A 72089-nucleotide genomic window follows, 5' to 3' on the forward strand; every position below is an offset into this window, starting at 1 on the left:
AGTGAGTCTGCTGGCTCCACAGCTCCTGGTAATTTTAGGAGGAATGATGGTCCCTTAGAAACAGGGACTGTAATACCACAGTAGTACAGCAGCCGGCTGCAGGAAATAAACTGTATAACAAGTACAGAGGACCACAAGGCTCTTTAATCTTCAACACTGTTCTTTGTCATGCTACTCATTATTCCGTTTCCCTGTTGTTTGCATGCATGTGCATATTTTAAAGTAAGGACACACATTTATATGCTGGCTGCAAAAGAAGGCAATGGGTCTGAGCATGACTACGCAAGATGGGGGAGAATTTCCTTCCCTCCCAAGCTCATGCTCACATTGTTCATTAAGCCCCAACTGCATTGTCGTAAGGACAGATTGATTCTAAATGGAAATGAAGCAGTTTCTGAAATGTGCCCACCCACCATTTCATAGAATCATACCATTGAAGGGACCCCAAGGGGCATCTAATCCAACCCCCCTGCAATGCAGGAATCACAACTAAAGAATGCTTGTCCAATGGCCATCCAGTCTCTCCAATGAAGGAGAGTCCACCACCTTCTGAGGTAGACTGTTCCACTGTCAAATTGCTATTCCCATCAGAAAGTTATTCCTGATGTTTAGTCAGAATCTACTTTCTTGCAATTTGAATCCATCACTTTGGGTCCTACACTCTGGAGTAGTAGAAAACAAACTTGCTCCTCCTTCCATGTGACAGCTCTTCATATATTTGAAGATGACTATCATTACAGTCATACCTCGGGTTGCGAACATGATCAGTGTGGGAGGCACATTCGCAACCCGCAGCGCCGCGTCTGCACGCGTGTGTGACGCGATTTGGTGCTTCTGTGCACGTGAGTGACATCATTTTGCGCTTTTGCGCATGCATGAGCGCCAAAACCCAGAAGCAACCCATTCCAGTACTTCTGGCTTCGGCGCGGTCCACAACCTGAAAAAGCGCAACCCACAGCTTTCACACCCCAAGGTATGATTGTAATCTCTTGGGGGGGGGGGCTTTCTTTTTTTTGAAAAACAGTGATACCTCTGGTTGCGATCTTAATTCGTTCTGGAGGTCCATTCTTAAACTGAAACTGTTCTTAACCTGAGGTACCACTTTAGCTAATGGGGCCTCCCGCTGCTGCTATGCCGCCGCCACACGATTTCTGTTCTCATCCTGAGGTAAAGTTCTTAATCCAAGGTACTACTTCCAGGTTAGTGGAGTCTGTACCCGAAGTGTTTATAACCTGAGATGTTTGTAACCCAAGGTACCTCTGTAAATTAATTTATTTGTTTTTCAGATTACAGTTTCATAATCACATATCCAACATACAACATAAAGACAAGATCCCATAGAATCCCCTGGACTTCCCTCCTCCCCTTTGTGGGTCCTATTATTAATCATTTCCTCCTGCATCTTTTATAATAATCCAAATCTTTTACATCTTCATTATATCCAAAATTCACCTTTAAACTACAAGTGTTATTCCATTCCTACTAACAATTTTAACTGTTTACAGTGGTTTTTAAGATAAATTATAAATTTCCCCCCATTCTTTATAAAAATTTTGGTCTTTCTGATTCTTCTGGTCATTTTTGCCAATCCATCAACTTAATCTGCCATTCTTCTCTGGTTGGGACTTTATCTTCTTTCCATATCATATAATCTCTTTGTCTTCTCTTCTCCAGGCTAAACATACCCAACTCCCTCAACCGTTCCTCATAATGTTTGGTTTCCAGACCCTTTATCATCTTGGCCACCTCCTCTGCACATCTATATGAATTGGTATTGAGGTTCTAACAAAGGTTCTAACTAGCAAAGGTTCTGTGAGTTGCTTTTTAATCTCCTCAAACACATCTTCTCAAACACAAGTCAGCTCACACATTCGCCACAAATGTAGAGAATTCACTTGTGCTATCTGCACATATGACCCAGGCCTGAGTGTTGCGTAATCTAGTGATGGCAGATCTAATGAAAGAACTGCATGTGCGAATGAGCTCTGAGCTGCTTAATGACCTAGGCTTTTTCTTGAGTCTGGAGTGCATTTATGGAGGCTGCACTGAAAGATCCCCAGACTGCATGACTTAATGAATAAAGCACATTGTTCACAGAGGGTCTCACCAGAGGCAAAACTTTGAAAAGTGCAAGAGTTGCTGTTTCGTGGACCTCTAACTGCTTTATCATATGGTCAGAGAAACCTGGCACTTCTCATATGGCAGCATATGAACTCATTTGAAAGATTTCTGTCAGATCACCCAAACAGATAGTCAAGTTCTAGCTGAGAGGCATGGCCAGTAGAACAAACGAATTCCCTGCATGAATTTCTCAACCATTCATTCCTTTGTGAGGCTCACATAAAGGGAAATTATTTGTTTCTCCCCTATTCAATGTACTGAGAAAGTCTCTGACTTAGGCAGAGTTCAGTAAAACTGGCAGCCCGCTTGAATGCCACATAACATTATCCAAGCTCAAACTACTAACTGAGCATCAAGCGCAAAAGCAGTTGAGTTGTCTAAAGTAATCACACACAGTCCTTTGTCTGTACTTCAGCCATGCTAGGAATTAATTGATCTAGGGCAGGGTGGGGGAACCTGTGGTCTTCCAGCTGATCGAACTTACCCTAGCGTAAGCCTGGAAAATGGGTGGTTGAAGGGGGAACAGGTGGGGATGGGCATATGTTGGATCATAACTTTCTTCAGCTTATTCATGTGACCTGGCAACTTGGCAGAACTTGTGCCCATGAAAAAGGGTGGTGTAATTCAACTCTATTTCAAAGGATTATTTCCCCTTTGCAATGCTTAGGCTGGCTCAGCTGGCAGTAGCCCCACTCCTGAATGGGGTTTGGATCTGGGTTACTTTATGCTGGCTAAATTTAAGGAAGCATAACTTATGCTGGCTTCCCATACAGGCAACTAGCCATTTATGTGCATACAAGACATGTGCGACTGCGCACACACGCATCACTACAAACAAAAAGGGGTGAAAATGCCTGCAAAAGAGTATGGAAATTGAAAAAAATTAATGTACACACAAACAGCATCTAGCAATCCCACAGGCCTTTGCTAGTGAAATCCCAGGAGTCCTTGCACTGACCTTTGAGGCCTGTGGAGAGTTTGAGTTTGAGCAACAAGGTTTGGGGGGAGCAATTGTGTGCTTGAAGGCTTTTTCAATGGTGTTCCCAATATACATTACTTCACTTAAATGTGTGATACCTCGGAATGTAACCCCCATGTAAATGGGGAGTTGCCTATATTTAGGATTGCTCCCTAACATAGGTACAGATTTATTTTGGGCAGGCAGGTCAGGAACAATTTTGTAGCCTTGTAACTTTTGTTGACTCATTAGCAAGGAACTTTTTTTGGCTCATCCCTTCCTAGGAATTCTCTACTTCCTGACTGCAAAAAGAGGACAACTCATATATTTTGTTTAATTCAGAAAACAACCCTAAACATATGTAATTGACTTGCAATTGACCTCTTCTTAAAGTTATCTGTTCCATCTTAACTGATGTATGGTGGGCCTGAGTACTTTCCCTGAACCCCTCTTTGATCTAGCAGGTCAGCATTTGCAAAGCTTATCTTTATTACCCATCCCCTTGTTAAGGAATCTCAAGAAAGACTCCCCAAAGAAGCTTAGGGAGCAGCTGAGATGAAGCAAGAACAAATTAATGACCATTTGATAAGATTCATAAAGGGCAGAGATATCATCCATTTATCTGGAAGCCAAATGGATAGAGTAAATAAGTGTGCTCTTTGCCTCTGCTCTGTAGTATCTCAGATGTCATGCTTTCTTTGGATTAGCAGAGAGGTGAAGAGAAGTAACAACAGCACCAGTTCTGCTTTATCTCTCCATGGGATTTGAATTGAAGTATGATGCCCTGTCAGTTAAGGGATGGGGTCGTCTATGTACAGTATTTGCTGCCATTCTATAGCTACAGCTTACCTTCTAATTTGCGTGGAAAGTAGGATACCTATTTTAGAAGGAGTTTCCTGCCCTGTCTTCCATGCTACAGCTGCATATCCCCTCCTCCCCCCACAAAAAATCTGGAGGCTCAGGAGTAGGGTTGCCAGACTCAATAGAAGACAGGACTTCTGTGCCTTTAATTGCCCTGCTCTCTTTTGAGTCTGGAAACCTTAAAGAGAAACCAGCAGACCCTTTGCTTGGAAATTAAACAAAGGGTCTGCTGGTTCCTCATTAAGGTTTCCAGACTCAAAAGAGAGCAGGGCAATTAAAGGCACAGAAGTCCTGTCCTCTATTGAGTCTGGCAACCCTACTCAGGAGGCCCTCCTATACGGTGTTGGATCGGCTATGGGGAGCTGTGAGGTGAAAGAAAGGATTTTGTTAGCTAAAAGTTGAAGCAAAAGTGTGAGTTTATGTCTAAAGGCCTTGGATAGAACAAACACCATTAGATGAACTGCTGGATAAGTGTTTAATGGCTCTTATATTTGTTTAAAAAGCAATACAAATTGTGTGTGTGTGTGTGTGTACGAAAGCTTCCCAACTCCTCTTCTTGGCCATGTGTGGCCAGGAGGAGGCTGGACTTGTCACATTGCACAATTGTGGCTTAGTGCTGCATCCAAACACTTCCTATGTTTATCTCACTGTTTTATGCACAGAATTACAGCCTTTGTCCTAAGCCAAACCAGTATTCCTTTTAGGATTACGAAAGAGATTCAGAGGCTGCTCTGGAGTAAATGACCTGAGGACTGCACCTGCTAGCATCATGTGTGAGGTACAGTGAATAAGCCTGTGTGATATGTCAAGGAGCACATTGGCAAAAAGGATTCCTTGTTTGGCTTCCTTCCTTGCCTCCCACAAGCCCTCCTGTTCTTCATGTGAAAGAATGTTTAGGAAGCTGTTAAAACTGTTAAGAAATTTAATCACCACATGACCAGGGTCAAAAATGCTGTGAAAAAGGAAGCAAAGAGCTAGTAAAAAAGAGAGAGGCAACTCCCCCTCTTTCCAGAGTGTTGCGGTAAAGCACTGGGTGCTCCTCTGCTTTAGATGAAAATACAGGGGTGCATATTTTTTCTAAATAGGTGGCTAGCCATCCAGGGGCATTTTTGCCTGGGAAGGCTAATTGTGACTTTGTTTTTGAATAGCGCCTGTTGAACATGTAATATATTGCAGCTTAAGATCTTCTGTGTAGGATAAGAGGAGTAACAGAGCTGCACATTTAATCTGCATATGTGATGAGTTAGTTATGGTCGCCTTCAGGTATTTGGCAGTTTCGAGATATGCTCTGAAATGCAAACCAGGCCTCAAGGGCTGTAGAGAAAACTGTGTAAAAGAGAGAGAGAGAGTTTTGAATGAAAAATTAACACACATATTAACTTCTGCAAAGTGAAACCAGCTGGCAGCTGCTAAAGTCTGCTCCTGTCATTGAGGCTGCAATCCCACACCTACTTCCTTGGGAGTAAGCCTCATTGAGCTCAGTGAGACTTACTTACAAGTAGACACGTGTAGGATTGCCCAGCTGAGTGATTTGTTAAAAGTATATATACACAATTTCATTTTCAGAAATAAGTTACAATTTGCACTCTTTTAAGCTGTCAAATACTTCTGGGAACTGTCGTCCATTAAACCCACTCTACCAATGGCCGCTCTCTGTGGGGAATAGGCAACTCTCAGCAAACTGTGGTACTCAGATTTCTTTGGGGGAAAGCATGACTGTTAAAGGAGTATAATGTTGCTGCAAATGTATGGGATGCATGTGACTTACGGCATCTTAATCTAAAAAATGCATGAGATGTAAAGGACAAGGGAAGAAATAGAGACTGCGCTCTGTCTTCTAAGGCAGAGGAAAATCACTGACCCTGGTCAAGCAAAGCTGAAGATGGGGCAGCATCTGCCCATCTAGGTGCCTGTGCTTTGGGGAATAATCACTTGCAGCCAGGCCTTGATCCCACTGAAGACAACAGTATCACCCCATCTTGGTTTTCAACAGACACACCACTTCACTTACCACAACATGACTCATCAAAAGTAATATGTGATAAGGGGACACAATGTGAGGGGAGATATAGTTTAACCTCTCATCATCTCACACCATAAAAAGCACAGACTGAAGCTCCCATGCATAAACAAAGTGGTGTGTGTCCCCCCCCCCCATAGGCCACTGCTGGTATTCTCCAGAGCATGCCTTTATTAGGGAATAATCTTAGATTTCAGCTCCCCTTGTATGAGTAAATAATGGCCGCCCATTCCCATTTTTCCACAGACAGCTTTGCCCCTCCTCCCGTTCTTCAGCTTGCTGGGAAGGTTTGCTACCCTTCTTTGTTATTGTCACATTCACACATGACATTTAAAACCCTCTTATACCACTGAAACAGTCATCGCTTCCCCCAAAGAATGCAGGAAACTGTTGCTTTTAAAGGGTGCTGAGAGTTGTTAGGACGCCCAAACATCACCTAGCATGGTGGGGAAAATTTCACCTAATAATTTTCTGTGTTGCACTCTTGTTAAATGACACATTAAAAAATCAGTCTAAAAATGTACTGCTTTTTATTAACGCCCAACATATTTGACCCTCCAGATGAACCCTAATCCCCAGATTCCCAGCTTTCATTTTTCAGAATGAGTAAGTTTATTGCATTTGTAGAACCTGAGATATGCAACACAAATGGACAGGTGTTATTCTTTGCAAAAAATATATAGCTTGATCTCTCCTTTCAGTGTTTTTCTTTGCCTCCCGCCCCACAGTGAGAATAATTCCTGTGGATGCCTGTATTCCTCTCCTGGTACAAGTATTATGCTTTCTTCTTAAACAAATAACTATTCTATGCATTTTGAATGAAGCAAAGTCAGTGTGCCTGAGCTGACAGAGACCCTGAAGAACATGGTTCTTGTTCTGTATAGATATCGTAACACAAGTGCAAGGTGGAGACTCCATTCATAGGAAATGAATCCATAATAAGCAGGATATAAAAAGGTATGGGGAAACATGCGACCACAGTAGGAAGGGATGGAGTGGTGCACTTCTTTTTCCAACTGTGGCCATCCAGATGCTTTAAGGAAGCTGAGAATCAAGGTCTGAAGGAACATCCCTCCCCCACCCCCGTAGTTTGAAGTGGTACAACCTGGGCCCAGGTTTACCATGTCAATGGTTACATAGTCACAGTGTCTTCATATAGCATTAAAACCAGGGGGTGGGGAGAAACAGCCCCAGGATTTCCCCACCTGAGCAAGAGTGGCTTCATCTGCTTAAGTACCTGGGTAATCAACAGGCTCCCCTTGCTGTGGCAAGTAAATGAGGTGATAGTGAGACTTTCAAGTTTGTTTGTGACTCATCATCCAGAGTCCTGCCTCTCCCTGCCTCTTGGTTAGAGTGTTGGACTAGGTCAGGACCTGGCAGACCAGGGTTCAAATCCCAGCCATGTTGGGGACCTTGGAGCAGTCAGACTTTCAGCCTAGCCTACCTCACAGGGTTGTTGTGAGGATAAAATGGGGAGGAAGAGAACTATGCATGCCACCTAGAGCAGCTCCTTGGAGGAAAGGTGAGCTCTAAGTGTATTAAGAAGATTGTGTGTCCTTTCTGAGCAGGGCTGGCTCTAGGGGTAGGCTGGGTGGCGCTGGGGTGCCGGAGCAATCTTCGCGCCAGGGCGCCCGAAATGCTTGAAACGGCCCTGTTTCTGAGGATGCTTGCCAGGATGGAGGATTGAGAGGTCAAATTTACATGTGTAAATGTACAAGTGTGCCTCTGGCCCCGCCCACCGGCAGCCTGTGGCCCGCAGGAAAGTTGCCCAGAAGAAGAGAGTGAGGCCCTCGAATTGAATCACGTTCCTCACTTCTAGCTGGGCCACCAAAAACCTGATCATGCTGTCACTGAAAGTTTGTGTGTCACTGTCTTATCCCAAAGTCTTAAATCCCTGCTGAACAAGGATGCAACTTTCCAAAGATTTCATGGGTTTCTTTTTAAAAAGCCACGGTGATGTCTTTGTGGCTCTCTCTGTGTGTGTTGACAAACAGTGCGCTGAGAGAATGCTACCGCCCGGCTCTGTAGGTTTGCCAAAGAGGCTGCTTTCCTTTTTCAAGCCGAAGCGAACTTAAGGAAGCCCACAAGGTGTTCAGGAAGGAGGAGGCGGAGGCGGAGGCGGCTTGGAGAACTTGCAGGGAGAGCTGCTCGCTCCCTTCAAAGCCAGCCGAGCGCTGGAGAGGAGGGGAAGGGAAGGGAAGGGGAGGGGGGCGAGGCATCTCTCTCTCTCTCTCTCCACCCGGCCTGCTCCCTCCGCACCGCTCCCTCCTTGCGGGGCTCCGTCCCGAGCGCAGAGCGCACCGAGGCCACCATGGGGGCGGATGAGCCCCAGGGTAAGTCGCCGGCCGGCCGAGCGGTTGCTTCCCCCCCCCTTCCGTCCATCACCTCCTCTTGACGATCGCGGTGCCTTGTGCTGGAAATCTGCCTCGGGAGAAGAGAAGAGACTTCTCTCTCTCTCCCCCACCTCCGCCCTCCTTTTCCAAGCCGGCCTCGCTGTCACGTAGCCGTGCGATTCTAGACTGGGGCGCCTCAAAAGTTTCGCTCGTCGTTCCCCAACCGATTTTTGTGTTTGTACGGGGTGGTGGTGGTTCCGCCTGCCTTTCCCTTCTCGCCATCTCTCACCCATCCCTCTATGGAAATGGACGGAGGGTGCGGTCGCCGACTGCACGTGCCGGCAGCCCGGACGGTGGTAGCCTGGCAGATTCGGCGCGGCGCTGCCAGGGCTGGGCTGGAAGGGTGCGTAGAAGGGATAGTAAAAACAACTCCTCTCCAAATCTGGATGCCAGATACTCTCTTCTCACGCTCTGCAATGTAGTTGGTGGAGTGTCTCACTCAGAGTTTATGTGTGTGTGTGTTTGGTGAGGGAGATTATCTAATTGTTGCTCCATTTCACTCCCCCCACTTTTGGGGGAAGGAGGGTAGAATTAAAGCGGTGGCGTTGCACCTGAGAAGGTCTTAGCCCAGGAGCAGGTTTTCACTATTCAGCTGATAAGTAACGAGGCTTGGTTTGAGCATGTGCAGAGTGCCGTTCTTTTCACCACAAAGAGCCCGTCTGCTGGCTGGTTTTGAAGCCTTTGCATCTCTCTGGGGGGGGGGGGAGGAAATGTACTTCTGCATCTTATCTACCTGCTCCCCCTCCTTCAGTTTGTGAGAGAAGCAAATAAAAATCTTAGATGATTTTAAGTTTACCTCCCACACCCTTCCAGGAATCAGGGCTGCCCTTCACTCCCTCCTTCCACCCTCCATTTCATCCTCACAACAACCCTGTGAGGTAAACAGTGTGCGTCACCCAAGGAGCTTCTTGCCTGAGTGGAGATTTGAACAGTGGGTCCCCACTGCACATCCCACACTTAACATTAAGCCACACCAGTGGAATGAAAGGAAATCCCTGAGAAGTTTTGGTGAGTTTCCTTTTTACACAGGGCTGGATTTAGGGTTAGACAACTTAACTGACCGGCGCCTGTGGTGCCTTGCTTGGAAGGCAGTGCCTGCCACGGACTAGCTGCTTGGCTGTAGTACCGTGTTTCCCCTTTTTTAAGACACCGTCTTATAACTTTTTTTCCTCAAAAAAACACACGGTGGCTTATTTTCAGGGGGTGTCTTTTTTTTTAAGTGCTGGTACAACTGGGTCCCACTGGCTCAGGACACTCGGTGCTCTCTTCCGCGCACATTATAAACACCACACTCTAGCCTACTGTGCTATCCAGGTTTTGCTGTCAACCAGGCTGGCAGCAGCTCTCCAGAATTTCAAACTTGGGGGTACCTGGGGGTTAAACCTGGGATCCTTCTGCTCCCCGGGCTCTCTCACGCCGGCCGAGGAATGAGGAGGGAGGCCGTGACCCGTCCCGCTCTGAGATGCTTGTGAGGGAAGCGCGAGGGGGACGAGGCTTGGGCCCATGCCCCTGGCGTGCGCGCGCGGCTGAATGACGAGCCGAAGCGGAACCTTTTCTCTGTGGGGGGGGGGAGACGCGCGCGCGCGCGCGCAAACACACACACACACACACACTGAGAGAGAGACACGCACAGGGAGAGAAAGAAAGAGACGCGCGCACACACACACACACACACACACACACACAGAGACGCACGGGGGAGAGAGAGAAAGAGACGCGCGCACACACACACACAGAGAGACGGACGCACGGGGGAGAGAAAGAAAGAGACGCGCACAAACACACACACAGAGAGAGATGGATGCACGGGGAGAGAAAGAAAGAGACGCGCACAAACACACACACAGAGAGAGACGGATGCACGGGGAGAGAAAGAAAGAGACGCGCACAAACACACACACAGAGAGAGACGGACGCACGGGGGAGAGAAAGAAAGAGACGCGCACAAACACACACACAGAGAGAGACGGATGCACGGGGAGAGAAAGAAAGAGACGCGCACAAACACACACACAGAGAGAGACGGATGCACGGGGAGAGAAAGAAAGAGACGCGCACAAACACACACACAGAGAGACGCACGGGGGGGGAGAGAGAGAGACGCGCGCGCGCGCACACACACACACACACACAGAGACGGACGCACAGGGAGAGAAAGAAAGAGACACGCGCACACACAGAGAGCGTGCGGCTGCAGCACACACAGAGAGCGTGCGGCTGCAGCGCTCACGAAGCAGCGCTGCACTTAGGGGAAGATGGCCAGGGAGGGGGGCTGCGGGGTCAAGGCAATGCGTGAAAGGGAGGGATGGCGAGGAAGAAGTGGGGAGTGAAGTGATCGGGGCTTTAACATGCCCGCACGCGCAAAAGGGAGGCTCGGAATATGGAGATCGGTTCTGGCTGCTTCTCTTAAAGTGCCGCAAGTAACGAGCCTCTCTCTCTTTCCTCCTGCCGCTCGTGCCCTTGGTGCTTCGTGCGGCGCTGCTTCACGCTTTGTCAGCGCTGCAGCCGCCACCGCTTCTGGGCACCCACCCGACCCCGCAGGCTTCCTCCTCCTGCCGCGGCCGGCATTGCAGGAGCTGGGTCCTGCTGGCTGGTGCTCCGTGCGGCACTGCTGCACGCTTTATTGGCACTAAAGCAGCCACCGCCGCTTCCGGGCACTGACCCGACCCGGCAGGCTTCCTCCTCCTGTCGCGGCCGGCATGCTGGGTCCTGCTAGCTGGTGCGGAAGTATGGCTTATTTTCGGGGTATGTCTTATAGCTCTCAAATGGTTAAAAACCCTGCCATGGCTTACTTTCTGACTACGTATTAAAAAAGGGGAAACACGGTATCTCACTAGCAGAAACAATAGCATTTCTATATGGTCTGAAGAAATGCAGATTTGCAGATCTGAGCATGGACATTCCTTGTCTTACAGGACAAGAGGAAATTCATGTCTGCAAATTGTGTGATGAAATGGGCTATCAGTGCAATAATGAAAAATGTATTCCAAGCTTGAACTTGGTGCCCTCCAGCCTGCAGGCTGAGGTTGTAGTCCAAAAAATTGGGTAAATGGAGAATCGTTGAGCTCTGAAGAAGATTGTTTTCTAAATGCATATTGAATGTCAGTTTCTGAGCACTACTCTTGAGATTTCCTGCTCCTGTTTGTTTTATGGGTAAGTTGAATCTTCCATGGAGATCAGGTGTGCTGAAAGAATGCAGTCCACTCTCCCAAATAACAAGTACCTAGCAAATGTCATTCTTGGTACAATTCAGAAACAAAATGTTTTCACCCATGGTGAAAAACAGTATATAAAGGGGAGCTTTTATATCAGTGAAAATGTTTTGATTCTCAATGTTTATATCTGAATGGTTAAGATATTTGTTATACTTGTTAAAATTGAGGACTTGAGTCAGAATTTGTAAGGGCTCCTCTAGATCCTAATTAAGGGCTTAGATTGAAAAGTGCAAAGTCAGAATGAAGGAGAGTGCCTCTGACCATATGCAGAGTGGCCTCTCCTGGACTCTTATCTACAAGTGAGTGTAGCCAGCTCATAAGCAGCGGGTAAAAGGGGGCAAAGCTTTTTATCTGGTTGAATGCTGATACCATTTTCTGTACACTGTTTTAAGTGTAAAGAAATAAAATGAGAAAGGAGAAAAAAGTGAGATGCAATTGCTTTCCATTAGCAAATTACATAAACGTATGAAGTACCCCATCCACCTGGCCACGCAGTCTGCTTGTGCCTTCAGACCATTGGCCCATCTTGTTGTCTGTACTGGGTGGCAGCAGTTCTCCCAGGTTTCAGAGGGGAAATTCCCAGCCCTACCTGGAGAAACCAGGGATTGAACCTGGGACCTTCCGCTGAGCTAAGCCTCTTTCCCATCACTAATATAGTTTATTGATACATGTAATATTTCCAGCTCCTTTTTTTTCACAGTTTTGGGTTGGTTCGTGTGCTCTTAAAATCCTCTTAAACTGGGACATGTGATACTTCTGGTGCTCACAGAGTGATAGGCATCAAGTCTTAGAGATCTAACACTTAAATTAAAGCATACAAAATTCTCCATGCCGGGATCTTGCTGCCTTTGCATCCCTGGGGTGTTTATTGTTTCCCCAGCTAAAGCTCTGTCCAGAGCTATGCACTATAAATATATTGAATTAAATGCTTGTTGAAGACTGCAGTGAACTCCAGTTCTCCCATTCTCTGCACCACTCTTCCAAGATGTAATCAATTTCAGCCATAAAATGCCGCACACTTGTCTGCTATTTTAGGCACATTTAGTTTATAATAGTCAGCAATGTTGACACAGTCAGCTTTAGCTGAAAAAAAATAATGCAGCTTTGAACAAGTATAGGTAGGGTTTTAAAACTTCATAGCCTACGGAAAGAGTTTAATGAAACTTATGGTTCCTTCAGTAAATGCTGTAAGTTGGTTTGGGGTGGACTGTGGGGGGTGTTGTTTCATCATCATTTAATAACCCCCCTTTAAGACTGTTCATTTCTGGGTCAGTCTTGGACAAATTGGTGCAGAAAGATACATCTCATCCCACCCCAAGACTTTGTGATAATAATAATAATAATAATAATAATAATAATAATAATAATAATAATATATTTATACCCCGCCCATCTGGCTGGGTTTCCCCAGCCACTCTGGGCGGCTTCCAACAGAAAAATAAAACACAGTAATCTATTAAACATTAAAAGCCTCCCTATAACAGGGCTGCCTTCAGATGTCTTCTAAAAGTCTGGTAGTTGTTTTCCTCTTTGACATCTGTTGGGAGGGCATTCCACAGGGCAGGCGCCACCACCGAGAAGGCCCTCTGCCTAGTTCCCTGCAACTTGGCTTCTTGCAACGAGGGAACCGCCAGAAGGCCCTCGGTGCTGGACCTCAGTGTCCGGGCAGAATGATGGAGGTGGAGACACTCCTTCAGGTATACTGGACCGAGGCCATTTAGGGCTTTAAAAGTCAGCACCAACACTTTGAATTGTGCTCAGAAACGTACTGGGAGCCAATGTAGATCTTTCAAGACTGGTGTTATGTGGTCTCGGCAGCTGCTCCCAGACACCAGTCTAGCTGCCGCATTCTGGATTAGTTGTAGTTTCCGAGTCACCTTCAAAGGTAGCCCCACGTAGAGCGCATTGCAGTAGTCCAAGTGGGAGATAACTAGAGCATGCACCACTCTGGCTAGACAGTCTGCAGGTAGGTAGGGTGTCAGCCTGCATACCAGATGGAGCTGATAGACAGCTGCCCTGGACACAGATTTGAGCTACGCCTCCATGGACAGCTGTGAGTCCAAAATGACTCCCAGGCTGCGTACCTGCTCCTTCAGGGGCACAGTTACCCCATTCAGAACCAGGGAATCCTCCACACCTGCCCGCCTCCTGTCCCCCACGATCAGTACTTCTGTCTTGTCAGGATTCAACCTCAATCTGTTAGCCACCATCCATCCTCCAACCGCCTCCAGGCACTCACACAGGACCTTCCCTGCCTTCACTGGTTCTGATTTGAAAGAGAGGTAGAGCTGGGTATCATCCGCATACTGATGAACACCCAGCCCAAACCCCCCGATGATCTGTCCCAGCGGCTGCATGTAGATGTTAAAAAGCATGGGGGAGAGGACAGAACTCTGAGGCACCCCACAAGTGAGAGTCCAGGGGTCTGAACACTCATCCCCCACCACCACTTTCTGAACACGGCCCAGGAGGAAGGAGCGGAACCACCCACCTCCCAACCCCTCTAGACGGTCCAGAAGGATGCTATGGTCGATGGTGTCAAAAGCCGCTGAGAGATCCAACAGGACTAGGAAACAGCTCTCACCTTTGTCCCTAGCCCACCGGAGATCATCAACCAGTGCGACCAGGGCAGTTTCAGTCCCACGATGAGGCCTGAATCCCGACTGGAAGGGATCCAAATGGTCCGCTTCTTCTAGGCGTGCCTGGAGTTGTTCAGCAACCACTCGCTCAATCACCTTGCCCAAGAATGGAAGATTTGAGACTGGTGATGGGAATGAGTGGGAGGTTCTTCACGATGTAGATTGCAAGCAGATGGGCCACAATGTGGGGAGCAAAAGGGTTCAAGCCCCCTGCCACACAGGCATAGATCCCAATCTTGCTAGCCTTCCTGTGCTTTTAGTTTGTTGCTTAAAAGCTAGTTGCAGTTGCTAGCGTGTTTCCCGAAAATAAGACACTGTCTTATATTTATATTTCCTCAAGAATACACACTATGGCTTATTTTCAGGGGATGTCTTATTTTTTTAATTACGTGTCCAGCCTCGCCTCTTCTTTGGTGCCCTCGAGAACTGCGCCTATCACTATGTCTTATTTTCGGGGTATGGCTTAAATTGCGCAAATGCTTAGAAATCCTGCTACGGCTTATTTTATGAGTATGTCTTATTTTGGGGGAAACAGGACAATTGTGCCAATGTTGCCAATAGTGGATGGAGTGGTGGGGCAGGGGTAGGTTAGTGCAGTGCAAACAGACTGGTAAGAGCGTCTGATGGGCTTTGCTGGTGCATTTGCACCATGCCTGCCTACCCGCCCCCTCTTTTTCCTAGTGACTTGCCTGTCAGGCGGTAAGCTGAGCCCCGCCCCAACACCACATCATCAGCTGTTGCCCTTCAGATATTGTTGGACTGCAACTGGACATCAGACTCAGGCAAAAAAGCCAATGGTCAAGGTTGGTGGAAGTTGTATACAACAATATCCGGAGGGCACAGGCCCTTGCATGGGACCTGAAGCTCTTCTAGTTGTGCTGTGCTTAATTTGCTCCCAAGATGGTCTGTGATAAACTGATCCAAGAGTGGATGCAATTTGCATGCCGCCCAGTGTGCCAATCAACCCCTAGATTTGCATACTATGTGACATGCTACTAATGATAGTAGTGGGTGAGGAGGAAATAACTCCACATTCCAGAAATAACTGTGCAAATAAGGCCTTGATCCGTTAGACCACTCTTCCGTAATTGCTTGCTTGTTTCGGAGTAGCCAATGAGACGAAAGCAATTTGAGGATCACCACTTTATCCTCTCCATTTTTGACAGATTACAGTGGTATATTGTATTGTACACAATTAGACTTGTCTCTCATGATCTAAGGAACACAATGGGGGGAGTAAACAAAGGACTTCTTGTTTTATGAAGAGGAAAGCAAATAATCTTTGCAAAACTGTGCTTAATTATGGTGAGATCGTTGAACAAATACTTTTTTTGGACTGTGTCAAAGCAGCCACCTGCACAAATGCAAGCCTCATTTTGGCCAGAGTATATTTATCTTTGGGGTGATGGTTTCTGAAGTTCTTGGGAGAGGTGACCTGCTCATTGTGAAACGTGGCCTGAGTCTTCCACGTTAACAGATTTGGCTGGAGTCCACCCTAATTAACTTTGAGCTGGAGTGCATGTCTGTTTGATGGAGGGGAATACAGCACAGCATGCAATCATGGCTGTGTTTAAACTTTTCCTTTTCTGAACTCTCTCAACTCACCGAGAGCTGCACCTCCAAAGTCCTTTGGGCCTTGTAGCAAAGCCATGTATTTGGGTTTTAACAGATGTTGTTTTCCACTCCTTTAGTGGAAAAGGTTATCTTGCTGGCTATTGTGCATTGTTTCAAGGGCCCATGGCTTGGCAGTGGAATGCTGGGGTAAGCTTGCTCGCTTCCAGCTACAAAGGAAAGTGCAAGTCTTCAGCGGCCTCAGTGAACTCTGTAGGATCTAACTGTAGATGACTGTGCAGGCTGATGGGATCTATTAACATGCATGGGAGGCCTGGCCAAGTTTGTCTCGAGAGCACCATTGTAGAAAATGCAATGGAACAGTAATCATTATAATAACAGACGCTGAAAGATGGCTGCATACGGTACATAAGTTTTTGACTTCTAGAGCAATTGGTGGTTTACAGCATCCACACACACCTAGCATACACTTACAGGTCAGTCTCTCGCTAATGGCTTGGCACCTTGATTTCTATCATAGTTGCTTTCCAAAAGTTGCAGCTGATCATTTTGGGGAGCACAGGATAGCTGAAGGGAGGAGGACTAGGGTAGCAGACTTTGCTTAATTGAACTTGATCCAAGCCTAACAATTTTTGCATGTGGTATAGTTTCCATTTTATTGGATGCATGAAGGGCTGTCCTCGGAAGGCAGGCATATATCTTCATGGGTGCAGAGGAAAAGAAATGGCATGCATCCCCATTAGTTGGCAATGAAATGCGAAAAGTATAGCCTGAAATTCATGCCTTAAAGCTATGCAAACTGGAACCATTCAGGTGAAAGGAAAGTAACATGGATTGCAATCCTCCCAACTAGACCAGCCTGGTGCAGGAGTCCTTGTCTTCCTTTATTTGTGATCATCCTCTTTTTCTCCTAATTCTCTTTAAAAAAGAAAAAAGAAAGGAGACAAAGCTAAATCCTAGGTGACTTGAGCTGTCAGAAAAGAGCTGTTGATGCTTGAAGCTTGTCACCTTGATTGTATTATGGAGCAAACACTTCTTTCCTCTTTTTGTGGGGTTTTCGCTATCCAGGGTTTGTTCTTGATGACTGCGATTTGTCGGGGATGGGAATTTCACCCTCCACCAGAACAGTCGGGGAATCAGGTTTAATTCCAACCATAATTTCAGTAGGCGCAGCAGCTCTTTGTTTTCTTTTCAGTCTAGTTGGGAAGGGGCATTATGGTACTGCTCTTTTGGAGCACTGTGTTGGTAAGAGCAGAAACCACTCTCCACTCTTGTTACTGGGAAGGTGAGGGGGGGCAGCTCATTCCTACTGATGGGGATCCCATAGGTTACTGCAATTTATCTCTATGTACAGAATGAGCCAAGATGTAATAGGCAAGCCTTCTGCACATTCTTCACCTGTCACAATGATGGTAGGGCTGGTATAAGTCAAGGTGCCTTCTATCAAAGGCCAGCCAAGTGATTCTAGCATCTAGGGCAGGGGTTCCCAACAAAATTTTCTCGAGGACCCCTCATCGAGCCGCTATTGTGACAAGGACCCCCATTAATTCCTAATCCTAAAATTAAAAAGTGAGAGCCAAATTAAGAGTCTTTTTATATTTTATATTTATACGTTTTTTACAGTTCTTCCTCTTCATCTGTAGGCCTTTGTCGTTTTAACGAACCACTTCTTAACCAACGGTCCATTTTTAACTACGCGAACTGTAGCTTCCGCGAAAAACAACGCTTTGTTTACAAACACTACTGTTTTGCAAAGAGGCAGCGCGCGCCAGGGAGGAGGGAGGGGAATGGAGAAGACAAGGTACCTGCGCAGTAGCGCACAAATGAAGCCGACGCGCGCAAAGCATCTTGGGGAGGTGAGCGTTATTAGAATGCGCGCACTGCCTCTTTGCAAAACAGTAGTGTTTGTAAAGCGCCACCTAACGACATACAGCAGAACTACTGCCTCTATCTAATTCTAGTTTTGCGCTAGACTCTGCTCATGCAGGAAGCGGCCAAAACAAAAAATCTGTTATCATACGAAATATATTTAATATATTTTTTATTCTAATAGCATCTTGCGGACCCCTCTGGCATAGCTCGCGGACCCCTGGGGGTCCCCGGACCACCTGTTGGGAACCACTGATCTAGGGCAAACTGCTTCTCCAACACCTGAAAAATGCTATAGCTGCTACAAAAAGTAACATCAGGGGCAGACTTGGGTAATACTGAGCCCTGAGCGAGGACAAAATTTGGCACCCTTCCCTCTCTCACTTTCCGTTCTGCGCCTGCACCCAAGTACATGATGTCATTATTTTGTGCCCCCTTGCATTGGTACCCTGGGCAGAGGAACCGCCTGCACTGTCCTAAATCTGGTGCTAGCAAATTAAATAACCAGCAATTCTCTGCCCTTTCACTACACTGAAAAATCAGCTGCCTTACCAGAGTGATGAGGCTGACTGGGTGTTTTGCTTGTAGTGTAGATCACATACAGTAGTGCTCTCTGAAGCACATCTGTAACACCAGGGTAGTAAATATTGTCCCCACTTTACAATTGTCCCATTCCAGTCTCTACATTCAGATTTTCTTTAGCATAAGCCTGTGCTTATGTCCTTACTTAAAACTACTTGAATACTGAACATGCCATTCTTTTCTGTCCTAAACTCAATGAGAAATACTTTAAGCAACCGAGGTTTGTCATTCAGCAGGGAGAAGCAGCAGGATACTCAATTCAGGGTTGCACTCCTTATAATTTTGAATAGAGTTTGAGTCTCTTGGGTAGGGTCTCACTATAGTTCCAAGTTATACATTGTTTTCTTGCTTCCTTCTCCATTCCACCTCTTTTTCACCTTCAGTGTTTTAACCAAGGACACTTGTGCTTCTCCATCCCATTGTGTAAGGCACACCTGGGCACTGCTTATCTCTCTGGTGGCAGTAAGCCTCCCTTACTCCTTCCCTCATTGCTCCCTCTATAACTCTGTAGAGAAATATTGGTATCTAATAGGCAACTATTTGGAACTTCTTTTTTGCAAAACAAGGTATAAATATTCTAATGCAGGGTTTCCCAAACTTGTATCCAGCTGTTGTTGGACTACAGCTCCCATCACCCCTAGCTTCTGATAGTTGGCCTGGCCTCTCGGTTGATTAGGGTGGGGAACTGGTGGCCCTTCAGATGTTGTTTGACTTCAATTCCCATCATCCCCAGTCAGCACAGCCAATGGACAAGGGTGATGGGAGTTGTGGTTCAACAACATCTGGAAGTTCATGAGTTGAAATTCCTGCTCCCTTGGCCGTGGCATGAGCCCCATGAGAAGAGTTTGGATAGGACTCTGAAATTAGCCAGGCCTTCACTATGGGTAAGCCGAAATTTCTCTGAATGATGGAGTTACCCTGAAACAATAACAGTCCTATTCACACATTGTGATGAACAAAGAGGTGACTGGGGTGGAAGAATTATCCACATTCACACATTCAGTTGAGCATGTATTTTAATTTATTTGAAATATTCATAGGCTCCCTTTCAGAGCAAAATGAGCTCATCTGCATGCAGCTGTGTGTGCACATTGTTCTTACCAGCTTTTGTTGTGTACACACACAGGTTACATGCAGATGTTAAGCAAAATGCATGAAGGTTTGGAGTGGAATGGGGGACAGCATGTTCAATCCTGTCCCCCATCCACTCACCTCAAATGCAAATTAACAAGGCTATCTCTCTGCAGTAACAAGATAAACAGCTGGAGAGACATGTGGAATTCACTACAGAGGTGAAAAGATGAATATTGCAACATTATTATTTCTTAAATTTCTGACCCACCCTTCCTATCCAAAGGGCGGTAGACAACGAAGTAGCAAAACAATACTGCTAAAAATAAAATGAAAACTTATTTAGGACATTTAAAAATATTAAGAACATCTATTTTTTTTTAAGGTCCCATACCCTCATAGCTAATAATTTCACAGTTGCTAGGAACGGTATCTATCTTTCAGCCATCAAGTGAGCAGAATTGTTAAAATTCTTCCTGAATGTTGTTAATGAGGACATGTCCACCGAGAATGAGTAGGGCATTTCATGGGTCAATAGCAGGTGGGCAGCCGTGAAACCAACATTTGGGGGGTGGAATCTAATGAATGGTGAAATTGTCCATCAACCGTTGCCTAGAGCCAGGTTGATGTTTTGTATATTTGGTCAAGGCACTCTGAAGTGTGCCATAAGTAAGCATTGAAATAAGTACAGTGGTACCTCGGTTTACTCCTGCCAACCTAGCAGTTGGAAAGCACGTCAAGTGCAAGTAGATAAATAGGTACTGCTCTGGCGGGAAGGTAAACGGCATTTCCATGCGCTGCTCTGGTTCTCCAGAAGTGGCTTAGTCATGCTAGCCACATGACCCGGAAGCTGTCTGCGGACAAACGCCGGCTCCCTTGGCCAGTAAAGCGAGATGAGCTCCACAACCCCAGAGTCGCCCACGACTGGACTTAACAGTCAGGGGTCCCTTTACCTTTACCTTTACCTTGGTTTAAGAACAGTCTGGTTTAAGAACAATTTGGTTTACAAACTTCGCAAAACCGGAAATAGTATCTTGGTTTGAGAACTTTCCCTCGGTCTAAGAATGGAATCCGAATGGTGGAAGGGCACCAGTGGCGGGAGGCCTCATTAGGGAAAGCGCGCCTCGGTTTAAGAATGGTTTTGGTTTAAGAACAAACTTCCGGAACAGGTTAAGTTCATAACCCAAGGTACCACTGTACATCAAATAAGTATTTTGGTAACTTTCTAACCATAAACCTGTGATCATTTCTGTTGCTGATACAAACGTGTCACAAACAAATTCATTTTGATAGCTTTGTGGCATTACCGTAATTTAAATCAGCTTGACAAAAAAAATCCCCCAAACGTCTTGTAAATTGTCCCAGAAGACAGGACAAGTAAGCAGGCAGAGCATTTGGATCTTTATCTCTTGGCGGCTCAATGTGTAGTCTCTGTCTGTATCCCAATCAACAAACCCTTTTTAAACAAGTGTTTCCCAACCTTTGGACTCTATCTGTTTTTGGACTACAATTCCCATCACCCCTGACTACTGATCTTGCTAGCTAGGGATGGTGGGAGTTGTAGTCCAAAAACAGCTGGAGACCAAAGGTTGGGAAACACTCCCCATTTAATTCCCACAATGAATGTACTATTTTGCGTTTTGATCCTTTTGATCGTGGAGCCCAAGTTTTATGACTCGTGTTGCTTGCCATACAAACATCTTGATGGATTCTTCATTAAAACATTTCCTCTCACTCAATGACCAAATGCAGGTATTGTGACCTTGTAGCAGTTCATGTGAAGGATTTTTGGGGAGAGGTGGGGGAGAGAAGGGGTGGCTTGATGTAGTCTTCCTCTTAATTCCCAAGATCTTATAAGTTAGGTGGCAATTGTAATCAATATGAAAGAACAGCCTATTTGGGTTAGTGGATTTTCTTGGGGTGGGTGGGAGGTATTGACTCTATATTTCCACACCAACATACACCTCAAACGTGTTCATTGAAGACTGCGAAATAGGAGTTGTGCCTGGAGGAAATATACACTCTGCTGTGCCAGATAACTAAAGGAGGCTGTGACATCTCTCTGGAATGCCAGTGAGCACTGCTTAAGCCTCCCTGCTCTCTCTCCCCCCCCCACAAGAACGAACTTGGCATGTTCTCTTTGGAGAACTTTGTCCAGTGATAGGTGTCATTAAAAACCAGCAGAATTTATTTTGATGCTGGTGTTCTTTTGTTTTCAGAACTGGTAGAGGTGGATCAGAAGGAATAAAATATTTCTGTCTGAAGTTCTTTCTTGAGTTGATTCTTCGAGCAGGGAAAGATAGGTTTAATTAATGAGATGATACGGAGGGATGGGCCAGGAAGGAGAAGGCTATCAAGAAAAATGAGCCTTGGGGCTCCAGAGAAAGATGAATTAGGGGGTGCACAGGGGATAGAGAGGGGGGGATCATTCTGTTGTGCAAGCACAAATCCTTGTGCTGAGTGAATGATCTCCTTAGTGCTACGGTGGGAGCCAGTGCGGTGCAGTGGTTAGAGTGACAGACTAGGAGCTGGGAGACCTGAGTTCAAATCCCTACTCGGCCCTGAAGCTCTTGGGGTGACCTTGGGCCGGTCACTGCCTCTCAGCCTACTTTACAGGTGGTTGTGGGGATTAAATGTGGAGGGAGAGAACCCTGTATGCCACCTTGAGCTTCTTGGGGGAAAAGGTGGGGTCTAAATGCCAGAGACCAAAATGGACAGAGCAATGGCCAAACTGTTTTTTGCAGGTTTAAAAAGCAATCTGAAAACCTGTTTTACCAGTAGGGAAAACAAAATGAGTGTTCACACCACACGAGCCACATCTTTCTGTGATGAAGTTCACAACACTCTTGTGAAACTCATAAAACCCCACATGTACACAACCCTGTCCCCAGCCTTACTTTTCTTAACGGCATTTACTCAAGGCAGGGATTATTATGAAGATAATGAAACAAAGCCAACGTCTGAACTGGATGTGGAATAACTGGGAAAAGGTCCAGCTTTGCAAGGAGGCAGATTTGGCGCTACTTTCCTTGTGTGAACTGTGCCATCTCTGCAGCGTCTGGAATGCTTTGCTTACAAATGCAAATAATATGACAGTCCTGTTCTCATGCTTACAATATAAAATGCATGTCATAAAAGGAGAAGGTATTGGGAGGGAGGAGGAAATGAGCAATGTTTCTTAGTTACTGCATTCTTGCAATGGCTAGCTGGAATTGAAATATTTCAAGGAGAGGAGGAGTAGCAGTGTAGGGTAGAACTGCTGAAGGATTTCCAAAAGGATATCTGCTCAGGAACTCTTGATTTCTTTTAAAATCTCATCTTTATCTTTTCTCCAAGGATCTCAAGGTGGCAACCCTGGTTCTCTCCCTCCATTACATCCACATAACAACCCTGTGAGGTAGCTTGGGTTGAGAGACCAAGACTTGCCCAGAGTTGTCCAATGAGCTTTGTGGCTGAGTGGAGATTTGAACCCTGGTCTCCAAGCTCCTATTCTGACACTCTAACCACTACATCACACCAATGAAAAAGCCCTTGGTTTCTCTCTCTCTTCCTGATGGATCTTATTACTCACCTCATGACTGTTGCATGGCTTACTATTGGCAAGACTCTAAATGCAGACCTGTTTGAGATTTGAGATGCCGGGACTTAACATTAAGGGAGAAACTGACAGCTCGTGTACAAGAGAGCCGAACAGACAATAAAGTCTACTTTTGAATCAACCTGGCATAGTTTTACTTAGTATTCAACATCCATAGAACACATGGTTATAGGCAGTGCTTTTTTTCTTAAAAAATGTTTAGGTGTACTCTCATTTTCCTACTCTCATTGAAATACTGCCCCTCAGTGAGGCCAAACTTAGATTCACAAAAATTTTAGGGGTATGCGTCCCTCCAGAAAAAAAGCACTGGTTAAAGGCCTCTGGGAACACAGGGCAACTTGTGGAATGAAACTTTACTTTAAAAGTTGAAATGACTTAAAAGTGAAATGTATTTAAATAGACATTTGGTGCTTGGGAGGAGAGAGTTCTTGGATACATACTGTTGTACAGAAGGGCTTTTTTTAGCACAGAATCCAGGGATAAAAGAAAGAAAGATGGAGGGACCCCCCCCCCAAAAAAACACACACCATGTTCTGTAATGTTGGAGACTGATGTGCTTTCTATCGGCATCAAAGGAGCTTCAGTAGTTATCTTGGCAGCTGCGAGCTGGTCTTTGCCAGGGCTGTGTCCTGATGGCTATCTGTGATTCAGCACCACCCATCTACTCAAGAATCCACTGTGTTCACCTCAGGTTGACTTCCTCTGACTGTGCTTGTTACTACTCTCTCTCTCTCTCTCTCTCTCTCTCTCTCTCTCTCTCTCTCTCTCTCTCTCTCTCTCTCTGTGTGTGTGTGTGTGTGTGTGTGTGTAGCACCCCTCATTCATCATTGTAACAACCACAGACCATGGCTTTTTGGCTTTTTCTTTAAGGAGACCCCAATCACACACCTCAAACTGTGTTCCTTTTGTTGTTAAATTGTACTTCTGGCCACAATTGAACGTGTGTTTTGTTTTTCTCCCACGTCTTCTCCTCCACCCCCATCCTTTAAATATTATTTTTGTTATCTGTGAAAAATGGGAGGGTGGGGCTTGGGGGATAGATGCTGCATTGTTTTCATTATATTTTCAGTTATTTATGCAACTCCAGGGGCACATCAGCAAGGAACATCCACGGGTGGTGCCTAATAAATTAAAAGTGTTGTTCTATCGTTCTGGAGAGTAGAAGCACATTTGTTTTGTTTGCCTTTTCTCGGAAAAAAAATTAAGTGCATAAACAAGATGTAATTTTATTTATTTATTAAATTTATATACGGCTCTTCCAAAGTCACTGCTAACTTGTCATATTGATCTCTGTGAGACAAATATGACTAACTTTTACCTGGATTTGGGCCATTTTTTTTTCCTAAAGTAAATGCTGAGGGTCTCAAAATGCCAAATTATAAAGGTTGTGCTCTTTCAGTTCTCAAAATATAGGCAATCCCATTCTTCTTAGCATTGTGGGTCGGAAGGACACCACCCAGCAGCACTCAGCACCTACCCTAACATCTCTGCTGATGTCAGTACTGATGTCTCTTGCTGCTGTTGTATGTATATACAATACTAAATTTATTTTTCTAGTTATGTGTTACAAAATGTCCTCTTCCCCCTGCCCCCTGAAATCTCTTCTGTGGATTAGCAACTTCCATTTAGTGTGTGAATGTGTGGCTTTTACAGACATTGCTGAACTCCCAGCTCCCATCAGCCCAGCCAGCATAGCCAGTGGGCGGGGTTAGTGGAACCTGGAGTCCATCACTGTCTGGTGGGCTACAGCAGGCATAGGCAAACTCTGCCCTCCAGATGTTTTGAGACTACAGTTCCCATCATCCCTGACCACTGGTCCTGTTAGCTAGGGATGATGGGAGTTGTAGTCCCAAAACATCTGGAGGGCAGAGTTTGCCTATGCCTGGGCTACAAGTTCCCCACCATGCTTGATTCAGATAATAAATGTTCAGACATTTTTTGTTGTGCGAAAACCGCCTTGAGAGAAACAGCAATGTGTTGAGATGAACAGGCAAGCAAATAAATTTGGCATTGGAGAATGACGTGTTGTTTTCTTTGACATTCTCCTCCAGGCATCTTTTTTTTTTTCCTTTTTGCTCACTTATTAGAGAGATAGGAACTTAGGAGAATGGCCTGAGCTGAGTGCCTGCATGTCGCACTTCTGCATCAAGTGACATTCCTGTTAGCCCTCATTATGGCCTTAATCCGGGGGAAGGCATGAATGTTGCTCCAGAATGATTCCTCCTCTTTGAAACAAGCCATCCTAGTGAGTTGCAGGAGAAGGGGAAAAATCAGTAGGACGATGGTGATCTCATTGCTTCCTCTCTTTTCTGCAAGGGCTGGGTAAGGAAGTCCTTCTTAAAATATAAGCATGTCCAGTGTAGCTTGGAGATAGCTAAAGAGGGTCTGGCTCATGTTTCCACAAAACTGCTCTGGCTTAAAGTTTGACAAGTCGGAAACTCTGGGGAGATAGCCAGCATCCTGAGGAAGCGAAATCGGCTCTGAAATCTGTGATGTCATTGGCAAGCAAAACAAAGGAACCCCAGGAAGGTACAATGTTTTCCCAGACTTTTTAACTCTTGCATCAGATTAGGAAGGTTGCATGTTCAATCTCAGCCAGTTTCTGATGGGAAAGACCAGGGGTCCACACTGTTAGTTTTCTTGCTTTGTTTGCTGCTCATTGGACATTGCTTTTAATGCACACTACATTGCCTGCTTGAGATTATAATTATGAGCCCCTTCAGATGTCCCTCTTATTGTGCATTCATGATGATTTGCACCCATGGTGGTATTGGGGCAGTTATATGTGTTACAGAAAGCTAACCCCATAACTGCTGTCAATAGATGCTTAATGGATCTTTGTAAGGTAGGAAGTTCAAGACCTTAAGAGAGGTGCAGAATAGGGAATTAGAATGTTTAATATAGCTTAAACAATGGAAAGTGGCCTTGTAATTTGTATGGAATGTTCCTTTAGATTTGAGATTTGATCCAGCAAAATTTAATGTTTTGGGTATATTAGACTCCACAACATTTGTGGAGACAGAGATGGGAGGTGTAATACTGAAAATGCCTCTTTGAGGCATTTGATGTGGGCTTGTCCAGTGACATATTCTTTTTGGTCTGAACTCATCCGTATCAATTGTGTAAAGTATTGGCGAAATCCTAAATGTTTACAGATGTTCATGTACTTTTAAATTTCATTCCTATAAAATGGGGATTAGCAGCAGGACAACAAAAGCCCTTAAAGCTGCTAGGAGACTTTGAGCCTGGATGGGAAAATATCCACTGTCATACAGTGATCTGAGGATCTTACTGCCCTGGCTACATGTGAACGTTATTTCCTATAGACATCAATTTCACGTGGACATCTGGAGGTCTTACATTAATTGAGATATTTAATGGATGTACTAACAGTTACTGCATCCTTTTTATTTTTATTTTTGTCTTTTCTTTGTTAAATTTGCAAATTTAAATTTAAATAAAATTATCACAGGATAGTATCAAGGCAATCCTGCTTTCAATACAGTTTGTAAAGATTTTTTTGGCATGCATTCGACTTATTCCTAATCATTGCATGTCCCATAGCTCCATGTTGAAATCCTGTAATTTTTCATACCACAAAAAATTAGGGGTTTTGTTTATTTTTGCCCCACTTTTGCTGTGTTATACACTGGGGAAGCATTGCAGAACAATGAATACAGCAGAATGATGTGTACATGGGCCAACATAAATCCATCACGGTTATAAAGAGATGCTGCAGAAAACACTTGCAAAATAAATAAATAAAATCACACCATTTGAGGGTGGGGAATCTATGTCAAATGGTATAAAGGGAGCAAATGAGATCAGGAGGACAACATTGTTTCCATGTGCTGCTCCCTGCTTCTGTAAACTGTGGGAAGTTTTAGGGACATCAGCTTTATTTCTGCTTGAAGAGAGAGTAGCGGTGACTGTGGACATTTTTGTGATAGCTGCTTGTTTCCAAAAATACAGGTTGAGTAGGAGAGTAGGCAAGTATGCAGACTGATGGTACTAATCTTGAATGCAGCATCAGTTCAGTTCTCCAGAAGCAAAGCATAATGTGTATGTGTATGGTTCTTCCTGCTAGCTCATATCTCCCTTGCCAGAGATACATTCCAACTCTTCTAGCCTCCACCCGTATGTGTGTGGTGTGCCACAAAAATTACCTCCTGCCATAAATACTTACCCGAGCAATGCTTTCTGGCTAGCAAAAGCTGTTGAGCAGAACATCTGCAGCTGGCTCTAGAAAAGGCCACCAGCCATTAGCAAACAGTCCACCGTTCAAAAAGATTATCTTCTCTCATAGCTTTGACACAGTCCAAACAGTCCTTTTGTTTCACCATCATTTGGAGAGCTGCAAACGAGTTGCCTTTCCATGTTATTTGGGAAGCGATGTTTAACAAGTTTCCTGTTTAACACTTTGAATATCATTTTCTGGAGCACAAAGGACCTGTTGGGCATGTGCAGGACAAGAGTTCTTGTGCCAATACAGAGTTCTGCAAATATTTAAGAGATTGAAGTCTAGCCAGATGGACTTGGGAATCAGATCAGAAATGCATGAGTCTGGGTTGTCTGTTACTTGTTTCATTGTTTCTTATCCTGTGTACGTATTTGTGTGTTTCTCATCTCATATTCAGGCTTAATTCCACAGCGTTTATTCCACAAAGCTCCACTGGGGCAGGCTGGGGGAGAAAGATATTTTTGACAGGGCTTGTTTTTTTTTTCATTTCGTGAACTTCCAAAGCCAGCAATACACATCTAGAAGTACTGATACTGCAATCAACCCCCCTGCTGCTTTGGCATTTCAGACCAGAGTAGAAATTCAGCCAGGTATTAGCACACACTCATACTGTCCCTGCTATTGGGTTTGTGAATGTGTGTTGGGTGAGACAGCACCTTCCTGTGTGTCTGCCATGTTTAGAGAATGGCTACATAGCAGTATGAGCCAGAACCAGCTTGCTGTGTATGGTAATATAGAGATCCATGATGCAATTATATTTATTTGTAAATTATGTAGCTAGATTTGGGCTCAATATAACCAATCTGGGGGAGTAGGGAGGGAATAAAAGGTTGAATATCTGATACAATGGCCACAGTTTACTTGTAGTGCTCATACAAACTATGGCTTAGGGGAGGGGTGGGGGTGGGGAAATGTACAGGGACATTGTATAATATTTAGTTTTCATATAGTTCTACTATATGGAAAAAGAAACAGAGTGGGGTGGAGAGAGAGAGGACAATGAAAGCAAATAACATGCCTGCCAAGCTTGATTACAAAACACATAGCAGATTATAAGACTGCATGAGATCGTATTGGTTGTAAGTCATTTTGGGTAGCCTTGCGCAAGATAAATGACTAACAAATGTAACCATCATAATCATCATCATTGTTTTTTGTTGTTTTTGTTATTTCAGAACCTAACACATTTTTGTTATTTCAGAACCTAACACAAAGAATGACATTTAAAAAATAATGTTCTTACAGTACTTCCTTTTCTGCTGTCTTTGTTTTTCTTGTGTACAAATGGGCGAATGAAAATTAGGAGTTATGCAGAGGCAGCCCATTAGTCCATCTATCTCCATATTGTCTGCACTGACTGGCAGCAGCTCTCCAGGGTTTTAGGCAGTGAGTCTTTCCTAGCTGTACCCAGACTTGCCCATGATTGAAGCGGGGAACTTCTGCATGCCAAGCATGTGCTATGTAGCCCTTCTCATTGAATTCCATTTCGGCACATATTTCAGTTCTCTATTTCCAACATTAATTGTTTCACATATCCCTGGTTCCACCCCTTCCCTAAGAACCCTGGGGGTCATAATTCAGGGAGTTTAAGGTATCTAACAGAGAAATGTCTGCATCCCCACTGAACTACAGTTCCCAATGGCTTCTTGTGGTGAGCTGCAAAAATGATGGTGATGCTGTACTTATTTATACAGCACTAATCGGGGTGCTTTGCATAAATTATCCTCACAGTATCCCTATAAAGTGGGTCGCTATGCTGCAGGTGGGGAGGCTGAGAGAGAATGGTTTGCTTAAGGTCATCCATTGAATTAGGGGCAGAAGTGAGATTTACCTGCTTTACTACATCAGTTCTTAAGTTTAGATTTACAGCTCAAGTTTGGGTCTGTTTGTTCTTCACACTGGGGTGACCTCTTTTCCCTTGGCAATATGAAACCCAAGGTACCATTTCCAACTTCCAAGATGAGAATCCTGCTCCCAAAGAGACCATCTTGGAGTACTGTAGTTTGTGTCTTTCAAAAAATATTTGTTTATCACTCTTCACAGCTAGCTAGCCAGGTTTCTTGAAAGTCTGCATAGTTATCGTGGGATGGTTTTCATCACCTTGCAATTTTGCCGCTAATGATTTACTTCCACTGCCAATTCTTGGGGGTCTCTCAAGAGCTTCTTAGATTCTATTTTCTGCCCAGGCAACAATGTGTCAATAGCCGGAAAATGGACGCTGCACACAAAACCATTCCTGTTAATTTATATACTACCAGGAAAAGCACATTTCTTCCTCGCACTTGTGACCTGTCAACGCCATGCTGTTGTTTACGGTGTTCAAAGTGGATCTTCCTCTTGGAGGGTGAATTGTTCTAGCAGCCAGCTGTTCGTCCATGTTCTCTGCTTAGGAGTTCCTCACACAGTCCCAGGTGTTTATGCTTGAAAAAACAATTAGGGATGGAGAAATAATTGCAAGTTGCCCTGAACCAACCTCTCCATCTGTTAGAAGGCTGCTCCAGAATTGGCAGCTCTTTCTTCTCTTTGCCACCTCCCTTCAAGAATGGGACTCCTTGCATTTGCAACGTCTGCCGCAACTGACAATGACTTGCTCCTGTGTGGATTTGGCTGCTTTTAAACTTCTGCTGTGCCTCTGAGGACTACTTGGAACTAGTTCAGCTTATCCTTCTGGGTCTCTCTAGCTGGTCCCCAGCCCTCTTCTTAGCCACAACCCCTCTCTCCAGGCTGCCCCCTGGACAGTCCCTGCTTAACAGCCTCCTCAGATGTTTTTGCTTGGCTGGCACATATCCTTGAATTCAAATAACGCATCTTGTTTGCCTGGATGGAGTACAGAGAAGGGAGTGTTGAAAGTACCCTAATGTGAAAAGGGTGGAGTTTTCCATTTGTTGCTCCACGCACTTTTGTCTCTGGCCCCCTCCTGTTCTGACATGTGGCCCCACAAAGGTTGCCCAGAAAGGAATGTGGCCCTTGAAATGAAGATGGCTTCCTGCTTCTGGCTTAGATTAGTGCTTCCCAAATTTGGGTCTCTAGCTGTTTTGGGACTACAATTCCCATCACCCCTACCTAGCAAGACCAGTGGTCTGGGAAGGTGGGAATTGTAGTCCAAAAGCAGCCGGAGACCCAGGTTTGGGAAACACTGGACTAGATGATGGGAATGATTCTTTTCCCTTGCCAACCTGGTGCCCTCCAGATGTTCTGGGCTGCAATTCCCTTCAGCTTCAGACAGCAGAGGCTGTGTAAAAACACCTATGAATTCAGACATGAAGGAGATGTTACTCTTTGCAGTTTTGTCTCTCCTCATTCCCCAAATAAGTTTTTTCCTTTAGGATGCATATCTATCACCAATTGGCTGTGATGTCCAGCATGGTGAAATGGCCATCATAGATCAGACTCTCTAGGCAAAGCTTACCTCCTAGTGTCTGGCATTGCCTCAATGGCAACTTTTTGCAAAGGATGTTTCATTTCCAGGTGCAAGAGCTAAGGCATGCCCATGCACATGTAAATCTCCTTTTAAAAAGCGGCTGTGGGGAAAGTAACATTGGAGTTGGCTTTGTGGTCTTGGAATTGCCCTTTTATGCTTTTCAACTTCCAAAGTCCTGTCTTTCCTTTTCATTTTTGTATGGTTGGCTTATACCTGGGCTGAGAAATGCTATGCACCTGGGTGTCTATGAAGTTCAGGTTGGCATCTAGGCATTTAGTAATTTTCTCCCCAGAGCTGCAGAGGATTCAGGAAACAGTATAGCAAACCAAGTGGGTAGACCCAGCCACATGCAGCCAGGAAAGACACATGACTTATGCATGGACCTTCAGGTTGGTCATGCTAGCAGAGGCATTTGATGTGGTCGACTCTTTGAGTTATTCAAGTGTATCAGTGCTGGGCTTTTGCCTTTGAAATGTACTACCAGTGTTCTTACATAAGGAAGAGCTACAAAATGTATTAAATGTACATAAGGAAGAGCTACAAAATGTATTAAATCTCAGCCTTTTGGTCCAAGACCATTCAAGACAGCTTTTATCTCTTTGCCATGAAATACCTATCCAGACGCTCTGGGTTAAAATCCCACCTCAGTCATAGACTTGGTAGACAAGTAATAGAAATTCAGGGATCACAATTCATTGGCACCCAGCCTCAATTCCCTAAGTATGTAACAGTAGCAGCGTACCTTGCATGGAGATTGCAAGAAGTAACCAAATAAAGATGGTAAAGTACACCTTATGTTAACAGAATTCTATAAATTATTATAGATTTAATGGCGATTTAATGAAATCTCTCTGCATGCAGTTAGATCTTTTATATATGTATATATAAATTGAGGTTGGTTGTCTGCTTTGGAGTATGCCTTTCTATACTCACACAAGTCCTTTGCGTTCTCTTTTTTTAGTGATGGGCCCAGTTCGAGAGAACTTCCAGGGGTACCAAGGTGAATGAAGCCAGTGCAACATGTTCAGCGTAGAAGATCTCCTGATTTCTCATGGATACAAATTGTCTAAAACCCCCACCAATTCATATGAGAACAGAACTGATGGATTCCAGCAAGAGATCACAGATAGGAGAGTTGGTCATAGAACTGTGAATGGGTTCCCAACAAACTCTGGAGCCAGTCTTGGCAGCAAGAAGACAGTAGCTAAAAGCTACCTGAATGACAATGAAGCTAGGCATGTCATCCAAGGGAAGCAACTGGGTCCCAGTTACCATAAAGACTTCTCGAGTTTGGCTAATACTCATGCTTCAGAAGGACGGTAAGTTCCCCCCTTCCCAGGTTTTCTTAGACATGTGCAAAGCCAAGCAAAAGTCTCAGTTTAGCTTTTCAACAGCCTTGATTTTGTTAAGAGCAACTATTAATTTGTTCTGCTTGTGACCACCTCCAGCCTTGACAACCAGTGGTTGTTTTTGCTAATAATACCCTCTTTGTGTCTAGCCCTTAATCAGAACAGGGCAGAGAGAGACTTTGGAAACATCCAAAGCATCTCTGAATAAGTGAGTTTCTTTGCTTATTATGCTATCAGTCCGTTGATGGTTCTAAGTGAGTATCTCAGTAAGATTGTGATGCAGAGGATGTCCAGTCAGAGATTGGATTTTCCTGAACTGGCTTGTCAAAAGCTTGGAGGACAGGGGAAAATAAGAACTGGGGAATGTAGGATGGTATGAACAGCTGTCTTTTTTCCATTGGTCCATCAAGCTCAGTATTGTCTAAAATTCTAATCTAAACTGATTGGCAGATGCTCTCCATGGGTGTCAGGCAGAAGATGCCCCCATGCTTACCTGTAATGCAGGGGGTTGAATCCTGAGATCTTCTGTATGCAAAGGAACCAGTGCAGTGGGGCCAGGATTGGTGTATGCTCAGACCGTCTTTCTACCGTGAGCAACCTGGCCGCTGAATTCTGGCCGCTGAATTCTGGGCCATCTTCAGAGGGCCCTCTTTTAAATTAATACTTGATCAGTGTCATTAATCAGTTAATGCATTTTGCATAGTGAGCTTTAAAAAATGTTATAGGAGTATCAGTGGCGGAGCTTCATGCTTCGCCACCAGGGGTGGAGAGCAGGCGCTCTACCCCCAGGCACATGGTGCGCGTTCTGGGGGCGCGGCGCATGTTCTGGGGGCGGGGCGCGCATTTGGGGGCGGGGGGCGCCATCTGTGGGGGCAGCTGCAATAGCGCCCCAGGGATTGCGCTGCCCAGGGCAGCGCGCTCTTACCGCCCCCATCTCCCTACACTACTGAGGAGTATAGCCTAATGGGTAGATAAGAGAGAGAGAAATTGCTTGGGGAACCATATTGACGTAAAGAAAGAAACCTTTATTATTATTATTATTATTATTATTATTATTATTACTATTACTATTACTATTACTATTACTATTACTATTAATTATAATATTTGTGCCCCACCCATCTGACTGGGTTATCCCAGCCACTCTGGGTGGCTTTTTCTCAGTACATATTTTACCTCAGTACAGGTAGCTTCAACCCAAACTCAGCCCTTACATGTTACCCCTTTTAGGGCGCAGACATTCCTTTTAAATTAGTTTCATACCAGTGAAGTCAGCTGTGTGTGTTCTGTCCAAAGAGGGCCATCTTTTCTCAGGAGCATTTGCGGACTGTGGATAGCTTTGTCACCACTTCAGAAAATGGCGCCGCTACAGTTGCGCTTCCCTGCAGCCGACTGTCCATGCACTTTTGAACTGGGACAAATCGTCCTGGAAGGGGTGTGTGTTTGTGTTTGGCAGGAGACACATAGCAACTCCGCTCTGGCAGCCGTCTGCCAGCAACAAAATTTTGAACAAAAGGAAAGACAGAGATTATTTTAAGAGACAAATGCTGAAAATACAGGTTGTGCTCAGACAAAAACGGAAACGAGGACTCCTGAACAAATGCTTTCTTCCACCCACCCCCACACTGTCACTCCTTCTGCTAGTGCAGGACTTTAAAAGTGTTTCGATCCTGGTTAAGTAAATGGAACCCATCTCTAGGTTTCAGTGCAGTGTTTTCCATCACTGTTTTCTTTCTTTCTTTCTTTTATGTGGAAAACAGTTTGTGCAAAATGACCTTGTTGCAAAAAGAGTGACAGCTCAAGATAGATAGAGCTTGTTTTCAAGTCTTCCGTCTCCTGTTGTCATTCTGGAGAAAGGCTGCAGTGCGTAGTTAAACTATGGCACTCACTCCCACCAGAGGCAGCGATGGCCACCGACTCAGATGGCTTTTTAAAAAAAGGATTGGACAAATTCATGGAGGTGATGGCTACTAGCTGTGATGGCTGTGCTTCACCTTCATCACTAGAGGCAGTAATGCCTCTAAATAGCAGACCATGGAAACCACCGGAGAAGAGAGGGCTCTTGCGCTTGGTTCCTGCTTGTGGGTTTCCCACAGGCATCTTGTTGGCTGCTGTGAGAAAAGGATGCTGGACTAGATGGGCTTGATCCAGCAGGCTCTTTTATTCTTAGCTCACTAGTAGAGCTAGTGCACACAGAAGGTCCTGAGTTCAATCCACGTGGGCCTGGGAGAGAGCCCCTGCCAATCTGTGTAGACAGTGCTGAGCTAGATGGATCAGTGTTCTGACTCCGCTTCCCATGTCGTACACGAAACCTTAAGATGCAGAATGATCTGAAGGCACATGAGGATCCAGTCAGCAGTTGGAGGAACACCTGAGAATTCTCTGTGTGCCACCTTGAGCTCAACTGAGGAAAGGCGGAATAACTAATATAACAAATGCATCTTGTATTAATCATTCCTCTCTTTGTTTGACCTTCTTGCTTCCATGGATAGAGCTCTCCAGTCTTAGAGTATTATTTAGCAGGTCATGTAAACACTTTTCTACACCTTTTGATGAACTGTATTAGAACATCCTCTGACTTTTAATGAAATTGACATAAATGTGATAATTTCTAAATGCCGATGGTGGTCAATTGCACACTTCATTTAAGTGAGAGATCCTGGCTCTAATCCAAACCATATTAAGCATTCTTGTGCATGGTGTGATTTTATTTATATAGTCTGGACTAATAATATGTGTTGTTGACATGATTGTGCTCTCATTTCCGGCCCCTTGAAGGATGCAATTTTCCATCCTGAACATTTTGCCAAGATGATTTCATTTAATCTTTCTGATGAAAAATATATATTATCTCAGTTTAGTCTATGAACAGTTTTGCTTGATAGGATGAATCTATGCACGTAACAAAAGTGATTGAACAGTGCTTAGAATGAGGATTATTGGCAGCCAGATGTGTATGTGTGCATTTCATTATTATTTTTAAATCATTTTTATTGGATGCATTACATTTTCATTTTTGAATATTTCTGTTTTTAAGAGGAAAGGAGTCCTTGGGTTCCCCATCCATGGACAATTCTTCCTCTCACTCACGAACAACCTCCACACATTTGGATTGACAGGAATGGAAGAAAATGATCCTATCTGAGCTACATTCTTACCCTGTCAGTGAAGTTTGATGTTTCTTTTGGCTTATACTCAATGGCAGTGACATGTCTGATCCTCCAATTTGCAGGAATACTAACAGTGCATCTTTATGTGCTATTGAGAGTTGACAGTTTTAGGAATTTGTATGGATTTCTGACTAAGAGACAACTCATACGTTTCACACTTCCAGTGCAGAAATCACTTCCATGTTAAGAAATACCATGAAGTTTAGGAACTGTGATTATGCAAAGGAATGTTATGCATGCAGTTTTGCAACGTGTATGCACTGCAGTAAAAGAAAATGTATTGTAAGCAAAGAGCTCTATTGTAGTTCCTCATAGAAAGATCACATGCATCATATCTGTGGGGATGTTGGGGTTAGAAACAAGCTCATGATTCTGGGTGGCTGAGATTATTTATTTAATTATGGAGGAAAAGAAAGCTTGCTTGTTTATTTGTTTTTGTATGGGCCTCTTTAGTAAGACTTCATTTTGTTTTGCAGGTTTTATGACCGACCGCAGTTAGCCTGGCCTTCACGTCCCAAGACGGATAAAGATATTGCCTACTGGAGAAGAAGGGGCCAAGATTTTAGCGTACTGTTGGGTTATACTGACAGAGGAGACTCTGAAATGAAAGGCATGGCAGTGCCCTGTGCCTTGTATGGGCTTGATAAGGAAAGTCAGTGGAAGGTAGGAGGTGGAATGGAGAATGTGAGGAGAACTGGCATGCAGGAGACCTGGAATGCCCCTGGGGACTATAGGTGGCAAAGTCTAAGGACAGAAGGTTGGAACCAACCAACCAACTTTGGAGGACTCTTGACAGATGGTGACAGAGAAAGGCTGCTTCAAGAGATGTATTCGGTGAGAGCAGGAGGTACTGCCATTGCCTCCCATGCGAAGGGGAAATCGCAATCTTTGCCAAGAGTTCTTTCACCAGAGAGCCTGCGGTGTGTTGAAATGCCTTCCTTGGTCAACAGCAAGCATTCGCTCCGTGGAACTAAAGCGACATCTTGCCCCCCAACTGGGTTTGGCTTGGAGACCTCCAAGCATCCTGAGCCAGTGGCCCACTTCCATCCCTTGCCCAAGCCTAAGTACGGCAGACCCCTGAAGCCCCCGTCATACGAGCTGCATCAGCAAACCAGGGGAAACCTAGAAGCCGGCTCACTCCAGGATGACCAACGGAAAGATGAAGCCATCTCCTCTTTGACCAAAGCAAACGATCAGATCCCGGATGCTTGCAGCCAAGACGCTGGTCTGGAGCCCCCTTTGTACATACCCCCTCCCTGTTACAAATCTCCAGCTCAGCAAAGTATGAGCCGGCATTTGCCTGGTGAAGTGCCTGACTATGATATGTGCTTTAATAATGGTATGCAGAGTCCAGTGGAGAGAACGAGAGCCATGCTTGGTTACCATCCCTCTGCTAGTACCTACTGCAAAGGTGAGCAGGTTCCTCGTGACAAGAAAAGCCACCTGAGGCATGGGGAGGGCTACCTGTCTTCCATCCAGTACATTCCTTTTGATGACCCTCGAATCCGGCATATTAAAGTAGCGCACCAAGACAATCTCCAGCAGGATGAGAAATACCCTGTGGATACAAATAGGACAGGCTCCCATGCCTTCCAAGGGAGCTCTCTGGAACGAGAGTACCACAGTGCCTTTTTCGACTCGCTAAATACTGCTGTGAAATGTGACCAGGTCCCTGGCAGTTCTGCACATGGCAGCAGGTGGCTAGCTGAGTCCAGCGTCGATCAAGACAGTAGTGCCTTGCCTATCCAAAGAGACGGTTATGACGCAGGTAATGGCTTGGATCACAGATACCCGAAAGGCAGGCTGTCTGTCCAAAGCTCACAGATGGAAACCCCCTGCGAGACCATCACTAAAGTGAAAACATTTGAACCTGGGACTGAGATCCAGAGCAAGAGGAGTTCAAAGAAAAAAACCAATGAGACAATATTTTGCTTGGTCTCCGTCCCAGTTAAATCTGAACTGAACCTGCCTGATACTGATAGGAACAACAACTTAACCCAGGGAGCCGAGGAGAAGAATGGGTTTGACGATAGCGGGGGTCTGCAGGAACAAAGTCTCCTCAGTACCTCTTCCACTGACTTGGAGCTCCAAGCCCTTACAGGAAGCATGACCAATAAGAATGAGCTACAAAAACAGGAGTTGTGGTGGAGACCAGAGTTCAAACAAACGAATGACCTCAGATTCCTGCAGCCTGCAAAGCACAAGGAGCTCCAGTACTCTGGCTCATGGCCAGGCGATCAGTACAAAGACCAGCAAACGCAGACCAGCTTCACAGAGGAACCCAAAATCTTGTGTCATCGTCTCCAACCCTTAGAACCCAGCGGCTCAAATACAGCGACAGCTCCACAGTTGTCACAATGCGGGGCATCCACTGCGGAAGCGGAACATCTATCTGTGTTACCAGCCGATGACAGAAAATGTAGGCAGGTTGGACTCAGTGCAAAAGCTCCGGGGTATCTTGACAAAGCTAGCAATAATTTGTGTTCTCGGACTGTAGTCCTTAGCCCGAAGGCATGCCAGAACCTGCCTTGTGCTTCGTGCACCCCTCCCCCTGGGCAGGAAAGAGAAACTAGTTATCTCATCGGGGAGGAAGGAAGCTCCGCTTGTAGTAGTACGGAGCTGTTTGGGCAATTCCTCTTGAAACCTGTTAGCCGCCGTCCTTGGGATATAATAAGTGAGCTGGAAAGTTTTAACAAGGAGCTTCAAGAGCAGGAAGAGCAGAGTGAAGATGGGGTAGAGAATGAGAGTATAGAGAATGAGGACAACCAGGAGTTGTCCTTTTCTAAGGAGAAAGGGGAGAGGACAGATAGCAGTGGGATCTCTAGGACTGATGGGCCAACCCAGGACCATAGACCTGGCATGCAGTCAGAAATGGTTATATCAGTCACTCCTATATTTAAACAGGAGAGGGATAAAGCCAAAGCTGAAAGTTTAAGTGCATCTGAAAGTTCAAGTGCAAGGGTCGTATCTTGTGCTAGGTCCCAAAGCTGCTTGCAGGCAAAAGAGGTGGGTGGTTCAGTTAAGGCCACAAATGAATATGTGGTTGCAGAATCAAGGAATCAGGAAGCTGGGAAAAGGACAATAAAACAGGTTGTGAGTCCACACCCAATCAAAAAAGTTCTGCCAGGCAGCTATGATGATGAGGACCACTACAATCCATTCAAAAGCATTAACTTCAGTGAGGAAATACAAGTTAAGAATCACAGAGATAACATCAACTTTGGTAGGCTGACAAAAAATGCAGTGCCATGGGATAACTTGGCTTTGGACAGAGGGTCTGTAGGGCGATTGTCTTTAACAAATAGGAACCAAGGTCTCTCTGAGCCAGATCTGAGATCTGTGGGGTTTGATGACGGTCAAGGGCCTGAACTAGATAGTCATGGGAAACCTATCACCAGTGAGATCCCCCCAGATGAATCGCTTCAGGCAAGAGCAGCTCGAATATTGGGTATAGAGGTAGCTGTGGAGTCCCTCATTCCTGACAAGAGCACTCTTCAAGATGAAGACTCTCACTCTGACAATGTCCCCCAGAGCCTTGAATTGCCAGAAGAAAGTGTGTCAGAGGGCAAGGTGGAAGCAAAAGTATCTTCTTACGAAGGAAGACGAAAGTGTGGCTGGACAGAAAGCTCCCTCTTTGTTGGAGACAGAAACATCTCATTGGGGTGTATTGAAGACCAGCGTTCTGGTCAAGCAATTTTGATAGCTGAACAATGTTTTGAGCACCATAGAGGTCTTAGTAGACCCAAAGCTGACCAGACTCCCTCTCCCGAGTCTGTTGTGCTTCCATTTGCTGAAAGAAATATGGTTCCACCTGGTGTGGAAAAGAGAGCTAGATGCACTTCAAAGGTGATTGAGACCTTGCAAGGCAAACTTGCATCAGCCCCCAGCCGAGCTGCCATGGACCGTTTGGTGAGGATGAAAGAAGTTGACTCGGTCTCTCGTATGAGACGTCTAAGCATAAAAAATGCAGATTCGGCGGAGGATGGAGATGAGGATAAGCAGCTAAAAGGCCCGGAGGAAAGAGGAAGTGACATTTCCTTTGGCCGCAATGAATTGCCCCGCAAACTGTCCCACGGGAGTTCCGTTTCCAAGCGCATCATCTCATTGGCTGAAAATGGGCTCTGGGACAACACGAGTGAGAAGAAAGCTGGAAGGGATTTAGTTTCTTTAGGTAAGACCAAAATTCCTCCAGGGTTTTTGTGGTCAGCAGTTTTGCTGGGTGATGATGGCTATACACTTCCTCTGAAGCCTCTTTGAAAAGAAAGGGCATTTTCCTGTTCCATCTCAAATATAAACTTTGCAGCTGCCATTTAATTGCAAGCAAGTGTATATGCAGAAAAATCTGCCAGTCGGTGCCTAGTAAAATCCATGCCTGGCATGTCATTTGATATGCACTGTTGGGAAAAATAAGACACTTTTGACGCTGCCCAAAGGGAGGGAAGATTCACATTGAACTTCAAAGATCTGGGGGGCGGGGGGCTGTATATTTTAAGTGAATAGATAACCAGATACATAGGTACTGCAGAGGAATAATCACATGTGATCTGAAATATGGGCTTAGTCTCCTCCCTCCCCAAGTGGTCTCCCCACTTCAGAAGACACTTAATCATGTTACTGCATAACTTCTAAGGTGACTATACATAGCACCTATAATTTTTAAAATGAAAGTCCCATTCCCCTTACAGTTTTTCCTCTGGAAACAGCTCCCTTAGGAAGGCTCACATGAAGTACATTTTTATTCAACAAAACACTTTATTCCTCCTCTTGAATTTTAGGTAGGGTGTGCAGCTTAAAAGTTCACGAGTCCACTCTGAGAACATGATGCTAGGCTACATGGGCCTTTAGCCTGATCCAGTAAAGTTCTTCCTATTCTGTCCCCAGGAGAAGTCGTCCTCTTTCCTCCTCCAAAGCTATATATCCTGCACCATTCCTAATTTGTGTTAAACAGTTCACATGGACCAGTTATCTCAGTTTCCCTCATTTTCATTTTCCATGCTTGGAATCCTGAAGTCAACCTGGCTGTGCCATTAGAGAGCACCCCTTTTGCAGTGGCAGGGCTCCAGTCGGGCTGGAATGCCCTGCTACAATCAGTCTGCAGGGCACACGCAGTTCAACTTTGCTTTTCTGTCTACAGTCGTACCGTGGTTTTCGAACAGCTTAGTTCTTGAACGTTTTGGCTCCTGAACGCCGCAAACCTGGAAGTGACTGTTCTGGTTTGTGAACTATTTTTGGAAGCCAAACATCCAACGGGGCTTCCGCGACTGCCGAAGCTCCTGCAGCCAATTGGAAGCCGCGCTTTGGTTTCCAAACATTTTGGAAGTTGAATGGACTTCTGGAACGGATTCCTTTCTACTTCCAAGGTGTGACTGTATTAGCTGTCTGCATTTATGTGACTGTTGGCATTCTGCATCAGTATGTAGAAAATGCTGAAAATATCAACATCATGGAAGGTAGGCTGTGCCTCCCCCCACTGTTTCTAAAACATGATGAATTTGTGAAGTTCCTTTCTTTGTAGTGGTTGGAGCTCAGGACAAAATTATTTCATGGTAGTGAGAAACAGAGAGAAAATGTATCCGAGCTGCTTATGAAAGCTGCTGCTTGCCCTCTGTCAAAACTCAATACCCAAATAACAAGTGGATCTGGAAATCTTTACTTGGGTAAATTATTCCTTGTAAGGCTTTCTGTATCTTCAAGGATATGGAAGTCATTATCCTCCAAAACATAAAGTATTCTGTATAGTCTCATTTATCTGTTTACATTTCTTGAGTTACATTTTGATGGGCAGCTGTGTAGATATGGAGTAGTGAATTCTGATTTAAATGAAAGAAATGTTAGCTTTCTGTTCATTTTTTAATTTTTTTATTTTAAAAAAAAATCTCATGGTATTAAAATAGGCAGGTGCATGGATTAAAGCCAAACTAGAAATGGAGGAGAAGCTCATTTCAATACTCATTTTAATACAGAAGAACCTAATTCTCAATCCCCCAACAATACATGAACCTAAACACAGTTTTCCTTTTAGATTCACACTGCCCTGAATTTCACAGTGCTGTTTTTCACCCAAGTAATGTGTACAAAAAATTCATAGGGGAAAGTGTAAATAAGATGCATCTTTGGTGAAGAGAAATTGCTTGCAAATGTGTACATTTTTGGCATACAACGGTATGTATATCTAATACATTCTCAGGACATTTAAAAATAAAAAATAAATAAAACTGAAATTAAGAATGGGAAAATGAGAGATGGAGAAAACCAAAACTGACTGACTGACTGATTCTTCCATCCTTAAGCCAGGTTCAGACAACTGACTCCCTGATTCATGGAGAATTATGTGCAACTTTGAAAGCTTCCTACGTTTATTATTATTATTTATGTGTTTTCCCTTTTCGCTTTTCACATCATTTTGCCTATGTTATAGCCAATAAGTGATACACTGTCAACAAAAGCTATCTCTTGGAACAATTTTGAAGCCTTGGGAACGACATGGCAAACATATCTATATTCTCTTTAATGCACTGTGCTATTGACATGTCTCTTCTTAAAGCTTCCTATGCACAAGAAACATGGAGTTATTGCACTGGTAGTGTTTTCCTGCACCTACTCCAGTGAGACTTCGGTTTGCCTTTGACTCACTGCAAGTCTCAGCATCTCCATTGCATGGGGTGACCAGTAGCTTTTGGATTTGCTTTCCAAGGTCCAGCCAGTGAAAGGCTTTCACAAGACCCAGTGAATAGAGCACCACAGCCCATATTTAATAATACCGAGAGCTGAGGTGGTCCAGTGGTTGGAGTTTCAAGTCCTACTGTACCATTTAACTCAGTAGGTATCCCTGGACAATATGTGACCTCTGCGATTTAGCCTGTGAAATGTGATGGCCACCATAAGGTATTGCTGATAGAACAAGCAGTGTAAAAATGGTCAGATTGTCTATTTTGAATGAAAAGGGGGGGGGGGGAGGAGCCCTTCTTCTTCTTCCTGGAATCCTTTGTGTGTGACCTGATTTGTCACCACCTGGGAGGGAATTAGCCTGCAATCTCCATCTTAGGCTCAAGCTGTGAGTGGAGCTCGTGGCTCTAACATGCAGCCTAATTTTCCTCCCCCTGTTTGTTTATCATTTCTCCTCATCCCACCACCCCTGAACTCAGGTGCAGGGAGCCTTTAGCTCTCCAGATGCGCCTGAACTACAACTGCAGTCATAGCTGGCCACGCTTGCTGGGGCTGATGGGAGTTGTAGTTCAGCGACATCTGGAGGACCAAATGTTCCCCTTACCTGCCCGAACCTGTGTGACCTCTTTGCCTGCTGAAGAGTCCCGGAGAACTCAAAAGCTCACCACATTAGGACCATCTTACCTAACTGCGGTGGGCTTTGGTGTCTTAAATGAGTTGACCATACAGCATTCCAGTTGAAGCCTGAGGGACCTGCATTAATGGAAAAGGGGGACTATTATAAATTGCTGGTAATAATCATGGCTGCCTTTCCTATTTTGCAGATGCCTACGATCCCACCAGAGTTGAAAGGGTGTGATGTGAAAAAGACACGAGTCTCGGGAGATGTCTGCCTTCCGCAAACGTTTTGCTGGTTTCCAACACAGGGAAATAGCTTTAAGCTTCCTACAAGCAGTGACTTCAGAGTGTACTGACAAAGCCCTCATCTCTGCCAGTGGGGGAAATAAGTAGTTCATATTCCACAGCTTTACGGAGCTTGCATGAAAGTGAGTGAGAGAGAGTGCACAAAAAATCTCTCACTTTGGAACCATCTGTTTTTTGTAGCATTAGGCCTTAATGCCTCTACTTGGCATGGGTTGGTCATTTTTTAAACTCTGCTGAGCCGTGTTCAGGCAGGATGGTAAACAGGATGAAGATGGGAGGGGTGTGAGGGGAAGCTGGCTTTTGCTCTGTGTAAAATGTAAACAGGGGAGATTAGCAAAATGATTTTTGAAAGAATGTGAATTTTCTGAGCTTAAACCTCCGAACCTCTGCACCCTCAGCTTTGTTTAACTTCGGTCTTCGTAAAGCAGGCAGCGAGCGAGAGACGCTGCATTTCCAGCTCGGGGGGGGGGGGGGTGAGTGCCGAAGAGGATGAAGACTGATTGACTGGCTGTGAAATCAGCTTGGACTTCTACCATTTGAAAGGGGCTTTGCTTTTTAAGTTTCTTACCTGGCATCTGCAAACAAACAAAAAATGCTCATTCCCCTCTCTCACACAAATCTAAAACAAAACATTGTTTTACATGTAATTACAACCTGTGCAACCTCTGCCCCCAATTTACTGTTTCAAACTGTTGTGCAACAAAACCAACACTATAACAACCCTGGCTACTGTTTTGCACTCACTATTATGAAGTTAGTTCTATTCCCCCCCCCCCTCCCATGGTTATGTTTTTGTAGAAACTAGAAACTCTTCATATGACCCAATTGCTGGTTTGATAGAGCAGACCCTTGTAACAAAGCAACTTTTTAACAGAATGTGATCTCTATTTTTCTACAGTATTAAGCAATTTGCTAACCGTTGGCGAGCAAGTTAAGATGGGTGTGTAACCCCCCCCCCCTTCTTAAGCTGACAGGCTGTTCAGAGGAGCTAGCCAAGAAGCGTTTACTTTTTATATCTAGTGCACATTCCACATCATCCTGTTCACAGCTGCAACTCTCTCTGTTGTAAAAAAAGAGGTATGTGTGTATGTATATATTATATAGGATATATATATATCCCATAAATCAAATATGTATGTTTTTAGAAAGGCCAAAGTTTTTATTTTCTTATTGGTTAGATCACTGCTTCTAAGGACCCAACAGTGGCACCAATATTGCAGACTTGAAGTGCACATTTATTAATGGAATGAGTCAGTCTGTTGTGTCTTCCTTAGTTGTTGGGAGGGTCCTGTCTCATCCTTTAACTTCAGGATATGGAGGGTGCTGCTTGACACCTGTCTTCAAGTTGCCCGTGGCACATAGGAAGCCACACAAGAAGATGAAACTTTACCCATTTGGGCTTTGGCTGGTATTGAGGTGCTGCAAAGGTGTTAAGGGGAGCACCAGCCTGTGTGTCCAGGGTCAAGTCCATGCTGGGGTCTGGGGTCAAGACCAGATCTTATAAGCAACTCATAGCACTGGGCTGTTACACTATATGCATCTGGATTTTTATATTTCCCACTCATTTTTTAAAAATTATAGTTCTTGTGACCACACATAGACCTATTGTTGCCAATCTTTGAAAGCATTCCCTTCTCAAAATATTCCAAGTGTATTTTAAAAGGACCTTGTACATTCCCCTGGGATTACAGCTGATTTAACCTGTACAACATTTATTTATATATAGATATACTTTATCTGTTTTTGTTTGCTAACACACTTCTCAGTTTGTTTTTTCTTTCTGTTTGTATTGGGCGTTTTATATGCTTTTGCCCCTCCCCACCTCCTAAAGCCATGTTATCTGTTAAGCATTTCAAATTCCTAGTATCTTATTTTTGGGAGAACGGTCCTATTTGACCAAATATACAAATGACCCACCTCTTGTGCTTTGGCAACCACAATTGCTTATCTGTAACGCCTGATTCTATTACATAGAATCTTTATTAAATATTTAAAGTTTGTTATACATCTAAACAAGATGGTTGTACGGTTTCCTTTACTGGAACATGTGGATTTTCTTTCTTCTATAGTTGTGGGTGGACTGCAGCTCTTCACCCTTTGGGTCCTTTAAAAACTTCGATATAATAGTTCCTTAGCAAAAGAGAACAATCTGTTCAGCAGCAGCAAGCTAGTGGTTCCTGAAACAAATGAATAAATATTGTCAGGTAGCCGATTTAATTTACAAAATATCATATTCTTTAGAAGCTGCTCTGCTATGTAAAATAATTGTGCAAGAATGGTTAGCAAAATAAGTAATAAAAGCTCAGCAACAAAATCTTTTTTTAAAAAAAAAAAGCAATAGAATTTTCCACATATCTATTCAGAAATAAATCAATGGGACTTATTCGCAGGTAAGTGCACATAGGAGTCCAGCCTCTGTAAAAAAGCAACTGCAGTGGACAGTATAAACTGTTATAGAACAGAACAGTAAAATGAGGCACAGGAAGACAGGGAACCTGTCAGGTCTTGTCAGGAAGAACAGTCCACAACTGTGACACTAATACTGGAGCGTCCCCCAGCTGTATTTCCCATGGTGGTGGAACAGAGCTTCTAAAGCCGGTTATATGCCTCAGGTGGGTTCATATGGGTGAAAGCGGTCCTTAAGGAAAATTAAGGTCATTCAAAAGTGCATATATCATGACTTGAAACGTGATGCAGCCCAAATCTGGGGAAACCATCTTCCAGGTCTGAAATCCCATGCTAGTCATGTGACCTGCATGAGATTGCGGTTTTGAAGAAAGCACTTTTTCAGGCATGGTGCGATATTGCAGACCCAAATTAAACACTCTTTCAAGGCAAAAACTCAGCTTGATATTGTGTGAAAGCAAGGTACCCCAAATGGTTGCCGTGCTCTCACAAAAAAAGAAGAAGAAGAAGAGATGTCCCATTTTTCCCCCAGTGCAGTTGGGTATGATATTGTAATGCTGCTGGTTGCTTCCTCATGAGTAAGAAGCTCCAAATTCCGTGGCTGGCTTTTACAGAGTTTTATTATATACATATGTACAAGACAGAGCAACAGAATCCATGACTGTTCTATTCCGAATCAGAATCCAGAAGCACCACCCTTCAGGACTTTTGCCAACAGAATGCCCTTGGCACCTTGAATCTCCTCCTCTGCTCCCTACTCTCCCCCCCCCCCTTTGCTGTTGGGGGTATGTTGGGGTGAGCGCCCTCTCCTCAGCCGGTACTGTCTCCCCTGGAGCCTCCCCCTCTTGAGCACTGTGGTCCGACCCCTCCAGCCTTCCCTCTGGAAACCTAGCACTCTCAGCATCCCCAAGGGTCTGCACTGCTGTCTGAGCCTCAGCACCACCCTCCGAAGGATGCTGCGAGACGCTAGCATCCCGGGCTCCGTCTCCATCGGAGATTCCTGGTCCCAACTTCCTGGACTCTCCACTGACCCCTGTTGGTCCCCTGACAGATATATATTTAATCATTTTGGCAACATATACTAGCAAATGTCATCTACCATATTGAGGCAACTTACCAACATTTGCTGGCATATCTCTGAATTTTCAGACATTCACAAAATTTGGGCTTTATGACATTCACAATAGCACACATCAAAAGCTCCCCACCCCCTTTGAATCCTGGAAACTAGTTTGCTAAACTTGCTGAGAATTTTAACCCTTGGGGTAAACTACAGTTCCCAACATTCTTAGGTGTGTGTATTTTTAATGTATAGTGTTTGCATAGCCATAGATTCATGCGTGACAGCACAAACCATATGTCAGTAGGAGAGAGAATGACAAGTTAATGCCTGTTTAGTCCACAGATATTGGCTAAATTTATGGAGCAGTTGAGGAAAAGCAGATACTTATTGCTAATTGCTGTTATTCATGCGAGTGGAACAAATGCTGCATACCACAATTGTTCATTTTCAGATTGCCAGGAGAGTCCCGTCTCCCACCCAGTTTGAGCAATGTGTTGGCAACGCAGCTTGGAGAATTACATGTGAGCACATGGGCGAAGGGGGAAGGAGATTAGGCAAATTCCACACTCGTGTTGACCAACACATGGCGGAGATTAGAAATAAAAAATGAAATCCTCCAGCCAAGGAAACCACAATAACATGCTGCTTATGAAACAAACGAAGAAATTTCCATCCTAGACAGCAGAAAACTCTGCCTTTGTGCTGGAAGCCTGTTGGTGAGAATAACCAGACCCATCCCAGGAGCAACGGCTGAGCTCGGAGGAGACAAGAGCATGGAAACACCAGCTAGCATCTTGACAAGTCCCCAAGATGATATAGTTCACCAAAGCAGGTGGTTTTTCTAGAGAGACCCTGTGACTGATTTCTACTGCCAGAAATAAATCAAAAGGTTTTCATTCCAGGCAGACCAACCCAGGGAGGTTTCAGAGCTAGAAGAGAAAGGAAGAAAGGCTAAGCAATCACACAGGCCTATGGATAATGCCATAAAATTGATGCTTTGCAAGCCTCCTTTCATGGTCAGGCAATATCTGAAAAGGACGATCTTTGCTGGGGTAACGTTAGAAGTGGCAACAGCTCTGTTTCCCTTCCTTCCAAGCTGACACTTCATCCCCGCCCCTTCTCAGTGAACTAGCTCCTTCCAATGCCAGGAGTTAAAAGCAGCAAGTGGTGGTTGTTTGGTTCTCTGCTCTGGAGGGTGAGGATAGCTTAGTGGCTCTGCAACTCATGGCAGACTAGGTCCTGCACTATGGAGGCTGGCTTGGCAGATTTGAGGTTTGAGGTCCAACTGCAATTCGTGCAAGCAGGAACGGCTAGGAGAGAAGTCTTAAAAACTCCTTCAGAAAATAAGGCGTGGTGGGGATATTGTCATGAAAGATGCATTTGATTTGTTTCTTGATTTACAAACCACTTTTCCTCCAAGGAGCTCAAGGTGGCATCCACAGGTTTTCCCTTTCCCCACTTCATTCTCACAACAACCCTATGAGGTAGCTGCGGCTAAGAGACAGTGACTGCCCCAAGGTCACTCATTAAGTTTCATGGCCATGTGGGGATTTGAACCCTGGTCTCCCAGGTCCTAGTCCGACACTATAACCATTACACCACACTGACTGTCTAGCTGGGGAAACTGCAGGCTCATGGCAAAGCCCAAGCCCAAGTCGATGTGGCAAGTAGTGGCACAGTAACAAATAGTCCCCAACTACAACCCACAAAAGGGGGCGAGAGAGAAGAGATCCATTTGTCAAGAGAATAGATTTTTTGGTCTCTGCTCTGATAAAGCCAGACTCGTTCGCTGAATTTGCTCGTGGCTTGTCTGTGAAAACAGGGTGACCCCCAAGCACAACATTTGGTCGTGGAGACCTGCCTCCTATTGACCATGGAGAAAATGCTGCTCTCACCTGCTGGAGACAGAAGACCTGCAGGTAGGGATGCAGGAGAAACACAATTCAGTTTGCATGTAAAGGTGAACTGATTTGCACTTCCCCAAATAATCTGTAATCTGAAACACAGCCATCCTTTACCATTCACAGCTCTGAATTTTGCGATACTGTACAGTTCTCTAGCCAGGTAATGTGTGCAAAAAATGCATTTACTAGAGTGCACCAGGCAACAAAATGCATATATTAGTGAACATAACATCGTTTCCTGCTTGGCAGGGGGTTGGACTAGATGGCCCTTGTGGTCTCTTCCAACTCTATGATTCTATTCTATGATATCAGCCCAAAATGCATACAAAGATTTGTACATTAGGATAAATCCATACCGAAATGCTGATGAATTTTCACAAAGACTTTTTAAAATATTGCAAAATCATGTAGAAATGTGGAGAACAGAACTTCAGGTTGTAAAAAGAGAGAGAAACAGTCACCCATCCTTACTCACAAGCAAGTTTCAGCGTTCCAATATGATTTTCTTTTTCTTTCTTTGTATGTGTTTATGGTTTATCTGATGGTGGGAGGTGTTAGTCAGTTGAACAGGCTACCTTGGAAGGTGGCAGGCTCTCCTTCATTGGAGGATTTTAAACAGATGTTGAGTAGCCATCTGTCATGGGATTCCTACATTGTAGGACTAGATCAGGCATCCCCAAACTGCGGCCCTCCAGATGTTTTAGCCTACAACTCCCATGATCCCTAGCTAACAGGACCAGTGGTCAGGGATGATGGGAATTGTAGTCCAAAACATCTGGAGGGCCGAAGTTTGGGGATGCCTGGACTAGATGATCCTTTGATTCCCTTCCAGCTCTACAATTCTGTGATTCTATGACTTTGATGCAGCAGAGGACTTGCCGTTCTGTATATCACTTAGAAGTAGCAATGCAACAGCGCTAGTTTTCAAGCCAGGCTTCTTTTCTTCTTTTTATAGAGTTCTCTGAAATCTCATAAACACTTGGCCCATTCCTATTGCTTCCCTGCTGGACCTGTCCTCTGTAAATTGGGATCACTGCAACCATCGCTTCCAAGATTTTCACCAGCTCCACCACAAAGCCCCTTACAGCATTACGAGAGAGCTGCCGGGTGTTTTTTTGGCCACTGTGTGCTCCCCCCTCTCCAGTACAGAAAGTAATTTATTCCCCCTTTTCATTCCAATTTCATTCATGCTTCCCTTGCAGCAAAGCAGACACCCACCCTGCCATCCATACAGTACATGGGAGTGGCATATCACATTGACTAGGCTTGGGCTGACGCCAGCATAGATAGAGCTATTGATAACAAAGAATAATTTTCCTGCTATCTGGGAAGGCCGTGAGCTATTCAGTGAAGATACTTGTTCTTGTCCAAACATGACATGGGATGGGGAATTGGACCACCCATTGGCGCCCATCTGTCAATCACCTGGCATCATATTATGTCAGGTGATTCTGAGCTCAAGTTGCAGCTTGAATTGTGCCCTAATTTTGTGCTAGTTCTATTTAGAGCAGGCCCATTGGAATTAATGGGTATGGCTAATTTAGGTTCTGTTCAGAGAGGATCTATTCTGCATAGAACTAACACTGGGTGTAACCTCAAGATTATTCACTTAGATATTTGTCTTTCTCTTCACTCTAGGCCAGGGAGTCATGTTTATATGAACTTTCTCTAAACTACGATTAAGGAGAACATAAATAGCATAGCTCAGCTTTATAACTGTTTAGAGAAGATGGATTATATACAATGGTATAATAACATTTAGCTTTACAAAATATGCAAGACGAGCATAGATAAGGCAAGCAAGCAAACACCAACTGTACTTTTAAAGGGCCTTCGTAAGTTCCGAAATTCCAATTAAAATATTATAGTTGATGCATCATTCAGTGGAAGAGAAGAGACATCACAAGCAGTTCTCTCTGTGTGTGTTTTGCTGAGACTGAGCATTTTTCGAATGACATGCTATGTCCGATTGGTCAGGCATAGTGGTGAGTGGTAGGAAAAAGAGATAAAGAGACTTAAAAGATTCATGGATTATTTATCATACCCTGCCTGTTTTCCAAGGAGCTCAGGGTGTCATGGGTGGAATGATAAGAAAGGAGATTCTTCCTAAACATACGGAAAAACTTTATGACAGTAAGAGCTGTTTGAGAAGGGAACAGATTCCCTCGGAAGGTGGTAGACTCTCCTTCCTTGGAGGTTTTTAAGCAGAGGTTGGATGCTTTAGCTGAGATTCCTGTATTGCAGGGGGTTGAACTAGAAGATGACCCTTGGGGGTCCTTTCCAACTCTGATTCTATGAGTTTATGATAACATTTTAGACTTGCAAAACTCCTGTGTGGTAGATAAGAGGGACGGAAACTTGCCAGTGCCCTGTGAGCTTCAGAGCTGAGGAAGAGCAAGAATCCTGTTCATGTGGCCAAATGGGATGTCAAGTGTGTTGTACATATTCAGGGGTTGTGTTAACTGTGTATTGTTCCCCCAAACACAGGCCAGACTCCTCCCCACCCTCCTTCTCTGCACTAGGAGAAACCGTGCTGCAAGCCTGTGTTTAGAGCCCTGCCAGTGAGATGTGTGTAACCCTGTTTAATAAACACATTGCCAGTGTCTGTGTGGTTCTTGAATCTTGACTGCAGGTCACACACTGAATGCCTTTCTGGGTAGGAGCAGGATCTCAGGCTCTGCCACATTTATTGATTATTTAGGTATGTGGAGGTGCCATGTGGTGTAGCCAATTGGCATGTGGTTGTTAGAGGTGGAGCCTGCCAATGCAATCTCACCCCCTTCCTTTTCCATTCATCCAGTATCCCACTGGTCATGCAAAAAGGACTCGAGATTTTACAAAAACATGGAGAGCTGCCACCTTATTGCTTCTCCAGCAGCTGAGATTGCACAGAACGCCAAACCTGTCGCTTAGTGCTATGTGCACAAGCATTAGCAAACCTCCAATACACATGCACCCCAAAGCCACTAAAATGTGGCTTAGCGTTATGTGCAAACGAGGATAGTGTCTCTCTCTCACAGGCATCCCCAAACTGCGGCCCTCCAGATGTTTTGGCCTACAACTCCCATGATCCCTAGCTAACAGGACCAGTGGTCAGGGAAGATGGGAATTGTAGTCCAAAATATCTGGAGGGCCAAAGTTTGGGGATGTCTGCTCTCTCAAGCAAATGGTGGAGCTTACATCCTATTTCCATTCTGTGGTTGGTTCCTTTAAAATGTGGGGAATTATTCCGGTGGAGTAAAGGTTTTGCAATAGCACCACCTACTGGATGGTTAATAGAAACATTCAAGCATAAGCTCCTATTGCGTTTAACGGTGTAGCTATTTCCTAAACGTTTTCACTGTAAATCCTGTAGGAACTGTGTTTGTTCTGTTCTGTAATTGAGTTGCAGACAAACCACTTCAAAGGGGGATAAAAAGACAGAATCCAGGGTGTGATGGAAAAATGCACAGGGTTTCAAAACCTTATCCTACTTGTCATTACTCAATACCTTTCATTTATTCTAGGAGAGATTTTTTTGCCAATAAACTCGCATGACTAACAGGAGCTGGGATAATCCCACAACCTACAGATGTTGCGGTGAACAAACAAGGCACCTTTGTTTCTTGCCCCATGGAGGGATATTTTAAAGATGCTGCCAAGGTAGCAATTAAAAGCACCTGGAGTGCCCTGACTAAGTTACAATATGCATCCAATTGTTAAAATCCAGGAAAATGCTAGGCTGGGCAAGGGTTGCCATACGTCCGGGAGCGATTTTGCAAAAAACAAACAAACCAAAAAACCTCAACAACTTTTTCTCTCTGGATTTTTACTGTTTGAAATATAGCAACCCTAGGCAACTCCCCCCTCCCTCCAAAGGAAACCCCCCCCCCAAGGTATGAAGCATGTCCAGAATTTACTGTAGCACCCAGAGATATCTGGAATCTGTTTTGATGTTCAGTACTGTGTGCGATTGCTCTGCTTCAGGGTTTTAATAAATGCTTAACAATGGACATGTTCAGGACGCAAGGTCTGTACAGCTGCCAAAGAGGGGCAGAGAAATTTTCCAGATACAGAAGTAGGAGGAAGGTAGTATTATGTGTACTGGGGTGGATCTCCCCCCCCCATTTCTTTTTTGTGTTCTTGTTGAGAAGTTAGAGTGAAGAGCACCTCCAGATTGTCAGTATTCTGTGGGAGGGATTCATGCACAGAGCAGAACTTTACATTTTCATGTTTAAAGTGGATTAAAGTTCCCTTTCACCCTAGTGCAACAAATCCACTTAAAAAATAATAACAACACCTGACTTTTCGCAGTTTGGGGCAGACAAGCGATTTACAGGAAGGCACCTAAATACTGTACCTTGTCAGCGAATCAGGTTGAATGCTCATTGTCCTATAACTACCACGTAAACCAATTAGAAGAAAGTCTCAATAAAGTCCAGATATAATTTAAGCACTGTGTAAGCTTTGGATGTGGGTGGCGCTGTGGGTTGAACCACAGAGCCTAGGGCAGGCATCCCCAAACTTTGGCCCTCCAGATGTTTTGGACTACAATTCCCATCATCCCTGACCACTGGTCCTCTTAGCTAGGGATCATGGGAGTTGTAGGCCAAAACATCTGGAGGGCCGCAGTTTGGGGATGCCTGGCCTAGGGCTTGCTGATCAGAAGGTCCGCTGTTCGAATCCCCACGACGGGGTGAGCTCCCGTTGCTTGGTCCCAGCCCCTGCCAACCTAGCAGTTCGAAAGCACATCAAAGTGCAAGTAGATAAATAGGTACCGCTACAGCGGGAAGGTAAACAGAGTTTCCGTGCGCTGCTCTGGTTTGCTGTAGCAAAACTAAAAAGGGACATTCTCACATAAAATGATGTGGTGCTTTGTCATCCTGGCCACCTGACCCGGAAGCTGTACGCCGGCTCCCTCGGCCAATAATGCGAGATGAGCACCGCAACCCCAGAGTCGGTCACAACTGGACCTAATGGTCGGCGGTCCCTTTATCTTTAAGCTTTGCGTAAGCAAATCAGGATGAGTGCACTGTGCCGAACAAAGTGGTTGGCTAGAGGAGGCCGAAGTGGGACACAGTTTGATGGTGGCAAATTCCTGAAGGTCAGCCATGTTAGGCTGCTGTAGCAAAACTAAAAAGGGACATTCTGACATAAAATGAAGTGGTGCTTTTCGTGGCTGTCACCCATGAAAGCATAAGGGGAAATCGACCTGTTAGTCTCAAAGGTGGCACGAGACAGTTTGATGCGTGACTCTATCACGTGCTCCGCTGCACAGAGGGTGGTGCTAGAAGCTTTTCACTGCTCTGTAGGGCCTGTGCAACATTATAGTATGATCCTTCCTTGCTGTCTTCAGCTTCTGCTCTTACTTTTGCTTCCCACTGTGCACATGCAGGAACCAGCACTGTACGCAGCACATCTCACGAAAACAAGCTCTGTAAGAAAAACCCGCTAACACCAATAAATCTTCTTTTAATGAAACAGGCCTGAATTTTGAAGCTGAGCTCGGCCGTCTGCTGTCTGGTCCAGGCCAACAACAATACTCCAGCTAATCATTGTCATGAGAATACCGGGGGAGTTTTGGGAAAGGCTGGGGTTCCTCTCACACAATTTCACATCTGCATTGGATTACCAGCCATTTTTGCTACAATCAGCAGTGTTTTCGGGGCATATTTACTTTATCAGACAAGGCACTGCTAATTTATTTGCTCAGTCTTTGGTATAAATTGATTGAGATCCCCTGTGTGAAACGCCTCATGTTATTTACCCCGCCCGACACTTTTTGGAGTGTTTCCCCCCCCCCCTGCTTCAGCTGGATTTTTAGTTTTTGCAATGCATATCAAAGTTGACCTCTTTGAATGGATGCGTTCACTTCCCTGTTTTCCCTGAACGTCTCTTGACACCCGCAGGAATATGAATCTATGGCACTGCCTTCACCTGAGTCCATCACCCCATTGGCATTGGGTCTATCAATTCTTGTACAGTCATGTCTCAGTCATGCCTTTCCCGCCTCTGCCACATGAGATCCTTTTACTGGAGATGGCAGGGACAGTGGGGCCACCAGGACTGGACCTTGTGGCAGAAGTCCAGGGCCCTTCTCAGCAGAATGAAGCGAAAGATCCCCAGACACCCCATTTTGAAGTGAGTTGTTGGCGGCTAACAGATTGAGGTTTAATCCTGACAAGGCAGAAGCACTGTTTTGGGGAGGGGGACGGGGTGGGCGGGTGTCGGGGACTCCCTGGTCCTGAATGGGGTAACTGTGCCCCTGAAGGACCAGGTGCGCAGCCTGGGAGTCATTTTGGACTCGCAGCTGTCCATGGAGGCACAGGTTAATTCTGTGCCCAGGGCAGCTGTCTACCAGCTCCATCAGGTACGCAGGCTGAGACCCTACCTGCCTGCAGACTGTCTCACCATAGTGGTGCATGCTCTGGTTATCTCCTGTTTGGACAACTGCAATGCACTCTACCTTTGAAGGTGACCCGGAAACTGTGATTAATCCAGAATGCGGCAGCTAGACTAGTGACTGGGAGTGGCCGCCAGGACCACATAACATTGGTCCTGAGAGATCTGCACTGGCTCCCAGTACATTTTCGAGCACAATTCAAAGTGTTGGTACTGACCTTTAAAGCCCTAAACGGCCCCGGTCCTATAAACCTGAAGGAGCATCTTCACCCCCATCATTCAGCCCGGACACTGAGATCCAGCACCAAGGGCCTTCTGGCGGTTCCCTCATTGCGAGAAGTGAGGTTACAGGGAACCAGACAGAGGGCCTTCCCGGTAGTGGCACCCACCCTGTGGAACGCCATCCCAGCAGATGTCAAGGCAATAAACAATTATTTTACTTTTAGAAGACAACTGAAGGCGGCCCTGTTTAGGGAAGTTTTTAATGTTTGATGCTGTACTGTTTTTAATATTCAGTTGGAAGCCGCCCAGAGTGGCTGGGGAAACCCAGCCAGATGGACGGGGTATTAATAACAACAACAACAACAACAACAACAACAACAACAATAACAACAATAACAACAATAATAATTTGTATTATTATTATTATTATTATTATTATTATTATTAATTATTATTATCATCATCATCTTGTCTCAGGAGACCATCAAAGAGTGCACCTTTGAGGGTAAAGTCAAACCGTTGCATTACGCACTGGTTGGTTGCAGAAGAACAGTCTTCCAGAACCAGAAGAGACATGAAAAGAGAGGAGGATAGGTTGGTTGTGCCCAGATGCAGTCTCTGATTGCTTGGGGAAAACCCTGGAGAGGAGGGTGGGGACCTTCAGTCTCAGCAACTGCTTCATAGGAGCAAGACCTACCAAATACGAATTGCTGTGCTCGTTAGGCCTGACACTCATGTTTTTGCCAATAAAGAGTTAACTCCAACTTGCACAGTGTGATTTACTGCTGGCTTGTTCCTGACATGCTGAAGAGTTACAGCGGCTGTAGAGACCAATACAAAAGAGACATGCTGTATTGCAGGTGGGGCAGATGAAGGCATCTGGTGGTGATGCTGCAGATGCACCATGGCATTTCTTTTCTCTGCGCTCCTTCCAGCAATCATTCTTCCTCTGGTCACTCCTGCGGATACACAACCTGACTGTCTATCTCCAGGCACTGCAATAAAATGCAAGGGATTCTCATATTGCAGGGTTGGTGAGTTAATTTGTTTACATTACCATCTACGGAGGAGAGCATATGTTCAGACTCTGAAGTACTTCATTGGGTGGGATTTGAACCTAGGACCTTCTATTTTCTGCCACTGAGCCATTTCTCTTTCCAAATGCTGCTTTTCTGTAGTCCATCACTTTAGGGTTGAAATCTTAAATCAAAACCCCATAGTACATAAACATGTAAATCAGGACTACCTGCCTATTTTATCCCAGAGATCTTATTTCTTGATTACATTTATATCCTGCCTTTCCTCCTTTCCTCCAGCAAACTCAGCAAACACATGGTTCTCCTCTCTCCCTAATTTACTGTCACAACAACCCTGTGAGGTTGGGGAGGCTGAGAGACGGTGACTGATCCCAGGAAGGTTCATGGCTGCAGAGGCATAGGCCAGCAATGGCCAGCCGAGGTGACAAAATGGCCACTTACTGTAGGGTGGCCAAGGGCACACACGCGCCCTCTGTATGGGCACTGCGCATGCGCTGTCCATATCAGCACTGCACATGCGCTGCTGGGCGCTTTGCCCCACCCCTGTGGGCAGTTCGCCCCATCCCTCGACACCCTGCACCAGGTGCCGGAGAGCCTTCCTTCGCCACTGCATGGCTGAGTGGGGATTTGAAACTGGGTCTCTCTAGCCCAGCCCATGTCCTCATGCTCTGGAGGTGAAAAAAGCAAATGAAATGGGAAAATGCATGCTATTGTTTATGTAGTGCAGGGGTAGAGAGGATGTTTTCCACACAGCTGCCATCATGCAAACTGTTCTGTTTTTATTATTTATTTATTTATTGTAATTTATATAATACATTCAATACAATTCCATTTCTGCAATATCACCAACAACAAAAAAGGGAAAAACAACAGAAAAAGAATAACGAAGATAACAGGGGGGGGGGGAATTCAATTCATTACATCATTTTTCCCATCTCAATTTCCTGTCACCCTTTCCCCTATTTCCTCCCCTCCCCCCTCAACTCCCCCCCCCGTCGCTTTTCCGACTTCTGTTATATCTTTGTTACCATTTGTGCATTCTGTTTTCTGTACAATTCTATGTTCAATTTATTTCTAATTCTATTTCTTTTTATTTTCCTTCATATCTCTTATTCTAAGCATGTTAGCATATCATCTTTGGAACAATGTTTCTTCATATAATCCTCATAGCATTTCCATTCTTTTTTCAATTCTTCTTTTGATTGATTTCTTACTGCTGCTGTTAACTTTGCCATTAACAAATATTCACTAAATTTAGAAATCCAATCCTCCTTTGTTGGTACCTTTGATGTTTTCCAATTGGATGCAATTACCATCCTTGCTGCTGTGCTGGCATATAAAAAAACTTTTTCATTTCCTTTTGGTATTTCTTCATTTATCAAACCTAACAGGTACATGCATCTCTGCATTTTTTAATATTGATTTTTTCATCATTTCCTTCAAACTGCTCTGTTGACCTTGTAGTCTCCACCACTAGCAGTTTGGAGTGGTCAGTGGGGACAGATGAAGGACTAGTGCAGGACTAAGTTATGAGTGCAGGCTGGTGATTCACAGGAAGAGTTTCAGAAACAGAGAGATCCAATAACTGGTGTATTATTAGGAGGAGGAGGGGATCATTGCACAGTGAAGGCCAATCCTTAATGTCTACTTTTTCAATATTTAGTAGAGAAGGAAATAACCCTTTATTACTTTTGACTGCAGCTGCAGAGTATATTAAGTAGTGAAAGAAAGAAAGAAAGAAAGAAAAACGACCCACTTCATTGCAGAGAGGCTTTTGAGAAATTCGCTGAGATGTTGCTGCTAAAATGCTTAGGAGCGAGGCTGGAAAAATATTGTGGAAATTGTAGAGACCCAGATGAATTCATACGAGGAGGACTAGCAGGTGGTGGTATAGGTGTAAGGTTCAACTTAATATATAGGCCACTTTGATGTAGAGAAGCATCCATTTCTAAGTCAGGAAGAATTCAACCTGGGAACATGTGAAGCAAATGCTATTTCAATTTGTTACATAACTTGTAGACCCCCAAGCAGGAAACTAATCTCCCTAACTTTCTTAAGGGAAAAGCATTTTGGAGAACCTGAATGAGGTGAAAGCTCCTGCCTCTTGGAGCATTCTTGGAAACTGATAATGTGTCTGGTTCTGAGCACCACATTTTAGTAGGTTTGCCAATAATGGGATGTAGGAAGGATGCAGTGGAGAGCTAAGGTGATATTGATGGGTCTCCAAGGTGCATTAGATGCAGTAAGGGCAGAGAAACTGGATATTTTAAGCCTAGGGGAAATGTATGGGGATCATAGCTGCCAAGTTTTCCCTTTTCTCACGAGGAAGCCTATTCAGCATAAGGGAATTTCCCTTTAAAAAAGGGATAACTTGGCAGCTATGATGGGGATAACAGCTTTCATATTCTTAAAAGCAAAAACATGGAGAGTAATGAAATCATCACATTTGACATTAGTTACCTCTTCACATTGGGTTCTCTAGTACTACTAATATTTCTAGAAGAGGAGATTTCAGCTGGCATGTTTTTTTCTTACCCCTACCTGAGAAGGGCATCTTAAAAATACAGGAGCCCTTTCCTTCTTTGCCCTTGGTGACTCCATGTGATTCCAGACACAGGCCTTTTCTCAGTAAGCGCTGCCTTTATTGTGAAATCACCGCCTCCTGGAACTCTACTCACTGAAGCTGCTGGGAATCCATTACAGGTATCCCTGCTCCAGCAAGCATGACAACTGCATATGTATTTGTATTGGCATGAAGCACCTATTGGATAGTACCCATAATGTCAGTGCCAAGTAATCACCTGATTAACATAGTTCCTGCTTAAACTTTCCTTTGTAGAATTAACGATATCAGCCTGCGCATACACTGGACTTGTATAATTTGTTTTGATTTTTTTTTAATCCTAAACCTGAAAAAGCCAGTGTAACCTGAAAGCTTGTTTTCAGCATTTTCAGCCCTATTTGGAGCCTCATTTGCTCTGCATTTTATGTTCTGTGGGATCAGTAAGCCCATTTAGGCTCTATTTACTGTATCAGCATTGGGCAGTATGTCGATGAGTCTGAATAAGAAAGTCATGGGTTCAAATCTCATCTTGAATTACAGTACTGAGCAAAAGACAAGCAACCTTTGTCTGCTTCCCTCGGCAGTATGTATATGATATCCCCCCCCCATTCATAAGAAACATGAATAATAATAATAATAATTCTTTTTCACTCTTCCTCCTGAAGAAGCCCAGGGCAGCAAACACATCAGTACTAAAATGTTGTTGTTTTTAATTTGAAAAATAGTCTAAAGAAGAAAGATTAAAATCAAGACGAAAGAACACAAAAGTTGTATTAAGAGTTGTTTTTTTTTAATGGTGCATTGAGAAAGTATGTGGTACCAGGAAATAAAAAGTGAAGGTGTTCAGGTGGATGTATAGATTAAATACAGGAGCACCTAATGGACTTAATGAGGACATGGAATGGATATTTGTTATGTAAGAATTTGAAGGTATAGTCTTACAGGAAGTTATGCCAAACTTCTTCTCATTGTGGTTATTACACTGTATTAAAATACGTGTGTGTGGATTATTAGTTATTGCTGCCACTGTAAGTCTTTGCAGAATGCATGGGATTTCTGTGAAATGGGGTGAGGTGCCTAATTAACACTGTAAGATCACATGAGCAATATATATTGGTTAGTAATCTAACAGCACATTCTTTTACAGGAGTTCATAGGAACAGCTCATGACCAGTGGGTCCTGGAATTTTACATTGGTAAGTGTGTGTGTGTGTGTGTGTATGTGTGTAATATTTTTATATTTTGGGGGATATGGATATAAGTGCTATACAGTACATTATTTTAAACAGATATGTTCAGTTTATATATTAAACAAAAATGTGTATGATGAATAGCAAACTCTTGCAATCATATCACCAATGATAAGCTATCTATACCTGTCATTTCATTTATGATAAGAGCAAACAAAAAAAGCTTTAAATGAATTGCTGCCCAAACTACAAGGCACATCTATCTGTCATTGATTAAGAGGCAGATGATTAGGCAACTAAAAACTCTTCACTTCATTTACAACCTAAACGGACTCTAGCAAGCATCCTTGGGCTTTGGTTGATAATTCTCTGCTCCTTGCCGTCTGATTTGCCATATGAGAGACGATGTTAGCACATCTGTGTTGCAAATTAAATTCATATCTAGGTGACAGATTGAGACTGTGTCTGGATGGGAAACAAATTTATCATATGTATATCAAAACTCTCTCTACCTTCTATCACTCAAGCATATAAGTAACCAAACACTTGCTGGAAAATGTGCTTGCTCTTCTGCAAATGGACAGAAAATGAGAAAGTGTGTGTCTGTGTGTGTTTAAAAAGCAATTCAGTATTATTATTATTTTATTCAGCATCTATATTTCTCTGGCTTTGTCATGCATTCCCCAGTTAAACAGGATGTGTTTTTGCCTCTCTTTAGCAACTGGTATTTGTGTTTGGTGTTTTAATGGTGGAAAGATTTTAATATCTTCCTGTGCACATATGAACAAAACTAAGAGCAAACAGCTTCTACTGCAGGGATGGGGAGCCTCAGACTGGCCAGGGTGTGGAGTGGGGGGCAAATATGGCTTTCCAGGCCTCACTGTGTGGCCCTACTCTCCCAGGACAACTCCCCCCCCCAGCCCTGCTTTGCATTCCCAGTGTGTCCTTGATCTCTGATAATGCAGCCCTTCATCCAGACAAGCAAGAGTCATGAGTGTCTGTATAAGCTATAAAAGCCTGTTGCTTTGCTCACTTATGCCTCTGGCCCTGTTGACCACTGCCATGATGTGGCCCTAGGAAGGTTGCCCAGAAGCAATGTGGCCCTCAGGCTGACGTTCCCCACCTCTGATCAATCCTCACGTTCAGAAAAGGATGACAAAGAAAAGAAGCTTGCCCTGCATCTCAAAAGCTGATTTGATTACTTTTGACATTCAATTCCTTCATGTTCTCACAAAACAGTTCTCCTCATTCCCAGAAAAGTGGAGTCCTCTTCCTGGGAAATGTGCCTGCACTCAAACAGGCTGTTGTTTATAATGGAGACACAGCTCACATTCTCTCCCCTCTCTGCTGGCAGCTTCTTCCTTCCTTCCTTGTCCTCCAGCAGCAGAGAGCAATGCCATGCGCATTGTGCACCGTGAGCCAAAACTGTGAGATGTTTTGTTTATGTTGGACTTTGGAAGCCCATTTGGTTTTTGTTCCTCAGTGTTTTGGAATTTGGGCTTTGTTAGAGGATGCCCAATGGCTGCAAGGCTTGGCTTTTATTTAAAGAGCCCTAACATTCCCACGGAGGGCGAGTTGAACTTGGATCCTGATGGCCTGCATCCAAACTCCAGGATGTCTCTTCCTCTTCATCCAATGAAAGTTGAGTTTGCTTTGCTGTATCAAACTGCATTGAGGGCAGTTATTGTTTGAGGCCTTGGGCAATGTCAGTAGGGATGTAAGAAGTCTCCACCCCCATAGTTCTGCCCGGACACTGAGGTCCAGCACCGAGGGCCTTCTGGCGATTCCTTCATTGCGAGAAGCCAAGTTGCAGGGAATGAGGCAGAGGGCCTTCTCAGTAGTGGCGCCCGCCCTGTGGAACGCCCTCCCATCAGATGTCAAAGAGAAAAACATCTACCAGATTTTTAGAAGATATCTGAAGGCAGCCTGTTTAGGGAGGCTTTTAATGTTTAATAAATTATTGTATTTTATTTTTCTGTTGGAATCCGCCCAGAGTGGCTGGGGAAACCCAGCCAGATGGGTGGGGTATAAATAATAAATTATTATTATTATTATTATTATTATTAGGCATTCTTTTCCATTTCACCTTGTAGATGCTAGCTGCAGCTGTGTTTCTGTTCCTCTGCATTTAATCTTCCACCCCAAACCATGTTATTCATCTCGCTGTCCACTGTGGTGAAATGGTGTGGCTTATGTACTGTAGTTAATTATAGAAATTACCTTGCCATTACATCATTTCACTCCATTCACCATAGCTGTCAACTTATGGATTTGAAAATAAGGGATCAGCAGCCTCACCTGTCCTGGGGACAGTCTACGGCAGGCATGTCAAACCTGCAGCTCTCCAGATGTTTTGGACTACAATTCCCATCTTCCCCAACCACTGGTCCTGCTAGCTAGGGATCATGGGAGTTGTAGGCCAAAACATCTGGAGGGCCGCAGGTTTGACATGCCTGGTCTACGGTATATCTAACAATCCAGGATAGCAGTGGGAAACTGCGCTGGAATAAGTGAATCTCCAGCAAAAAAAGGGAAAGTTGACAGCTGTGGCTTGGAACAAGGGAGCCAAAAAAGGGAGGGTTGGCTGCTTTGCCATTCAGTACAGCGCAAAGGAAGCACAACGCAAATGGAGGGGAAATGTAATTAGTTGCATATCATTTGTAGGCTCAACAGCAGCAAATTCCACTTGTATTCATTGGGTTGATTTATGTTCTGGACACGGGCCAAATGAGCAAGCATCAACAATTTCTGCTCCTGTTTCTATTTTCGTTGGAATTTTCCAACATCCCTACCTGTCAGGAAGACGCAAACAATCCTCCCAGAGGAGCAATTAAGAGCAGAAGCACCCTTGGAGTCAGCAGCAGAGCATATGCCCGCACTGCCCAGGGCAAGCGCGCTCCCAAGTGGGGTGTACTCCCAAGGGGGTGCGTGGCGTGGAGGGTGCCCTCCCAGGTGTGGGATAGCCGCTTGGGTGCCCAGAGCAGCGCGTGTGGCCTGCAGCCGGGGGCGGAGCCAGTCATCCATGGCGTACATTCAGCATGCTGCCCTCGACTCCCAAACCTCTCTCAAGGTGTCAAAACGAAGGGGGAAGGCAGGAATGACGGCAGCCAAGCGTTGCAGCTCCCCTCTTACCCTGACGGCTCAGGGTAGGCTTGGAAGTCGCAGGCGGGCGGCACGCCGAATGTGACTCCCCTCAGTGACAGCACCTGGGTCACACCACCCCCACCGCCCATTGCTTCCTACTCCCCTGCTTGGAGTCACCTTGTTTGTCCAAGCATCTCTGTAATAGTGAGAAACTCGAGGGCTTTGTCGTTTTCCCATAGTCTACTCCTGACTACTGAGGAATCAAAGCAGGATTGTAGCCGTTTCAAATTTTCCAGGTGCTGTTGTCCCCTCGTGGTAACATTGCTGCTCCCCTCAGAAAGAGGCAGGAGGAGACAAAACTCCACAACAAGGAGAAGCAGAGCCAGGTGCCACTAACGAGCTGCATTTGCCTTATTAAGTTAGCTGTTGACGGTAGACAGCTGCGTGTGGAAGCTGCCTCCATTAGAAAACCCTGTTTCTTTACCTGCATTGCCAGCTTGAAGTATAAAATTCTGAATGCCCAGGTAAAGCTTGGGGGGGGGGGAAATCACTTGGGAACATGGACAAAAGCTTCCAATAAGCATTTTACTATAACTTTGAATTAATGGTTGAATACAGAAGATTCAATTCTAATTTTGAGTCGGGATTGTAAATTGTGTAGCAATATGATATGAAATAAAGATATCCTGCCCCCTCCCATATTCTGCAGAAAGGAATTAAACATTTTTAGCCACATCTGTTAATTTGACTGATATTACAATACTCTGAAACAGAAACAGGGAATTGCATCCATCCATAATCTTCCAAGCCAGAATGACAAAATCTAATTTTGTCAATTTTTCCAGTTTTTCTTCTAAGTTTTTGAAAATGTTGATATGGTTTATTCGAAACTATTCCTCGTTAGTTGATGTCAAGTATGCCCCAAGGTGTTTTGTAGGAGCATCTGCTTGATTGATATTACTCTATAATTTGATTTTATCAATTTTTAAAATCAAGTGGGTTTCTTTTCTCTTTTAAAACATCAGTTTAGGGTCACTTGAAAAAATACCATTCGTCCTCCATATTGGCTGTCCTCTGCTTGTTTAAAAAGAGTTATCATGTGAGAAAATGCTGATAATGAACTGTTCAACTTTTACTGAAGAAAGATGGTTTCTTTATCAAACGTTCAGTCTTGTGATTCTGTATCTGACAAGCACAAAACTTCCTCAAAGGCTTATTAATGTCTTATTCTGTTGTTCTCTCTCCCTCTCCACACGCATTCTGAAGGGATGTTGAATCCTCTTGTTTATCTGGCAAGCTACTGACAATTCATTCATGGGTCGGCAGCTTAAAATGAAAGGAGCCATTGTTGTGTGAACTCTATGCAGTAGTTTATCAGGATGGAGACTGATAATGGAGGATGGAGTTCAGCAATTTAAGGTCATAAAGTTCAGAAGACAGTCAACAACAACAAAAATCCTGGTTTTGCTCATGTACACATACTTGTACGAGTGAATTAGCAAGAAATTCCAGCCTCCATCTGCTCTGTTCACAGGCCGCAAACTTTGCAGAAAGCCATTTCCTACTTTCTTCACGCAACACATATTTCATTTACGTATGGAATTTGCTGTCACAAGAAGTACTGAACGCCTTTAGTTTATAGGGCTTTAAAAGTGGATTAGACCAATGCATGGAAGCAAAGACTACTGACAGGTGTAACAGGCAGGTTCAGAGGCAGTGTTCTGCTGGGGCTGAATAGAGAAGGCAGTGACCTTCATGCTTTGTTTGCGGGCTTCCTGGAAGTGTCTGCTTGGCCACTGTGCAAACTTGGATGCTGGCTAAATAAGCTGTTGGTCTGATCCAGCAGAGTTCTTCTTAGGCTCATAAAATTATAAGCTGAAAATGCTCTAGTTGGTTGCTCAAACTACATAAGATAGGTATATGTGCCCTATCTATGGCAGGTCTGAATGTGGTCCTCAGGACCCTGCTCAACTTATGTCCTCCTAGACTGCACCACTCAGTGGCTGTATTCTGCACTCTGGTGATTTTACTTGGCTGGAATGTGTTCCTTGAACTGTGCTAATACCACTTGCTGGCCTGGACAGAGGTTGGAGAGTGTGCTACACCCATTTCTGTCCCACCCACCACTGGTACATGTCCACCAGAAAGTTGCCCATGAAACAATGTGACCCTCAGGCTGAAAAGGTTCCTCACTCCTCATCTACAAAGTTTCACTATGTTTGTGCGACCAGGCTAACCCTTGGCTTGTTACCTGTCCGAATGTTATAGACCAGTGGTTCCCAGCTGTGGTCTACAGACCCCACGGAGTTTGTGTAACCCACCCAGAGGGTCTGTGGCACCATTCACATAACAAAAACTACCAAAGAGATAACAACGTTTTCAAAAGTAGGAGGTCCATGGCTTGGCTTTTTGAAAAACCAGGGATTCGTGATAATTAGCTAATTGGGAAACACTGTGACAATCAGCGCCCTCTGTGGCTACAGAAGGTTTTCATACAACTACAGTGGTACCTCGGTTTAAGTACACAATTGGTTCCAGAAGTCTGTACTTAACCTGAAGCGTACTTAACCTGAAGCGAACTTTCCCATTGAAAGTAATGGAAAGTGGATTAATCCGTTCCAGACAGGTCCACAGAGTACTTAAACTGAAAGTACTCAAACCGAAGTGTACTTAAACCGAGGTATGACTGTACAGGGGAAGCGGCCATCTGTTTTTTCAATAGGCTCTGCACAAAGAAGAGTGCTATCCCTTGAAATCCTGAATCTGTCATATTACGGTAACCATATGCTCGAAGAGTCAAACAACCATCTTCATTGGAGCTTCCACACAACACACTGGTGGCCCTTGTAGCACAGGCCTGAATCACAGGGCCTCACATGATTTCCCTGCTTATCTTGTGAATCACTATGTAGAAACTGTGCCATTTTCAAACTATCCTAGTGTGGTAAGAAGTCTCTTTGCTCATTTACTCCATAAATTGAGGAAATGTGTCAGCATGATGAGGGGGCAATGTCTCATCCTTTTTTTCAAAATCCTTGCTAGGTGAGGAACCAGTTTCTCCTGCGCTAGTGAAAGAGAGCTCAAACTCATCTCAGTCCTGTTGGGATACCACATATTTCAGTCACCACCAGGTAAGAAATGCATCTCTTTTGGCAAAACAGACAAAGACTTGAGCAGATTGGCTAGTGCAGACACCCCATCACCTAAAAGACCATGTCTAAATTCAAGGGGGCACATGGACCTTTGGAACTACCGGTATATAGTTAACTCTGATAATAGTTTTCTTTTGTTAAAGTAATAAAAGGAAATAGTGTAACAATGTATGTGGAACTAAGTAAGAGGATTAGGACATCAGGTAGGGAGAGAAACTTTGTGACACAGGGGGAAAGCACAGGTTAAAGCAGGGGTCAGCAAGATTTTTCAGCCGTGGGCCAGTCCACCATCCCTCAGACCTTGTGGTGGGCCAGACTATATTTTGAAAAAAATAATAATGAATGGATTCCTATGCCCCACAAATAACCCAGAGATGCATTTTTAAATAAAAGCACACATTCTACTCAAAACATGCTAATTCCTGGACCGTCCAGCGGGCCAGATTGAGAAGGCGATTTGGCTGCATCCGGCCCCCGAGCCTTTGGTTGCCTATCCCTGGTTAAAGGAACAGCTACCAGGAAGTGATTCAGCACAAAAAGTATAGAGAAGAGAGCAGGTGTGTCCGAGTTGTTTAAATAGTCATTTGTTTTATAGTACATTTGCCTGATCCTTAGCAATAACACCACCTGAAACAAGGTGTTGTACCAAAGGCTAATTTGGAAAGCAAGGGCCCATGTGCCCTGCAGAAGCAGATCTCCCCCAGCGAACGTCTCACATCTATTAGCATGCAAACAGCCATATCATTGCTGGCTGGTGCAGTTGCTATGAGAAGAGGCAGGATATTGTACTAGAGAGGGATCACTGATCTCATCCAGCAGTGGGTTTTCTTATGTTTCTTTCATTGGACACGGCAAGGGTAGGGTTGCCAGACTCAATAGAGGACAGGACTTCTGTGCCTTTAATTGGCCTGCTCTCTTTTGAGTCTGGAACCCTTAAAGAGAAACCAGCAGACCCTTTGCTTGGAAATTAAACAAAGGGTCTGCTGGTTTCTCTTTAAGGTTTCCAGACTCAAAAGAGAGCAGGGCAATTAAAGGCACAGAAGTCCTCTCCTCTATTGAGTCTGGCAACCCTAAGCAAGGGATGGGGAGGAATTCAGTTTTGTTTACTTCACACTTCTCCAAATGATGCATGTACTGAAATGCAGCTATCCTATGAAAATCACACTTCTGAATTTTGCGATGTACCTCTCCAGCCATAAAATGTGTAACAACAAAAAAAGCATATACTGTACTGGAGAAAGTGTGCATAAACATGCCCATCTTTGTGAAAATAACATACAAGAATGCATTATGTTAGGCAAATTTGCATACAAACATTTGTATATGGGGAGAAATGCATGCTAAAATGTGGGCATTTTGGGGTGATAATGTGCCGAATGGAGCTTAGAACTGGAATAACGAGAAACTGAGAAGTGAAATGGATAAATTCACACAGCCTTATTCATTATATACATGAAATAGCCTAGAAAGTGCAAGCGATATCATAGATAAATAAATCCGAGTAGGGTGCATTCTAGCACCATCAAAGCGTAAGAAGTCAGAAGGGTCTTGAACACAGATGAATTTGCAATTTAGTCACAAGAAGCAGCTGAGACTTCTAAGCACCAGCATCTAAGCTCCTACCTCAAGGGTTGGCAATCGGATGCCCCCCAAATGTTGCAGACTACAACTTCCAGGGCCAATGTTCAGGGACGATGAGAATTGTGGTCCACAACATCTGGAAGTGATAGTGTTGACTGCCTCTGTCCTGGATTAATGCCAAAGTGTCCTACAAAAGAAGTAAAATAAAAAAATTCCTTCAGTAGCACCTTAAAGACCAACTAAGTTTTTATTTTGGTATGAGCTTTCGTGTGCATGCACACTTCTTCAGATACAGTGAAATGGAAGTTTCCAGGCACTTATGTAGAGAAGGGGTGGGGAGGGGTGGGGATGGGGAGGGGGGATCACTCAGAAGGGTGGTGGAAATGGGTGATTGACTGACTGATAGCTGTTGATGACCGCAAACGACTGCAAATGGTTTTGCATGAAAAAGCAAGGGTTGAGATGGCTGAAGATCGCTTATCATGTATAATGAGATAAGAACCCGATATCTCTGTTCAAACCAGGTCCCTCCATGGTTTTGAGCTTGGTGATAAGTTGCAATTCAGCAACTTCTCTTTCCAGTCTATTTCTGAAATTCTTTTGTAGTAAGACAGCTACTTTGAGATCTTGTATAGAATGTCCTGGGAGATTGAAGTGTTCTCCTACTGGTTTTTCTGTCTTCTGGTTCCTGATGTCAGATTTATGTCCATTTATCCTTTGGCGTAGGGTTTGGCCTGTTTGTCCAATATAGAGAGCTGAAGGGCACTGTTGGCATTTGATGGCATACACAATGTTAGAGGATGAGCAATTAAATAGTCCTGAGATGGTATGTTGGATGTTGTTGGGGCCAGTAATGGTGTTGTCTGGGTGTATGTGGCAGCAAAGTTGGCATCTGGGTTTATTGCAGGCTCTGGTACCAGTGTCCATGTTAAGTCTGGTGGTTGTATTATTGTGGGTGAGGAGTTGTTTAAGATTGGGTGGCTGTCTGTAGGCAATGAAAGGTCTTCCTCCCAGAGCTTGAGAAAGGGAGCGGTCATTGTCCAGGAGAGGCTGTAGATCTCTGATGATGCGTTGTACTGTTTTAGCTTGGGAGCTGTATGTGATGACTAGTGGTGTTCTGTTATTTTCTTTTTTGGGTCTGTCTAGTCATCACATACAGCTCCCAAGCTAAAACAGTACAACGCATCATCAGAGATCTACAGCCTCTCCTGGACAATGACCGCTCCCTTTCTCAAGCTCTGGGAGGAAGACCTTTCATTGCCTACAGACAGCCACCCAATCTTAAACAACTCCTCACCCACAATAATACAACCACCAGACTTAACATGGACACTGGTACCAGAGCCTGCAATAAACTCAGATGCCAACTTTGCTGCCACATACACCCAGACAACACCATTACTGGCCCCAACAACATCCAACATACCATCTCAGGACTATTTAATTGCTCATCCTCTAACATTGTGTATGCCATCAAATGCCAACAGTGCCCTTCAGCTCTCTATATTGGACAAACAGGCCAAACCCTACGCCAAAGGATAAATGGACATAAATCTGACATCAGGAACCAGAAGACAGAAAAACCAGTAGGAGAACACTTCAATCTCCCAGGACATTCTATACAAGATCTCAAAGTAGCTGTCTTACTACAAAAGAATTTCAGAAATAGACTGGAAAGAGAAGTTGCTGAATTGCAACTTATCACCAAGCTCAAAACCATGGAGGGACCTGGTTTGAACAGAGATATCGGGTTCTTATCTCATTATACATGATAAGCGATCTTCAGCCATCTCAACCCTTGCTTTTTCATGCAAAACCATTTGCAGTCGTTTGCGGTCATCAACAGCTATCAGTCAGTCAATCACCCATTTCCACCACCCTTCTGAGTGATCCCCCCTCCCCATCCCCACCCCTCCCCACCACTTCTCTACATAAGTGCCTGGAAACTTCCATTTCACTGTATCTGAAGAAGTGTGCATGCACACGAAAGCTCATACCAAAATAAAAACTTAGTTGGTCTTTAAGGTGCTACTGAAGGAATTTTTTTATTTTACTTCGATCCAGACCAACACGGCTACCTACCTGTAACTACAAAAGAAGATGATGGCAGGTAGAAGGATCTTAATAGTTAAAGGGTCCAGAAAGCAGTTGGAACAACGATGGCAGTGGATGTGTTGTTGGAACTGGTGTGGTTCAGGGATGGTTTCCTTTACGGACCTTCGATTCTATTAAGTTCAGATGGTGAGGTGTCCTGTCCAGATTCCTTCAACCAGAGATGCTCCTGTCTGTTCTGCGTTTTTTTTGCTACGATGCTGATTCATCCCCAAGTCGTTCTGACAGAATGAGCCAGTCTGTTTAAAACAAAAAAACAAAACAAAAAAGGGTTCTTGTGCTATCTTCACGGACTACCTCATTTATTTTGGCATTTGTTTATTTTAGAAGAGACCTCATGAGGCAATGCCGTCATACTGAATTCATTTGTGCTGACATATTTCCAGAGTTAGATATTGAATTATGGCGTTGCACTAAAGGGACTCATATCAACCTCCATGCCAGCAGCCGAAATCTGTCCATGGCTGGGCCTGCCATCCTGCCTGTGGGGTTGCACAGTTGGAAAGCTTTCTGCAGCACGGTGGCTTATTGCTGTTGGGAGTAGGACTGGGGGAACTGGAAACGGGTATTGATGCTGTTTCTTTTAAAATTTAAGAGTAAAGGAACTTTTGCAGAACCTTCTCTCTGCAGAGAAGGTTGTTGTTGTTTGAAACTAGAGAGGTGTGTGCAAATGGTGGTTCTCTGAACCCAACTGGACTGTTTCCAAAGTCTGTTTGACATCTTCATGATCATGATGTTAGTCATCCCAGGAAGGGAAAACAGCCGGCTGGCTTCCTGGTGGCATGGATCCGTTGCTACAAGGCACCCAGACTCCATCCATGATCTCTCTCCCTCTTCTGCTTAATGCATGCTCAGTGCAGGGGGGGAGGAGGCAGCCCAGGTGTGCTTTAGCAGAACTGGCAGCTGACAGGGGTGTGATAGTATAGAATGAACTGTGTAGCGGTTATTTCTTGCACATGCAACGGAAAAGTAGGGCTGATTTATATGTGCAAGCTTATTTATTGTTTTTAATCCCTGCAACAAGCCTAGATTAGACTGAGACGCAGTGACTGGCCCAAGGTCACCCCTTGAGTTTTATGGCGAAGTGGGGGTTCAAGCCCTGGTCTCCCAGGACAGTAGTTCAACACTTTTGCCACTATACCACACGACTATAGGATCATGCTCAGAATAGTTTGCTGGATTTTCCAGTATTTTCTTATGAATGTTTTATGTAAACCGTGTGTGTGTGGCATTTTAAATTAAGCAGTATATAAACCTTGTGACATAAATATTGTGTGGACATTCATAGTACTGGTACCCTGTATGCTGATTTTTGTTTAGCATGGCAGCAGGGAAATTGAAGCACAGCACCCAGCACACATTTCTTATAAGTTCCACTTGGGAGTTGACATCCAGCATGCGCAGCCTGTGCTGAGGTGCAGGGCACCTGTGTCTCTTCGCTTGTTGACATGGACATAGGATCCAACTCCTAGAAGCCAAGGTCCCTTCGCCCTCCCCATAAAATGTTTGAGGGGCTGGGTCCCCAAAGTTGATGGGCATTTCCATTCAAATAGTGTGTGCGCACACCATGTCTTGTGATAGATTATGCGTGGCAGGGCTTACCTTGCCCCCCCCCCCAAATGTTTTATTCAAGTTGGCACCCTTGAACACGGAGCTGCTGCATATCCGGAAAATGTATGGCGTCATAACAATCTGTTCAAAAGGGGAAAGGGGAGTCAGACATTATGAAAGATTTTCTGACACCCCTTTCGTAAAATAATACAAAACCCAGAACTTCTAGGCTTATTGATGAACGCAGATGCAAGGTCTTGCCTTCACCTCTTTACCTTTGTGTTCTAGTTCTGTTTTCAGCAATGATTGTCAAGAGAATTCCTTGAGGATTGCTCTATTTAACATCTCAAGGCAGCCCTGTTTAGGGAAGCTTTTAATGTTTGATGGATTTCTGTATTTTAATATTTTGTTGGAAGCTGCCCAGAGTGGCTGGGGGAACCCGGCCAGATGGGCGTGGTATAAATATATTATTATTATTATTATTTATTTTAATTTTTGACACCTAAGGGACACCTGCTCCTTCCTCCAAATTACAGAGATTGGTATGGAATGGGGGAAATGATCAGGTTTGCATAAGGGCTGAAAGCAAGTTTGCATCGAAATGCAGCATCGTGCCAGCCTCGGATGTTGCAACTGGTTATTGTAAAAGATCTGATCAATGCACTTAGAGAACAGACAGATTTGAAACAGTCTGCACAGAATGAGTTCAGGCCCTGAAAACCCCTGTCTTTTCTTTAGCAAATGTTAGTGGAAAGTGTATTACCTTGAACTGTTCTTCCTGCAGTAGAAGCCCCATGTTGTAATTATTCCCATAATGGGATAATGGCAGAAGCAGATGTTCATGATTGTCTGTTATTTTTGCTAATCTCCATTTAAGTGGCCCCTCTGTCTCAGCCTGTCACTTTCTCTCTTCTCCTTCTTGCCTTGTTTTTATCTGGCTCAGGAGGAGGGCCATGAGATTTTGCAGCAGGTGGGCAGAAACAGAGATGGGAAAGGAGAAAGGGCAGCTCACTGTGTATTTAGTGCTTCTTTTGGTAGATTGGGTGAAAAATAAATTTCAGAGGGTACGATGAAACAGAAATAGAAAGATTTTGCCAGTCAATTCACACTGGATGAATATGCCATAACTAGGGCTAAGTGCTCACAGACTGGCTGTTTAATTATCCATTCTAGG

General features: G+C 44.4%; 1 protein-coding gene across 1 annotated transcript; it reads left to right on the plus strand.

The window, feature by feature from the left end:
- The first annotated feature begins 8111 nt into the window (after window positions 1–8111).
- On the plus strand, window positions 8112–48486 carry JCAD (junctional cadherin 5 associated). The gene is made up of 4 exons (XM_035129234.2): window positions 8112–8293; window positions 31522–31879; window positions 35556–39250; window positions 42570–48486. The coding sequence occupies exons 2-4, from the start codon at window positions 31581–31583 to the stop codon at window positions 42602–42604; spliced, it is 4029 nt and encodes a 1342-aa protein (XP_034985125.2). The 5' UTR covers window positions 8112–8293; window positions 31522–31580; the 3' UTR covers window positions 42605–48486.
- Window positions 48487–72089: the final 23603 nt, after the last annotated feature.

The sequence above is a fragment of the Zootoca vivipara genome, chromosome 12 (genome assembly GCF_963506605.1).
Source record: "Zootoca vivipara chromosome 12, rZooViv1.1, whole genome shotgun sequence".
NCBI lineage: Eukaryota > Metazoa > Chordata > Lepidosauria > Squamata > Lacertidae > Zootoca > Zootoca vivipara.

Coding starts and splice junctions, on each gene's coding strand:
- JCAD (XM_035129234.2), top strand. CDS start 31,581: ATGTTCAGCGTAGAAGATCTCCTGATTTCTCATGGATACAAATTGTCT. Junction 31,880..35,555: donor ACTCATGCTTCAGAAGGACG/GTAAGTTCCCCC, acceptor TTTGTTTTGCAG/GTTTTATGACCGACCGCAGT. Junction 39,251..42,569: donor AAGGGATTTAGTTTCTTTAG/GTAAGACCAAAA, acceptor CCTATTTTGCAG/ATGCCTACGATCCCACCAGA.